The 72,089-nt window shown below is 37.8% G+C and overlaps 2 long non-coding RNA genes across 3 annotated transcripts; both read left to right on the forward strand.

Moving 5' to 3' along the window:
- Positions 1–9,616: 9,616 nt before the first annotated feature.
- Positions 9,617–14,077, forward strand: LOC107325910. The gene is made up of 3 exons (XR_004305722.1): positions 9,617–9,729; positions 11,203–11,315; positions 13,232–14,077. It is a non-coding gene; the product is annotated as an uncharacterized LOC107325910 (long non-coding RNA).
- A 2,040-nt stretch (positions 14,078–16,117) lies between these two features.
- LOC107325908 lies at positions 16,118–37,730 on the forward strand. 2 transcript variants are annotated; one of them, XR_001559772.1, is made up of 3 exons: positions 16,118–16,241; positions 33,685–34,208; positions 37,406–37,730. It is a non-coding gene; the product is annotated as an uncharacterized LOC107325908 (long non-coding RNA). The 2 variants fall into 2 exon arrangements; XR_001559773.1 differs by having other exon boundaries at positions 33,685–34,056.
- The last annotated feature ends 34,359 nt before the right edge of the window (positions 37,731–72,089 follow it).

The raw sequence follows: 72,089 nt of genomic DNA on the forward strand, positions 1-72,089 counted from the left end.
GTCAAAACTTCAGACCATCAAGATTATTACCAGTTACTTCAGGAACAGTAGTGACTGTGCAGTACGTGGGATTTTCCTCCATTTCTTTATTCCATACAAAGAGATACCATGGACAGCTATTAAATGTATTTTTGTTGTTTTCAGGCTTTTAATTTCTTTTCAGACTAATATTTTCAGTGACTATAAGAAAAGTTAGAAAACTTGATCATAACACGATGTGGTTAAAAAAAAAGTGAAAAGATTATATCTTCAGATTATGTGAAGGCAGTAGATGGCAAGGGTTGCTTAAAAACAAGGTATTAGACCAATAAACATTTGGATTACAAAAAAAAAAAAATAACTTTGACAGGGAATTAAATTTATTTATTTCAGTAGCACCAATGCATTAGGATATGTTGATATGACTGGCTACATAGACAAGGGGAAACAAGGGAGATTGTTATGTGCTTTGATTTGCACCAAGGCCTTTGATATAATCTCCCATAATACCCTTATAGACAAATTTACTGAGATTGGAGCATTGGATAACTGGAAGTAACTGGAAGGACTGCGAGCAGGACAAACTGCTGTAAGAAACCTAATGAAATCCAGCAAGAACCTCAGTCAGAGTCCTACAAAGTGCAGGGTAGGGGCACTGACCAGAATGCAGATTCATAGGAAAAGACATGACAGTTCCTGCGCCAAACAAGCTGAATCACAAGCCACTTGATAAATATCCAGCAAAGGCAGCCCAACTGCTATAGGTGCTACACCATCATGAAACATAGCCAGCAGATTTGGGGAGGCCATTCTTCTGTTCAGCATTCATGGGACCACATGCTGGAGTGCTTAGCTTTGGGTTCTGAAACAAGTCCTAGAGGCTGTTAAAGGGTGGCAGGCATGATCTATTTTCTGCCTGAAGAAGAGGAGCATAAGTAGATCTTGGTGCTGTCAACAGCTTTCTTAAAAAGAAAAGTGTAGAGAAAGAGAGAGCATCCAGACTCTTCTGAAATGTAAACATGAATAGCAGCACAGACAAATGCATATGAAAAAGTTTTGACTTCAATCCAAGGGAGAAAATACTACTTTTACCATGGTTAAGCATAGTAAAGGTTACATAGTTTGTTAATTTAAACCTTGAAGATATGCAAAATATGGGATGATGTGATCTGCTCCAACTGAACCAGCAAGAGGATGGACTACAGACCACTGGAAGTTCCTTCCAACCTACATTACTCTAGTGGGTGATGGGTGACAGGATGAGGGGAAATGGCCTCAAAGTTGCGCCCAAGGATAAGTCAGGTTGAATGCTTAGGAACACTTATTTACAGAAAGGGTAGTTAAACACTTCACACCAGGGAGGGTGGTTGAGTTCGTGAGCCCTGGATGTGTTTAAGAGCCATTGATGTTAGTGCTCAGGGATAATTGATTTAGCAGAGGGTTCTTAGATTAGGGTACTATGGGTAGGCTACTAAGTGATATTTGAGGTCTTTTCCAACCTGAGTAATTCTGTGGTGATCCAAATAACTAAGCTTCATCAGTATGTTTTATTGGAAGGTAGGTTTGCCTACTCTTTTTAGAAAAGTTAGTGAGGCTTAACAGTGGTTTATACCTACAGAATGGTGAAGATACCAGAGGCTGCAGTAACTTGGAATGCCATAGGGATCATTAAGAGTAATCTTCTCAATATAGGATTTGAGAGCAATGCTGTAGCAGAAAAGTTTTGAATACATAAATTTGGAAACAACAGTGCATTAGAAAAAACCAGTTGCAGTGCACTCAAGTACACAGCATTAAGGAGAGTACTACAAGGATTACCATACATCAAAAGTAAAAAACCATATCAGCCAGAATAGAAAATAAACCTAAGATACAAGGCTTAGGGAGCCTGATAAAGAGTATAAAAGGATGGGCTGAGATAACACAGCAAACATGTGAAAGCTTTTCTGTATGGCAGAAGAAACTGGAGAGAAGCCTAAGATTTGCTGCTCAGGGCTTAAGTAGAGACAGCTGAAGCTGGATATGTTCAGCAGACAAACCAGACACCTCAAGTAATTGAGCAGCTGAATTAAAGTTTAGAGTAAATAGTGTGAAATGAATCACTGTATAATTCACAATTTTATCAACAAAACATCACCATACACACTCTAACAGATAACATAGTAGAAGCGGAATAATATGAATTGTTGCTTAGATACGAAATTTGATAGAAAGGGCACTAGATCCAAGTTAGATTGTTGGCATTGGAGGACAGCGAGAGTGGGTTGGAGGACTCTCTAGCACTAGAACAGTAAGGTCATGTGGCGCATAGTTCATCGCTCATAGATACTTTGCTTTACTCCCCTTTTCAGTCTTTTTTGGTCCCGTCCTCAGTCGTATTCGTTAGCTAATCACAGCACTACTAGAATCACTCAGTCGGCTGGAAAACACAATAAATCAATAAGGTAACAAAATAAACACAAAGGTAACAGCTTCAAGTTTACTGAGCATAGGAGTCATATTTCCACCCACTCTGCCAGATCTCGTCAAACAATTATGGCTATATCTGTCCGTGAAATTATATCACTTTTAAATTGCAGACAACTTGGTACACACATACACAAGTTATATATAGTTGTTGGACATTTAACACTAGATCGATATGCAATACTCAAAATGTAGCAGTAGATTAGCTCAACTTCTCATGAATAGACACGGAGAAAGAGAATACTAGCGCTCTATACAGCGACCACCGTATGCGTATGATGCCTGGCTCTAGAGAGTATAAAATTAAACTTCGGCCCAATCGGAACACCATAATTATGTACATAATTATACTCATATCCTGAATGTGATAACACAATAATAGACGACAGTGACAACAGAAACAAAGTCTTGACGTATACTGCTTTGAAATATCACTTATCGACTTCACTGAAGGACATTAGGAGATTGAAAGATCCTTTCCATCCATGGCATTAATTAGAGTTCTGAGAAAAGTTTGTTGTGGCAGGTAAATCTATGCATGTGCTCAAAGAGCTGTGCCTCTCATCTGCATGCCGCTCCACTCTTTTCTCTTCGTGTTTGTGAAAATAAGCAAGCGGAGTCAAACTTACTTAAGCTCTTGGATTTGCGTGTCAGTCAGAAGTATGTTATCTTGACTATGATAGACGATATCAAAGTGCCTTTAGTAGACAATCAGCTAAAACATATTCATGAAAGTCCTTATTGTTCTCTTGCCGAAAGGTGTAGAAACCTTGTCCCCTCAACCAGGAGAGAACCTACATATCATCAGATGCCATAATGGAAGTCCACAGGATCTCACTATAGATCTATGTACCTAACTGTATGCGAATATTTTATTATTACATAAACTCAGTAGCTTCATCAGTGTTATCCATAAAGTATTATAATTCATAAAAGATCTTCCTCCTTTCTGTTTCCAGCCTGTTGTTATCTTACACAACACCCAAAGTGCGACCAATCATCTTGACTTCTTACACTAACACCTCTGTCTTCCAGATGTGATTCGTTCGACCTTATTATCTCTATCCTAGCCTCAATTATATATTATTTTTATATAAATATACTTTAACTCTCATAGTTTAAGAAAGTCGATCAGCTTGCGTAGACTGTGTTACTCACATAACCGTAAGATAAACTATCTATATATATTTTGCTTATGCCTGCAAGTTGACTCTCAACTCATGGAGAGACTAAATACGTATATACGATAACTTTTGCATGGTTTGTCCTTACTTATGAAGACCATGGGCAGGGAGTACCAGCTCCCCCCCGTTTCTCAAACCCCTAAAACAAACGAAAAGGAACAACAAAAAAAAGAGGCGAATGTTATGCATTGGCAGGTCCAAGTCGAGAGCATATAAAGAATGTTAGAAAAGCTTTAAAAACTGCAAGTGTAAATGAAACTGGATTAAATAGAGTAGCAGTCTAAAAGCATACTCAAAATAGTTCTAACAATGTTTTTGAATAGAGAAATAAAGTTAAACAAGGAAATCATAAAAAAATCTGCAAAAAAACTCTACATAAAAGTGATCTGAGTTCTATATACAGACCGACAAGACCGCTACTAAGGAAAGTAGAGAGGAATTGACTGTAGGTGATACGCTGATAGGAATTGGAAGAAGGAAGGGAAGGAAGGAAGGAAGGAAAGGAAGGAAGGAAGGAAGGAAGGAAGGAAGGAAGGACGGAGGAAGGAGAAAGGAAGAAGTGAGGAAGAAGAAAGAAAACTGTGAGTGTGTTTCGAAGAAATGAAGAAAAGAAAGAAAGAAAGAAAGAAAGAAAGAAAGAAAGAAAGAAAGAAAGAAAGAAAGAAAGAAAGAAAGAAAGAAAGAAAGAAAGATTTAATGGAAAATACATAAGGAAAAAAAAAGAAAAAAGGAAAAGATAAAAAAGAAGAAGATAAAAAGAAAATAGAAAAGGAAGAAGAAAAGAAAATAAAAAGAAAAGGAAAAAGAAATAGAAGAAAGAAAGAAAAAGGGGGGAAAAGGAAAAAAAGAAAAGGAATGAGAAAAGAAAAGGAAAAGAAAAGAAAAGAAAAAGGTTCAGACCTGTTTAAGGAAGTTTTTTTTTGGTTGAACCACAGTTATTCTCATGCCTGTATTGCATGAAACTTATGAACAAAAGATTATCACACCTAATTACTTGTAGGCCACAAAGTCTGACTAGTCCCATGGGACCAAATTTCATAAGCAGAAAAAGACCCATTCCTATGAGTGATCATGCTCTATAATGTGTGTGCATAAATCATCACAGGTCAGGGTTGACATCAAGGCATTTCTTACCTCTTCCTTCTAGATCTAGAACATTTCTGCTCTTTTAAAGATTCTCTCCAGACCAGGTACCAGGGAGTTAGTACAGTCAGAGTGGTTCATCTGCAGAAGTTTCCTTTTCTTCATTCTTTTCACGTAAAAAAAGATGCCATGGCATTTATGAAGTTGGTTTGTTGATTTGGTTCACTTGACATGCATTTCCTTTTTTTTTTTTTTTTTTTTTTAATGTTTTTATGTTTTATAATGAAGGTCACAAGCCTGTATTTTTTATGTAAATAGCATATTGAGCTAAATATATAAATAAGTCTTTCTGGGTTTGAGGTATAAATTAATGTTATGCAAAATTACTGGGTGATGTGTAAGACAATATGAAAAAATAAATAAATAAAAGTATTTGGTAAGTTTCTGAATAAAACAATGGTAACACGTTACAGGCTTCAACAATACACACCAATCATTAAAAAAGGAAACTGCTATCTACAGTTGTAAATAAAGTAAATTAAAGTTGACCAGTTTCTTCATGAGTTTTAACTTTCAGGTCTTTGGGAGCTTTATACAGTAGACATCTGTCTTATCTATCTGTCTGTTTTGTCTGTCCATCCATCCATCCATCCATCCATCCATCTCATTCCATCCATCCATCATCCATCCATCCATCTGTCTATCTTTCCATCTATCTTTCCATCTATCTTCCATCTATCTATTCTAATCTATCTATCTATCTATCTATCTATCTATCTATCTATCTATCTATCTATCTACTATCTATCTACCTACTACCTACCTACCTGTCCATCCATCCATCCATGTATCCATCCATCCATGTATCCATGTATCCATGCATTTGTCTATCTATCTATTTATCATTTGTTTATCCATCCATCCATCCATCCATCCATCCATCCATCCATCCATCCATCCATCCATCCATCCATCCATCCATCCATCCACCCATCCATGTATCCATGTATTCATCCATCCTTCCATGCATCCATGCATGCATCCATCCATGCATGCATCCATCCATCCATCTATCCATCCGTCAATCCATCCATCTATCTATTTATCCATCTATCTATCCACATATCATCTCTTAGACATGCACTGGTTAGCAGTACACTGAGTCTCTCACTGCAGTGTAAGCAATGAAAGATTATATTTGGAGACAGGTGAAAACAGGGAGAAATATGAATGTACTTCAGTCTTCCCATTTGTTTTCTTCAAGAACTGGAAATTCAACTGTTGGAACAATTGGTCTTAAAATAGAAATAGCAGTGATTTAAAATCTGCCCTTTCATTTTGTGAATCCCTCAGACTTGTGGGATTGAATTTCAACATTGTTGTGTGAACAAGGGCAGCCAAGAACAAAAATTCAGGGCCAAAGGGCTGGAAATCAAGTGCAAAACTAATTTTAAGAGACACAAATCTCCTCTTTTGGTTGATTCTCCACAGATTTATTATGCTTATTCCTTGGCATTCACTAATAATTTACCTTCTGTAGTTGTGCTCTTTCTATCTCAGCATCTCCTTCATGGACAGATACTCTGCCATCATCACTTCTATCCAAAAACAAAAGAACAATTTATCTATTTTTCCTCTCTCCAATTTCTCAGCCAAGACAATTAGAAGAAGACCTTAGTAGCTTAGAAACATCATACTGCAGTGTGGGAAATTACCTCCTGGGAGGCTCAGTTCAAGTCAGACAATTTCTTGCCTATCCTCAGCCTCCTTCCACTTACAGAGCCAGTGACTGAACATTCATCTGTGATCAGGCTGTGCACAAAAGTTGTGGAAATCAGTGATGCAGCACTTGCTGACACACCAGCAGAGGACCATCTGCCTTTGCACAGGATGCTCAGACGTGACTGTCATTTTGAACACCGTTGAATGTTGATCTCCTGTAGCTCTGCATCCATCGGTTTGTTCTTACTCTTACAGCTGTGGTGATATTTTGCAGTCTTTCCAGAGCCCTGCGTAACTGTGATCTAGAAAGCACATGAAATTCTTTGCCTCATAAATAACATCAGAGAAACTGATTACTAATAAGCATCAAAACCTGCCTTGGATTCTCATGTGCATTGTTGATCTAATATGTGGTGGATTTCAATCACAGTTTTCATGCTGATTACAGTTTTACATACAGATATGTATAGCTGTGTCTACATGTATATGTAAGGTTTTATAAACTAATAGAAAAACAATAACGAACAAGAAGCATGTAAGCAAGAGTGCTGCATCAGTCAATGTAGCATAGAACTGGCAGGAAGTTATTTAAATCTGTGTAGTTTAAGATAGGAAGTGAATGGAAATACTGGATCTGTTTGGGAATCATGGGTATAAAGAATCATTTAAAGTGGTTCTAAAAGGAAGCTGTAAAAGGAATTGATAACTAGAAGTCGAAGACAGAGAGAAAATCACATTTCTATGAAGTTGTATGTGGCTCATAGTGATTAATCATTTCAGAAACTTAATAGGAGGATTGGTAAAAATCACCATCTCATGACATTTTCAGGTTGAAGACTAGATGACTTTGTAGAAGATACTTTTTAGCCAGGGAAAAGTAATTGGGTTCAGGACAAGAGCAGACATGAAATGAGTTAAGAACTGCCTAACTGACAGATCTTTGAAAGTAATTGTCAATGCAGAATTATTGTGGGAGAGGAGTGTTAGTAGAGTTTTCCCCTATGCTATTCATCAGTAATTTGGAAGTAAATATAAAACTACTCCTGATGACATTTGTAGATGATATTATGGTTGGCAAAATAGCAAAGAATGAGAGGGCAGCCTGGCTAAACAAACTGCAGTGCCTGACTCAGGCAAACAAAATGCATTTTGGTGCAATAAGATGCAAGTTATGCTTCTTGAAAGCTCAGACAAAATCTTTTTAATGTGGTCAGCTGCAGCCTGGACAAACAGCATAATTCTGTCTCTCAGCTGGACCCTCAAATCTGAAAGTACCGATATGATCCTTGTCTCTGCAGCCAGGTGACTTTCAGTGTATGGCACAAGTAAGGTTGAACCTTAGAGGCTGTTTATGGGTCTGAGAGCCACATTTCAAAACATATGGTGACAAAATTGGAGAGGGTACAGAAAAGAACCACAAAAGATGATTGAGGGCTGGGGGAAATGATTTGCAGGGCAAGCGTTGAAGGATTATGTTCAGCTATCAGAAATAGATTTGATTTCAGGAGGAAAAATGCCTTGTTGTGAAGGAAATTGCAAGGTACCAAGGGATCAGAGTCAGGCACCTTATTTCTCTGAGAATTTGGAACAGGACTGTTTCTCCCTACAGCATTTCCTACATAACATTTGAAGTGACCCCTATCCTCTTTATATCCAACTAATCCCTAAGTCTGTCCAGGAACTGTGATGGAGAGACCTCAGTTCAAGCTTTGGGGTCTACTTTGTGGCTGGGTATTTCATTGCCCCAGTGCAATTCTGGATCTGGCCTGGGACTTTTTCTGGAAACAAAGGTTTAACAGAATAAATTAAACAATTTATTAGCTTAAACCAAGGTGAAACGTGGTTGACTTTGACAGACTGGAGACAAGCTGGATGTGGTCCTTTTTGGCTTAACAGTCTTTGAAAATACATTTGCAGCAGAAGCATGTAAATGTCTGTTGAACTTTGGCTGACAGCGACACAGACGCAGCCACAGCTCTCATGAAATACCCTCTTCCAACTGATGAAATTCTACTATTCCTTGTTGAAGGTATCAGTCATCCAATGGCTGAAGGAACACCACAGTAAGGGGGAGGACAAATTATGATTTGTCTTGATAAACTGTTGAATTATTGAAACTGACAGATTTTCCTTTGCCTGACTTCAGTAAGGTGGATTTCTTCAATCCAGGATGAACTACTTGGCGCAGAATTTTACAGAGCCTAACCTTCATGGTAAGATCCCAGAGGTAATGTGTGATATTATGCCTTAGAGTTCTAACCTGTCCAAGCCAAGGCAGACACATGAATTTCTTCCTCCAGATATAATATGTTGGTTATTCTTGCATGGATCAGCCATTGTATTTGGTTGGACTGCTCTGTTAGTCATGAATAGCACTAACTGGATCAGGGATAATTGATTGCCTTTGTCCACAGATCTCCTATGGAGAGGGTAATTCTTTTTTTTTTTTTTTCCTTTGGAAAGAAACAAGCCAACAAAGGAAACAACAACAACAACAACACAGACACACACACAAAGTGGCTTTGGTTTCATCAAAGCATGAACTGCAGTCCCACCTCTATTCTTTCCCCCTTCTGAAACACCAAACATAAAAACAACAAAAAAAGAAGCATCAGTAAACTTCAGAAAATATGAAAATGTCTTTCATTATTCTTCTTTTCCCAGTGTGATTTTGCTGGACCAGTTACAAAAAAAGAGGCCACATGGGCCTGTGATAATGTCAGCAGTTGGAGGATGCATTTCACAGGTGAGTGGAGATTGGACTCAGAGTTGTCTGGAGGAAAAAATGAGCATGCCCACATACTCTTATTGATGTGAAAACCCCTCAGACATGGATGGGCATGAACAGCATGCAGCTCTCACTGTCCATTGGCCTTATTTATCTGAATTGCAAGTCATTTTATTTACTCTTTTCCTCCCAGAGTTTCACAAAACTTGACACATGCGTGCTTCATGTGTTTTAATTATTTACCACTGTTGTGGGACACCTGAAACTTTTGAAGGTGGAAACATGAGGAACAGGGTGTATCACATTTCAACGTAAAGCTCTATCTGAATAACAGTGTGCAAACACAAGTGATACGCTGGGATGTTTGGCACCCTGTGCATGAATGGGTTCAACAGCCCATGCGTGATGAGAATGAGATCCCACAAGGCTGGGGTGCAACACTGAGCAAGAATCACTGGTGATGTCAACCCTCTGTCATCTGAGCTGCATCTCATGTGAGGGACAGAGCCTTCCCAAACCCAGAAGCTGGTGGCATCAAGCTCATGGGATGCTTAAGTCTATACCACGGTAAGGAATAACACCCTCAGTAGACTGCAAATTTTGTTTGTGAGTGCCAGAGCTACAGCACAGCCTCAGGATACCCAGTTCTGCCTTCCCTCCCCTCCCTGTTTGTTATCATTCCCTGATCCAGCCTTAGATCCGATGCTGAGGCAATTCCCTGAGGCATCAGCATCAGCTTGAGCTACCCTCACTCTGAACCCGAGGGAAAAACAAGCAGGAACACTTGCTCTGCAGAACTGAGTGTTGATTGATTCCCTGTGCTCCAGGGATTGTGCTGTGCAACTTTTTAATTCACACCTAAGTCATCTATCAACGTTTTCTTATCACAGAATTTCCTTATCAGCAAGCTGGAAAAACTCAAAGCTACTGCGTGCTCAGTGCATGGGGAGAGCAGGTGGGTTTAAGTTTGCTGTACCATACCCTCTCCCCTCCTGCACCACAGCATCTTCTTTATTTTTTAAATGTTTTTATTATTTTATTTATTTTTATTTTATTTTTTTTTTTTTTTTTTTTCTTCTCCAGCCTTTTTCTTCGTTTTTAAGCAGTCAGTGGCTGTGGCTGAATAGACATGAGGCATTGCCCCCTGCTGGTAGGTCGCGCACCTGGCTGCCAGCGCAGGGCAGACGCTGGAGGTCGGTCTGCAAGATTTTGTGTGGTTTTGCGTTATTTTGCCATTTTCCCCCCCTTTTCTTTTCACTTAAAATATTAACTGATGAGGCTTCTTAATTTTATTTATTTATGTATTTATTTATTTATTTATGTATTTATTTATTCATCCAGCTGCACGACGCTGTGCTCACACAGCAGGGTCTGAGAATAGGAGAGACTCGCACCCATCCCCTTGTTCTTTAGGAGTGGAATGCTGATGAATGGCGTGGGTGGTAAAAACAAAAAGTCACCGGTGGTAAAAAGTTGTTGAAGAGCAGGATGCAGCTACCTCAGGCCTTTGACTACAGCAGGATCTGAGCAGAGAGTGGTTTCACGCTAAGTCATTTACTCTTACAATCTGATGGATGTGAAGGGACTGCAATTCTAGTTTTTTACAGGCCAAAATTTAAGAACTATATCTTTCTCTCTCTCTCTATATATATATAAATAATGAGTTGCAAGGTAAACTTTGGATGAAGAACATTTCTCATGCCCTAAGCTCTTCCGTCCCACCCCACAGTCAAGGCCTCCCCACTCTGAGGTTTGTGCCTTCTCTGTCCATCTGAAGCTGAAAGGAATTTAGGTAACAGGATATGTTTTTAACTTTTTTTCACTTTCATGAAGCTCCTTATTTCAAATAAATTATGTAATATCAAGAAGAAAAACTTTTATTGAGAGCAAGCTAAAAATACAACATTCCCCCCCCCCAATTTTTTTTCTCTCCATCACAGCTCCTGTTCCCAAATTACACTCGCCTTGCTCAGAGTCTTAGAAAGCTGACACAGAACAAATTGTCCTATGTAAATTACAAGTTTCCTTTCTGATTGACAGCAATCCACAAAGATGGACTAATTCCAGAGGAAGTCAAGCAAAGACTGTGTCACAACTATTAACCCAATTTTAAAGATGCTCCAAACTGCTGCCAGCGTGTACTTTATATAATGGTATGTGTGAATCCAAAGCGCAGGAGCCATTCAGAGCACATGTGGGCAGGGTGTAGTGGGTTACAGGTTGTATTTATGCACTTGACAGATCCCATCCTGTTAGTTTTCTCCCCTGATTGCTGCTGTCTGTGTGGCAGAGGGACAGCTTCATAGTCCTCAGTCCCTTCTGGAAACTTTGATCCTGAAGACATGCTATGGGCAGTCAAGCATGACACTAGTTACATTCTTTCTGCCTGTTTTGGCTGCTGTTGTTCTTAAACCAAAACATGTCATTAAGGGAGCAAAGACAATTATTTCTGAGATTAGTGTGAAGGAAAAGTGAGGGGGAAATGGGCTGCTGGAAAACTGATATTGTCACAAGGCTGATTTGACTGTGCCACTCCTTACCATAGAGCCATGACTGAGTTTATCAAGGTCTCCCTTTGCAGGTGATAATAAACCTAATAGCTGCCCACAGCTTAATATTTTTTCTTGCACTACATATGTTCACTTTTTGTCCTCAGATTATTTTTTTCTTCAGTCTCCATCTGTTCTTTTGCCTTTGAGGTACTTTAGTTACCATGGAAATGACAACATCATCTGGATGGGTGGAGCTCAGTGCAGTGTAAAGTTGGTTTCCTATATAAAGTGATTAGAAAGGTACAGGGATGGCTGAGAAAAAAAATAATAATATGGCATTCTGTATGATAGATTTTCATATTTTAGGTGTGCAACAGGGATGTATATGTGTGCGCTATTGAGAGCACAAGGCACAGTGTTCATGTTCCAGGAATGGACATGTATATCATTTTTGATCTGGCAGATGAAATCCTTCACTTCAGCTTTTCATGCCTGATTTCTTAAAAGCTTTGCTTGAGAGTTGGTCTTTATGTGCGAAGGTCCTATTGTAAGACACATGCTGAGTCCTATGATTGTCAGGTGGGTCAGGCAAGGTGGAAAGATCATTCCCCAGGGTTGTACATCTTTTGTCATCATCGCCAAGAAGAAGAATAGGAGGAGTTAATTTAGTGGTAAGCTGTCATATGGGCTTTGTTATCTAGTTATGCATGTGGAATTGCCTGCTTAGTCTCTGGAATGTATCTCATGCCTTCAACAAGTCCATGTGACAAATGACCCATGATCAGTATAATCCTGAGCTACAAGGATCACTCATTGAGTACAGGGATGTACTTTTAATCTCAACACACCTGGTGTTAATGGTGCTTTTAATCTCAACACACCTGGAAAATCCAGGGCAGAGCCCAAACCAGACACTGGGACAGAGGCCACAAATTTTATCTCAGTCCCAGAAGCTGTGATCCACTACTAGAACCTAGCAGTATTGATTTTACATCCTCACAGAGATGAAGATATTGTAGATTAATAATGGTTTTTGCTTGTTTGTTTGTTTGTTCTGCAAAGATCATTAAAAGGGCCAGATACATAAAAAAGATGAAAACTTGGCCAAGGAAACTTGATATTAAGGCCTGTATGGTCTCTAAAATACTTTTAGGCTAGTTCATATATTCTCTTAAAAAAAAACAAAACTGAAGTGTCCTCTGCTTGTCTAGGAGTATGTATATAGCAATGGCATAAGACACAGAAAAGATTGTAACGCAGTTCCCACTGGGTCTGAAGCAACTATAAAGAGCTTATTTCTAAGAGTACATGCAAACATGATTTTTTGATGCAGACTGTCTTGAAAACAGGAACATCTGGCTACTGGAAGAACATTTAGTCCTCTGAGAATTTGTTGGGGAGGGGGTGAGGCTCCTACAAAACAACACGGAGTCCCATGCAAAGTCCAGGGAGCATGCTGAAGAGGGAAGTCTAAAGTCAAGTCTTTGTAACCTCTATCCTAAGCATATTTTGTCATGTCTTTAGCATGACAGTGTTTTTTTGTTTTTTTTTTAAATTTTTATTATGATTATTTTTAGGTGCCTTAACTCCAGCTGCAGACATTTCTTACTGCGGCAGTCCTTTCAAGAAACAACCTCCCCAGAAATATGGGAAAACTTTCCCATGGAAAAACAACAACAATAATAATAACCAACAAAAAACCACCAACAACAAAGCAAGCAGCCAACAGCTGAAACCCTCCTCTAAGTAACATTCCGGCCATAAATAAAGTCATGATTCTTAAAAGAACAGGAAACAAACAGGTGTTGATAGGGTTTTTGCCATAATTCAGAAACGCCCACATCTTGGTTCACTGTGGATGGGCCAGGAACACCTCAGCAATCTCCCAGAGTTTCCTTTTTGGGCTTTGGCTGCAGAACTGAGTAAAACATGAGCAATTGCACCAGTGAACTCCAGAGCTAAGAGTATGACCTGTTGTAATCTGTGCCAAGAGCTCCTGGCTGGGTAGAGACAGACTTTCATTCATGAAGTGAGCACAGAAGGAATCTCAAGACAGACTCATGAGGAGACAGTGAGGGCCTAGGGAAAAAATATAATAATCTCATTTCGGCCCTCTCAGAGATCTGGACATGTGAAGGGACACCTCCATGAGGGCTGTGAGCAGTCAGAGATGCTGCCAGCATTGCATTCTTGAGCTTTCAGCCCAATAAACTGTTTCATAAGCTGGCAGAAAAATAAAGCTCAGAGGGACTGGAAGAGGTCACCCCTGTCATCTTTGCTGCCCCCTGACAGGAACAGTGCAGCAAATACCAGATCTGAGAGGACAGCTTTGAAACTTCTTGGGCAGACAGAAGCAGAAGCAAGCAAATAAACAACAACTAAAGAGGAAAACAAGGAAGTTGGCTTTTTTTTTTTTTTTTTTTTGGTTGGTTGGTTGGTTTTTTTTGCTTTTTATCTTTTCTGATTTATCATTATTAACTATTTTCCTGCTTCAATATGGCCAGCTAAGTGAAAATAAGGTTGTAGCAGTGGAAGTTCTGCATAGATCTCAGTGGTGCACTTCAATTCTTCTGATTGCTCAGCTTTCTTTATAGTTAAACAAGCTGAATTTCCTGGGACTACTGCAGAAGTTCTCCATCATTATTCTTAAAGATCACATTTTTTTTCCCAGAATTTCTTCAGTAAGTCATGGAATCTGCTGCTGGATGCCTTGTCAGGACAGCTAGTCACTATATGTGTCCTTTTTGTATCACATAAGGTGGTCAGGACTACGGGAATACATAATCTTCTGAGGGCAAGGAGGAGGAATTCCCTAGCCAGAAGGTTAGCAAATCTTAAACAAAACATACATGAGATCCAGATCAAGATAAAAGGGGAAATAAGGAGTGAGGAGATATACAGGATGGTCCTAGTTGCACAAATGTTTTATTCAGCATAATGTTGTTACTTACTGAATTCCAGTTGTCTTCTTCCCTTGAGCTATTTCACAGTGACCAAAGTTTGGACTGCTGGTCTTCAACATCTTTAACAAAGATATAAATAATAGGACTGAGTATATCTTCAGCAGTTTTCTGATGACACCAGGCTGAGTGGTGCAGTTGATGTGACAGAAGAACACCATCTAAAAGAACCTGGAAAGGCTGAAGAAGCAGGCCCACATGATCCTAATGAACAAGGCCAAGTGTCAAGTGTTGGGCTGGAGCAATCCAAGATATAAGTATGGGCTGGGAGAAGAACATATTGAGAACAGTCCTGGAGAGAAGGAGCTGAGAGTTATGATGGATGAGGAGCTGGATATCAAACAGCAATGTGCACTTGCAGCCAGGGAGATCAACAGTATCCTGGTCTGCTTAAAATAGGTGTGTCAGTGAGCAGGAAGGGGATTGTCCCCCTCTTCTCTGCCCTCATGAGGCCCTGGGTGGATCTGGATGGAGTAACATGTCCACACCTGGGGACCCCATAGCAAGAAGGATGCAGAGCTATTGGAGAAGGTCCAAAGAAGGGCCACAAAGATATTCAGAGAGCTGGAGCACCTCTGATATGAAGAAGGATTAAAACAAGATGTGCTTAGCTTGGAGAAGAGAAGGCTCTGGGGAGACCTCATAATAACCTAATACTTGAAGGGAGCTTATAAGCAGAAGGAGGTGCACTTTTTGATGTGACTGGAAAAGGAGAAATGGCTTTAAACTTAAAGAGGGGAAATTTAAGTTGAGTGTTAGGAAGAAATTCTTTCCTTGGAGAGTGGTGAGACCATAGCACAAACTGCCTGGGGAAGCTGTGGATGCCCTGTTCCTGGAGTCATTCAAGGCCAGATTGGATGAGGCCCTGAGCAGCCTGGTTTAGTGGCTAGCAAGACTTCCCATGGCAGGGAGATTAGAGATTAATGACTTTTAACCTTCCAACCCAAGTCATTCTATGATCCTATGCTTTTATGATTGCATAAAGATAATCCAATTGTGAAGAACAAAACGGAGGGCCTTCATTTTGATCCACAGTGGAGCAAGTAGATCCCTAATTTCATAGTGTCTCTTATCCTCACACTTTATAAGTAGCATTTTAGAACCCAGGTTTTTTACTGATTCATTTCCTGATTTAGACCTCTGTAGGAGTATACACTGTAAAAATAAATAAATAAATAAATAAATAAGTACAAAGCTTGGGAGTTTCTCTTTAAGGTATCTGTTTTCAATGAACAGTTTATGTTCTACACTGGGATTTACATGCAGTCAACTTCTTGGTCTGTTAGCCAAACCTCTCTGTAAAACTCTGTAAAATGTCATTGGGATCTAATTAGGATCAAGAATTTAAACTGTCATTGTAATTTGGAGTAGAGAGCTTCATGTAATTCAGGGTTACTTAACCTCTGCAGGAAGCAGAGAGAAGTGGTTTGCATCAGCTGCACCCTGTACATTGTTTTCTCCTTCGTCATCAAATGCCAGGAGTTACAGTAATCCATCCTGGAAGTGACAAACATATGATACCATGTGGCTTGATCCTGTGGGAAGAAGGGTGGAATTTCCTATGGGTGCAGATGCATAAAGAAAAAGGACATTTTTTAAGACTGAACACCCTTCCTGGCTGTCCCAGGTTAGTGATGAATGAGGCTTCTCATCTTTTCACTAATTTTCTTCATTCTTACAGCTTTAATGTATTTGTTGCTTGCAGTAGGAATAATTTCCATATACAAAAGACCAGGACATTTTTTTTAATCTTTAATTTATTAATTAGGTACTTGTTGCATATGTTTCTTGTACCCTTGTTTGTCACAGTCCCATATCTGTTAGGATATAATCTTAACTTTAGGGAGAGAAGGAAGAAAAGATGATGGGTGATCCTGTGTGCCTTTTCCACATTCTATGATTCTATAATTCTATGATTCTATGATAAAAGGCAATAAGGAATTTTGGAGCAGGAGTAGAGTTGCATTCAACATCTCTGCAATTCCACATCTGTGAAAACAGGAATAATTGTGGATTTGCTATTGAACATCCACACAAAGTCACTTGTCATTACCTCAATCCACAGGTACTGAATAGTTTCCTGTTACTAAATTTACATCATGTTTTTACATTGAAGGCTAAGGAAGTTCATCAGAAAATACACCCTTCTGTGTTCCAGCTTCTCCTCAGATATCAGTGGGCCTGACAGTGGCCGGGCTTAGATTCTGAGTGATGCCCAATTCGGTGCATTTGTCCAGTTGTGTCCAGTGTATTGAACATTTGTGATTATGGATGCAGAAATAGTACAGTAAGCTTTAATCTAATTGCATTCAGTGAGCTCATATGCCCACCCTCCTCCAGCCCCAAGTAGTTTGCTTGCCTTCCATGAGGACTTTCTTGGCTAAATTAATGAATAGTGCTGTTTATTGAAGCAACAGATTGCAGATTCTTTTAGATCGCTGCTGCTGATTGCACTGTCTGCAGAGCACGTGCAAATATTAAGAATATGAACAATACAGCCAACTGCTAACTTGCTGAATTATGGAATAACTGCATAGAAATTTCTAAGTTTCTTACAGAAGCACTTGTTGTAGACAAGTGCATGAATTTTACCCAGCAGGTGTCCTTGTGCTTGTTTTTAAAGTTACAAGCTAAAAAGTAAATAAATCAGAGTGCATGCTTGCTGTGGGTGGTCACACCTTGGAGGTGGGTAGTCTTTGGGATGGAGTTGTATTTTGATATGATAATGAGATTGCAGTGAGCAAAGTTAATAATGAATCTGGTTTCTCAGTTCAAAAAAGACAGGGATCTCCTAGAAGGAGTTCAGTAGATGGCCATAAGGATGGTAAAGGTCCTGGAGCATCTCCATGTGAGGAAAGGCTGAGTAACCTGAGTCTGCTCAGGCTGTGGAAAAGAAGACTGAGAGGGATCTAATTAATGTTTATAAATATCTAAAGGGATGTGGGAGGCAAAAGGATGAGGCCAGGCTATTCTCAGTGGTATGAAGCATTAGGACAAGGGGCAGCGACGTAAAAGTAGGAAGTTCTATACTAACATATGGAAGAACTTCCTTACAGAGAGCATGACAGAGCACTGGAACAGGTAGCCTGGAGAGGTTGTAGAGTCTCCTTCTACAGAGATATTCAAGATCCATCTGAAGGCCTACCTGTGTGACTTGCTTTAGCATGAGTTTGGACTCAGTGCTCTCTTGAGGTCACTTCTAAACACTGCAAGTTTGTGATTTTGTGATTCTGTGAAATTTCACCTAGGGATATGTTTTCATCACATGAAAAACATTAAAAGAATGAAGAAGAAAAAAGGAAAACCTGCTCACTGTTTATCAGATCCATACTATCTCCAAATTTGCATCCCTGTGATGATATTGCGGAGCTGGGCCATGGTGTTTCCATTCTGCTCCACTGCCCGTGCAGTTTTTTTGCAGTTTCTTTTAGGATCATTGCATTGAATTCTCCTAGTGTTGTCAACAGGCTGCAGGTTATATGGCATAAGGAATAATCATGGAACAGATTTCTAAAGAGGGGGTCATCTCATTAAGTTACCTCCAATAATTATTCAGTGAACAGCTAAGCCCTGCTGAAACTCTTCTTGACTCCCATGTTGGTTGTTCATGTGCTTGTGAGAAGAAAGTGGTCCTCAGCTGCCTGTATCATTTCAGATGTATACTCTATGGTATAGTTTATACCACATCTCTTCCTGAGGAACTAGTGATGTTCTTTTGGCACCATATTTCAAACCATGGACTATGCCATGATGTAGCTGGAAAGTGCTTATTGTGTAAATCAGAGTAGTGTTTCATAGACAATCACCAAGCTAAAATGCAGCTCCACAACCATCTTGTTCCCCCTTGTGATAGACACTGCTTCTAATGGCATGGCAAAGAGATATTTTGCATGATGGTGCTTCCAGACAGCAAAGAAGGATGTAGACCTTTGAATCTTACCTGAGTCCTTGGTGGCAGTCTTGGAATATAGTCTTGAGTCAAAATGTTTACTTAAATTTGAGGCTGTGTGTATCTGACAGTGTGGGTATTCCTTGTAACACTGCTCTTTTGTCACATGAAGAAAATTAAATTCATATTTCATTTTGAAAAATCTTGTATAATTCAGACCACACAGACATCCTCACTGTTGAGTATGTGTACTGTAGTAACAGTACAAATAACTAGGGAGTTATTAAAAAGGTTGTATAAAGAAGAGTAGAGCAGATTAAAATAGATTGGGTTGCAGATGCTTGAGTCACTTTTATTTGCAGTTCAGCTCTTTGCTATCACTGCTTAAGTAATGTTCCCCTCCCCTGTTCTGACCTTCTCTTTCAGGCCAAACTGATGACCTTGGGTGATCCAGATCACTTTACATCTTGGCCTAATTACAGCCAGACAAGCAGAGGGTGGAATATGATAACTGTCCACATCTTTATCATGGGTGAAAACAGGCAGAGTAATCATTTAGGGTGGTTGAAGTAGGTAAGGCTAGGAGTAATGAGATGGAAAGTTTAAATTGAATATCAAGATAAAATTACCCACAATACATTCTTTTAGGTGAGGGGAAATATTAAGACTCAATTAGTGGCAGCATGATCTAATAGCACCACAGCTACTGACAGCATTGTGGTCTCTTGGCTTATTAAATCATCTTTCAAAGAAACCGATGGAAGGCTGAATTGGGCAAACAATGGGTAATTGTAATATAAGAACTAATCCCATGATGGAGCCAGAGTGGAATAAACAAGCAACTTCCATGTGACTCATGAGAAGTCTTTGTATCAAGTAAACGTATTCATCAAGCTCTGTGTCTATGCAAAGATCTTTCATGGCATTTTCAAGACTGCCAAAGGAACTTAGCAGCTTTAATCCTTTTTTCAATATCAGCATCATAATTCAGGCATATGAAGACTATTGTATCACCAAGAGAGAATTAGATTGATGAAGATCCCTCTCTTAAAAGTTTGTGGGTATAAAATGAGCGTCTAAACACATACATCAGTATTTTTGTGCAGTATTGCAAGCAGGCACAGGCTTACTCTGTTCTTCACAGCAGGGAAAGCTTGTTGCAGGATAAATTAGGCCCCTATGCATTTTTTTGGCACATAGTGAAGAGTCTTACCTGTGATTTACAGTGTAAGCAAACCCTAAACCACACAGAAACTAGAGTGGAGACTCCCTAAGTAGCATTTTGTGGTATGTTTCTTTCTGAATGTGTGCTCTGATGGCATGTGTACTACATGAATCAATGCATGTCACCACCAAAAGTAATATATCTTCGATGCAGGAACAGGCTAGCAGTGGATGAACATCCAGCTCTGAATCTTCATGTCACTGCCACAAACTCAAATGCTATAGAAATCCAGAGCATCAGGAGTATTATTGAAATTTGCATAAGTAGAAAACACAGTGATTAAAAGTTGTCAAAGAAAACTAATGCTCAGTTGTCAATTCCACAAACAGATTCCAGTGATGTCTTTCCAGCTCCTTCCTAATAATCTCCCTAAGTTCTTGCTAAGAGCTGCATTGAAGTAACCTGTCATTTACTCTGTCTTTCACCAATTCATCTCAAAGAGATGCACCAGCTGCGATCACTTGGAGTCAGAGATGCCTTGTTGCAAGGCATTGCTACAGCTGCAGGCAAAATGTATTGTTTGGAATATCTGCTGAACCCAAAAGTCATGGAAAAAGCAGAGCTGTACCATCCCTAGCATCCTACCATAAGTGCAGGAGAAATTCCATCCTCACAGATGAGAGCTCAGTCTCCAATACATTTTGCATGTGGTGAACAGGGTTACTATGTAGGTAGATGTTCCTTGTCTAAATGACAAGGACCTTGTTTTCACTTTTTAAGGCTCCTGCTGGCCTCTGGCATGGAAGCTGGGAGTGAAAGAGGCTGTGAAAAGCTGCATGGGTCACATCTGGATCTGGAAAACCTGAAGTTTTCTTGATGGATAAGTCCTGATCTAACTCAATTTTCCCAGTTTGTAATGCTCTCCTGTCAAAACTCAGGAGAAGGGACATCCAGAATGACTCTGGGCTGAGTCTTGCTGATCTGCTTCACTCAGACACTTATCCTCATTCCCCATTTCATTACCATTCCTCTAATGACTAATATTTTTCTGTGTTAAATACAAATGCCCCTGTGACAATGTTGTCTCTAACACTGGGGCTTCTTGGAAACAGCCTATCAATATTTACTGTGTTCTTGGGGCTGAGTGGGATAATTACATTTTCTACTACAGAATCAATTAGATACTGATAATATAACAATTATCAGATTAAATCTTTACTTGCTATCCTTTGAAATTACTTTAAGTCCTCTTCTGTCACTAAAAAGCATGATGCTACACATCAGCAATAGCCATACTGGGAGCTTCCTGAGTGCAGTAATTGCCAAGAGACTGGGTACAAAAAGGTCAAAACTTCTCCAAGGAGAAGACTGATCTGGATCAGTCTGAAAACAAACTAGATGAAAAAAAGATGAGGCAGCACTAATAAAACAGATTCATGGACGATTCTCCAGTTATTCTGGTTGGTGGTTCAGGTTAAGTTTCAAGTGATTTTTCATTGTGACACACCAGTATTAAACCACATCCACTAGACAGTTTGATTAGACTAAGGATTCTGCCCCAGTGTAGTCAACCTCCTGAACTCGGTTTGTTATATTGTTAACCTCTAAGCCCATTATGCCTTGAAGTATTTAAGTCTTTATCTACACTGTGAATTGTAAGAGGGAAAAAAAAGAAAATGGAGGAAAAAAAAAAGGCGTGAGTAGGAGAGGGGAGAGGGAAGAAGAAATTCCAAATTCTTAAAGCATATTTTTGTGCAGTTTGGGGATCAGAAGTGTCTGAGACCTTTCAGTGTGAGTGAACCTGAGTAGTTTTGGCTACTCCGGTGAATCATAAGTCCCTTAAAGTTTGGAAAAGAATGTGGTCAGATTTGAATCCAGGTCTTGGAGCCTGAGATGTATCCGGTTTTCATGGTAGTGTACCTGACTACCACAGCTCTTATGGTTAAATAGATGCAGATAAATGCATTATTTTCAATTGTAACATGGGAGTAAAGAGAACTAAGTAGTCTCTTCTGGACTTGCTTATATCTGACAGCAAATCTTTGACAGAGATAGAGAATAAGCCATGGAGGCCTTCTTCTCATCTGTAACTCATCTTTCTGCTATCAGCATAGGATTTGGAATATCCAAGCATTGCATGCAATGAACTGCATCTTCTTACAGTCAATAAAACAAAATCACCATGAGTCCTTCCAGAGCACAGCTAAATCTCAGTGGGATCATACTGTCCAATTTTTCAGCGATTCATACTTTTCATTGGAACTTTGAGACTGAGCAATCTTCACGTTGTGGAAGATAATTTCAGCAGCAGCTTGGCTGCTTGCATGCATGGACCTGCAAAACAACTGAGAGACACCGGTAAGTTTCTTGATGAACCCGGCTCAAATGTGCCTAACTTCTGCTCTCATATTCAGTGCTTCCCATACCTCCCATGTTTTGCTTTGGCAACATGTACTCTCAGTGCCCTAATCCTGTAACACTTGAAGATAGCCCCAAACCACATCATTTAGTTTTAGATGAAGATTTCAATTTCTGAGCATACCTGAAACTGAGATTTCTATTTGGACTGACATAGACATGAAGTTACCCTAGAAAGGTGCATATAGAAAACAGGATTTTGAATTCATGAGTACATCCTACATCAAGCAAAAACACTGGTATTTCAAACCTTGCTAATGTCTGTAAATAAAACAGGTTTTCTATGTATCACTACAGTGCCAATAGAAACAGGACTTCATTTTGCTCAGATTTGATCCAGAAATCTAAATAGCAGGAAAAATTAGTACTACATTACAGCTAAGCTTATGAACTTTTTGAGTTTAGAATTCTATCTAAAGCAACACAGAGAAACGTCCCTGTAACTCAATGTTTCATGAAGAGGGTAGAACATATTAGTAGAATAGAGGATGTTGTGTTATAGCAAATGCTATAAATCAATTTATTTTATTCCTGGGTACATATTCATATGAAATTGGACTAGCTTTCTACTCTGTCAAATGTAATACACATGGTTCTAGCAACATCTGTTTTGTTTCACTTGCTGGAGCTGAGGGACTCTAGACTCAGTAAGGTCCTTCCAATTGAAAAAATCAAATCTTCTAGGAAAGCAAGCCAGGAGACACCGTTTTTACAATAGATTTCTTGGCTTGTTTCATTCCTTCCTGCTAAACATATTTTTTAATAGAACATGGTGTGAATATGAAGTACATGAATTAGCAGCTTTTCTGGGATGTCTCCTCCTAGGTTCTCCTATTTGATTCAATCTGGTCTCAAGTAAGTAAAAGTAACAAAGTGGAAACGGCCTTTGACCCATTAATTAATCACTTGCTTCTGTTAACTATTCCTCCGTCAATGTTATTAAGTGGTAGCATCTAAGGGTAAATAGACATCCATGTAAGGGTATCTGCCATCCGCCCTTATCTTGCTGAGGTTCTTTCTCCCTTTAGTGTTGATCCTTTGTTCTTACTACTGTTTTGTTTTCTTTGTTTGTTTGTTTTTCTTTTTCTTTTTCTTTTCCTTTTCTTTTCTTTTTCTTTTTCTTTTTCTTTTTCTTTTTCTTTTTTCTTTTTCTTTTTCTTTTTCTTTTTCTTTTTCTTTTTCTTTTTCTTTTCCTTTTCCTTTTCCTTTTTCTTTTTCTTTTTCTTTTTCTTTTTCTTTTCCTTTTCCTTTTTTTTTCTTTTCCTTTTTTTTTTCTTTTCCTTTTTTTCCTTTTCTTTTTCTTTTCTTCTTCTTTTTTCTTTTTCTTCTCTTTTTCTTTCTTTTTTCTTTCTTCTTCTTTTCTTCTCTTTTCTTTTCTTTTCTTTTCTTTTCTTTTCTTTTCTTTTCCTTTTCCTTTTCCTTTTTCTTTTTCTCTTTTCTTTTTCTTTTTCTCTTTCTTTTTCTTTTTCTTTTTCTTTTTCTTTTTCTTTTTCTTTTTCTTTTTCTTTTTCTTTTTCTTTTTCTTTTTTCTTTTTTTCTCTCTCCCCTAGGAAGAGATTTGCTTCCAAATGATTAAAACCCACATCTGGCCATCTCTGCTCTTGCTCTTGCAGCTGTTTGAAAACACTCAGCAATCGTAAGCAAGTGTGGTTACAGATGCAGTGTTTATCTCTCAGTGATCAGAGTAACAAAGACAGCAATTCCTGTCACACACAGAGCAATGGTGATGAGCAATAGTTAATGTGTGCGTTGAATATTAGCAGGCAAGTATTTACTCATACAGTCTTGATGATGTCTTGCAGTGAATAATAAATAATCCTTTCAAGAACGAGCCTAGAGGATAACTACTTTGTAGTACTCTTTCTGTTGGATCACGGAGATACATGGCTCTGGGCATCATTCATCATTCCCTTCCTATGTCATGCATTTTGTCCTACACAAACAATCAGATACATTTTCCACCTAGCTGTCATTTAATTGAAGGGAAAAAAAAAAAAAAAAAAGCAAAGAACAAAAGAAGATTTATTTCATTGATTCATCTCTGGGATTGTGGTGAATTGTTCCTGCAGGTGAGTTGAAAGATGGAGAGCCTTACAAATGCTTGTGTAAGATGATTGTACCTTCATTCACATCTCTAGTTGCATCTTACTCCCTAAACTGTGATCTTTCTAAAGCTAGATGAATACTTGTTTCTTTCTGGTGGCTTGATACCAGTGTCATACACTTAGAGTCTTATTAATATATAAGGTCAGCTTTTTTTTTGCTAACATTACTGAATTTCTACTAGTATCAGGCATGATCTGTGATGGTATAGATGGAAATAATAGATTATTGTGTCTTCAAGACAACACAGCTTAAATTTCAAATCTTAGTGTCAGTAGAAGAATTTCTCCATGTTTCATGCTGCCAATGATTTCCTCTACAGAATTCTTCCTGCGCAGGTTTTCCACTAGTAGCAGCCTGGACTTCCAAATTTAATACCTTCCTCTTCCAACCTCCTGCACTGAAATTCTCTGCTGGATGCATCTGCAGATTCTTGCTAACATCACTTCATACTTAAAGCCACTGCAGCACAACCTAATGCTGCACATGCATCTCTAATTACCTGTGTGAGCTCTTCTCCCAGCTCATGCAAGACACTTTCTGAATAAGTATCTGCCATGGGAACAATAAAAAATCAAAATATTTAAAGACATAACTGATTGTGCAGGATATCATGGGAGTGGCTGGTCATAAGCGTTGGGCAGTACTGCCTTGAAGAGTTGATTGAGATTCTGGCAGCATTGTGACAATGGGGGATTGGGCACGATGATCTCTGGAGGTCCTTTTCAGCCCCCACAATTCTGTGATTCTGTGATTTATTTCTTCTGATGGAGAAGAAAACTTGTATTATTTGGAGGCTTCTGGGACTATGGGCCCACATCTTTTTGAGAATAAAGTGGACTTCTTAATTGTTTGGGCTCCAGCCCTAAATCATTGTTCTTCCCAAAGATTCTTCTAGTCTTTAAGCTGGATTAATGTTGAGTAAAACATCATTAACTCCCCAGAAGTAGAGCCATTATTGCTTCTTAGCCATGAGCAATATGTAAAAGTGGGTGGGATGTTTAAAATCTATGTACTCACCTGGCAGAAGTGGAAAGTAATAAGACTGGTGGAGTTTCACAAACTGGTAAAACGACCTTTGTATACAACCAGAGTGATCAAGTCAATGGAGCTGCAGTAATGTAATTGAAGTTACAGCCAGGCTGCCATGGCAGGGTCCTTCCCTTTGCCTTGATTCATCAAAAAGCAGAACCTGGCCCAGAGCCTGTAATCACTTTGAACAATCTGTCAGGTGCTTTGGGATCTGGAGGTGAAAGGCGTTGTGTAAATGTCACTCATCATTTACTCAAGCACAAGACCCAGGCTGAGAAGCATAGCATGCCAGAGACACTTCAACAGGGGGTTAGGAGTGATCCTCTTGCAGAATATATTGCACTAGATGTATGGATGTGTGTTGAACAGAATCTCATAATTCTGGTTACCATAAATCACAAGGCACACTTTCTTGATCTCTCCTTATCTAATTTTCTCCCAAGTTTTCTTTATTATTTAAATAAATCAAACCAAATAGCATGTTGTAAGAAGTTTATATGTAAGAGGAATGATCCTAGCTTCATAAAGGTTTTTAATAGAAAATAACAGAGCTGAGTGAATAATTCAAGCTGTAAGGTTTATTTGGTTATGAGTTGCTCTTTTTGGTTTGTGAAATGTTTATGAGCCAATCACAACATTCTCACATATATTCCTTACTGAAAACAACCTGTGAAGTAATGAATAGCTCACACAGAGGCTGGGAAAGACATTCATTGCTGAGTCTTCAAAACACACACTGAATGTATTACTTACCTCCGTCACCGGGTTGTCTCACTGCTTCCTGATTGCATTACTCAATTAATTAACTAACAGAGTGTGAATTTTGAGTACTGCACCCGCATACGTGGTTTGAGGGTTGCTTTCGGTAATAATCAATGCCTCAAAGGATTTGAATTTAGGCCCAGATAAACAAGGCAGTTCCAGGGGAAGGGATAGGTTATAAACAGCCTTCTATTTGTATGGTGGTTGTTTTTTCAGCGACCATTTGTCACTTTATGTTCCAGGTTTGCTTTTCAACAGTCTGAAACTTCCTGAAAGCGAGTGCAAAAAGGAGGAACTATCCTTCTATTTGGGTCCTCTGTGGCACAAAATCCCTTTCTGGGGAAAAAAGTGAACACAAGTTCATTTCTTTGAGTGCTTGCAGAATATCTGTCATGCCATATATCACTGATAAATGAACACCCTTCCTTCCATAGGGAGAATATTCAGAATGGTAGAAGAAGGTATAGGCTGAAATCTACAACAGATCACTTCTATGATTTGTTTAAGTCTTCTTGTTCTCCATTTAGAAATGAGCACCATCCTGTTCATTACAGCTCCTACTTCATAACAGCAAAATCTTAATTAGGAGATATTAGTGTCTTCCATTTGGGTTTCAGATATGGAATACGCAAATTCATTCCACCTAAAGCATGCAATTTCAAGTTTTCTTTAGATAACAATGTAATTTTGGTATAATTCTATTTCAGAATTCTGAAAGTGAAGGTTGTTGGTTTTTTTTTTTGTTTTTTTTGTTTTTTTGTTTTTTTCTTTCTTCCTATTTTCATAGGTCTGCAAATGTAAACAAGATACAATATCAGAGTAATTCCATTTTGACTTCCAACACAGATGTAAATCTCTCAAAAAAGTCAACTGAGACCAACATGTAATTATAACCATACATTTTATACTTGTGTGTGTGTGTATCTGTGTGCTGATAGAGTATAGTTTTGTTTCAGAAAGAAAAATGAATGACACCTTAGCATTCCTGCAAGCTAGTAAAGACAGAGAAACAGGTAATAGCAGCCATGTCCGGAATAGTCTTTGTGGAGCAGAGTTGTATGTATTCGATCTGCTTAACTGGAAATTCAAGACAAGCTAAAAACAATAAATAACTTGTATAAACCAATAGTGAAAAAAAAAATGCTACTGAAAAAGAAGCACACATATATCATATGTTTTGAAAGTAATTTTCTCATCTGATGGCTGAATGGTATCTAGTGTGCTTATTTGCATGTTTCTTAACTTATATATTAGTGACTCCATGTTTTTAGATTCAAGATCAGTTTTTTCCACATCGAGAAAATGAGTGAGAAGAAATTTTTTAATTAAAAAAAAAAAATCGTACAAAAATAAAGTCACTCAGTGCAAGCATGCTGATTCAAAATAGGTTCTGAGCATAAGATGGTAAATTAAAAATGAGTAGAAAATAAGATACATCTCTGCTCCATAATCTTTGGTCTGAACATTTAATAGAACCATAGAATTGTTGGGATGGACACTTAAAGGCCATCTGGTCCTGCTCCCTGCAATAAACAGAGGCATCTAGAGCTCCTTCAGGTGCTCAGAGTCTGTTGCTTCCTGATCTTGATCATACCCACTGATGGGGCACCAGCCACCTCTCTGGGAAACCTGTGCCAGTGCCTCACTGCACACGTTATTTAAAAAATTCTTCTTTATATCCAATGAAATCTCCTCTCTGTAAGTTTGGAACTCTTCCCCTTTGTCCTGTCCCATGGACAAGTTTAGAGAGTAAAGCTGAGAGCAGATACCATCATGAAATGATAGAGATATTTGTGATATACACCTATGGCTTCCTGCTGTTGGGAAAAATGTTAACACTGGACCAGATTTTAGTGCAGTTCTAAATCATCTTAGGTGAGACCTTAGCACCAAACCTGATGGCTTCTTCTCATCAAGACTTAAATCTCCTGAGAAAAATATAGAAAATTGTAATGACTTCTGGAAAGGATGTATGAATATAACAGAAAGGTGAAATAAGGTAAGCAATAGCTTTCTATAGTTATAATGTAGATTTTTCAAAGTGTAGATTTAAAAGAGAACAGTCATAAATTCTTAAATGTTTTTGAAGTTTATATACAACTATATGTTAATGAAAGCAATCCAAAGGAGAGTTGGAGTGTGGAAATGTCCTTTTTCACAAAAATATGAACTCACAAACTGATCATGTTTTAGCCAAATATCTATGATCTTGTGTTACAGATACACTGTATAATAATTCCCTCTTCTCTCTTCCTATGAGAAGTAGGATAGCCCAGCAGATACTTCCATATGACCATGAGACTGTCAGACCAAAGCATCTTTATCTCCCTCTATCACTTGTTGTAGATAACAAATTAATGCCCACTTAGCTCTGAGCTCTACCCCTTCCCACCTGTAAAAATATACCAGGAGGTTGCTGGCAATGATTTTGCCATTATTTCTGCCTCCAAAGAAGCCAGCCCTGAAGGAGAAGATAATAAGGCTGCTAGTTTCAGCCATATGATTATCCTGTGCTAATGTCGCCCACTTCCCCTGGAGTGCAGATCTCGTAACTATTACATGACTTTCATTTTTACATATGTAAGGAAAACGCCTTGATTCCCACAAGCTGTCAGTTAATGTTACAGTGCTTTAACTGAGAGGCTGGAAGCATCACCCACTCCTTAAAATGCTAATGATCTGCCTCAGATGTGTGATCACAGAAGCCCATGAGCAGAAGCCCACGAGCAGGGCTGTTTTGTAGTCCCCTTGTATTTTTAGCTTATAGCAAAAATATAATGCTGTGTACTTCCATACCAGCTCACTGGATAGACCTGGGGTGGGGGGACGATTGGGGGGAATTCAAAAAGTTTACCTACAAATATTTCTAAGTCATAGAGGGAAAGAAAAATAAAATGCCTCAGGAAAATTAGAGTGGGATATGCCACAGAGGCAGAGGTCAATTCTATTAATCTTCTTGCAATGTCTTGCTCTACAGAGCACTCAGAGCTGTGTCTGGTGCTACTTGTCCTCCTGTACGTCTGAAGGGTGAAAATCTGAAGTTGCCTGGGATTCCCCAAATCTGTTTCTAGAATTCAGATTCACTGTGAAACATTCAGGGTCGGGTTTATAGTGTAGAAAGTTTAATCTGTTGACTGGGCTGCAGATTAGAACAAAGCCCACACCCACTTCCTTCTTTCTTCCTGGGAATGAATGTCTCTTTGCAAATGTGAAATATCTGATTTTCAGCTGAGAGTTAGGGGTGCTGAGCAACTCGACGCTTGTGGAGGCTCTAAGGGACATAATGAAAAGCAGCTTCAATACAGACCTCAGCACATTTACAACCAAGATTAAAGGCAGTGTTTGGAGACTTAGAGTGATTTAGAGAAGGTGAAAAGTAAAGTAAAATGTTGAATTACTCATTCAGAAAAAGGCAATAATAACTGAATCAGTAATCATGATCTGGGATGCTGCTCAGGGTTTTTGAATGGCCCTTGTGGGTACAATCCTTCAGATGAGCCCTACTTAGTAAGCACAACACGCATTTCACACTCTACAGAAACTTTATTTATTAGGGAGATGGTCACTGTTGGCACTTTAATTTTCAGTCTAAACACCAAAATTGCCATTTTGTGCAAAATGTTAATATGATTTTGAGATTTTGTGTCTGGTCTTAATGATCATGATCTCCATCTCTCTATGCTAATGAATCTTAAATTTTTATTTGTATTTACATTTATATCTCTTTTCATCGCTGTGAAGCTTCAAACAAAAGGTGACCTGAACTTTCAGAACACATGTACCTGACTGATCATTTGAGGTTCAGCCCAGACTGCCTTCTGGATGAAATATATTCAAGAAGACCCTAACCATGACACTTTTTAAAAATAAACTGCCGAGACAGCATTCGCTGTTACTGGGATACTGATCATTTGAGATGTGATTCCCTTTTTAAATCTGATGGAGTCCTTGTAGGCTTTAGCATATCTACATAGAGAGAATTGGACTTCATTTTCTGGGGTCTTGGTCTTAGGATAGAAAATAGTCTTCAGGCTGTCTCTTTCTTGGGGAATGTAATTGAGTATGCAGTGTATTTCACCTTTATTTGTTAGGAAAAGAAGCCATAAAAGAATGTAGTCTATTCCTTAGGATTTTATGGTGTCATTTCAATGAAGTTAGATGTTAACCACTTGCATGAAACACTTTTAATGGAACACACTTTTTCCAGATGTGAGAAAATATGCTGCTTGCTGGTTTTTTTATATATATATTTTTTGCATTTCCCTGAGGCTTGTTCTATATTACAGCTATAAACCCAACTTCAAAACCCAATCACAACAAGGAGGTTGCCATCGTACCTCACTGCAATGTGGTTAACAGTTCCTAAGCTAGTATCTCACCACATTTCAGTATCTCACCACATTTCTGTAACAAAGAAGGACATCACAGGGTACATTAATACCACTTACAGCTCAAAGATTCAGTGAGATAAGAAGGAATTGGTTAGCACTTCATCAGTCCTACTGGTACAGTTATGTTGAATTCAGTTTGGCTGAGATTAACTGTATTTTAATCCAGGTTTTATGTTCACGTTGCTCAGCATGCAGCTGTGAGAACAATCATATTAAAGTGAGCAAGGTTTCTCATGACACTTAACACTACAGGATCAAAAATATAAGCTCTTGTCACTTTTTCCCCTTCACTGGAGATTAAATTGGACTGTGGGGCTGTGTTAGAAACCAAGTTTTGACAAAAGAGATGATGCATGGATTCACAAGATTTTCCCTGAGAACCACCTGAGACCATATAGGCCTCAGCCTTGTTGATATATCTCAGATATGGGAAAGTTTAAGTGAGTGGGTTGTATATTTAATACTGTATGTTCAGCCTGTTTTTGTCTGTCTGCCATTGAAAGTATGATTGCAAGTCCACAGCCCAGAATTTGACTGTCCATAGTTCTGAGCAACTGCTGTTTCTGGTGGCTTAATCTACAGATATATGTAGCCAATGCTTAGAAATGTGAATCATTGAAGGATTTCAACTTTCATCATTTCTCATTGCCCAAGGCAACACAGTTGCCTAGAAATAGTTAATGGTGATCCTTGCAATGTCTCATTCTTGTTTTAAGGGTCATAGTTATCTCCATTTGAAGGCTGAACTGGGATTTAAATTTAACTTTGCATTATTGAGATGCAAATCATCACGGTCTCATAAGTATTATATGTCTAAACCATATTTTTCATCATGAAATTCACTGTCTTTTTTTAAAGTGTTTCCCTTTAAGTACAGTTTCTCATTAAACTAAATATATGTTTAATTTTTTTTTCTCCTCCAAAGGCAAGGTTCTTTCAACTCATGCCAGCGTTATTATTTCTCAGAACGAGTTTCATCTTGATCCATAAACATTTTATGCCAAGAATAATGCTGTTTTAAAGACAATAAGTGCCTATTTCTGCCTGAGGCCATCGGAAAACCTGTAAAGGAGGCAGTAGGAATTAAAGACACTTAATCATATTTCCCCATTTTTAACTGTTACTTTTTACACTCTGAAGCAGTTTTTCTATCCTCGCTGAGTCCTACTGAATGTCATAAATCTTAATTAAAGATATGATTTTTTTTTTTTCTTCTTCTTTATGAAATCTGAGCCGGAAAGAACATTTCTTATTTTTAAGACTAGCACAGCGTGCAGGCTCATAAAACAAACAAGACTTTTACACTTGCAGGGTTTCAGACCCAGTTATTGCTGCCATCATATGGAATTGGCTCCATAATTATTATTATTGTTGGGTTTGTTGTTTTTATGATTATTATTAATGCCTGAGCTCTGCATTTTCTATGTACAACTCATCATGAGGAAACAATAACTAAATGTGCATATCTGTATGGAAAGTGGAGGAAGGCTTATAGAAATGTACATGTCAGCACAGGGATTTGTTTTTAGCATATTATTTACAAAGGACTGTTTGTATATATATGTGTCTGTATGTGAACATATGCAGGAGCTTTTTTTGGTTAGGTAAAAGCCTGCCTGGTGTAAACGAGCATCAGTTCACTGGAGCCAAGGGAATTATATTGCTCTACATTGGGAGAAGTGCTAGCTATGACACTGTGATTTCCTCAGTGTTACTCATATTTTTCCTATTGAGGAGAGAGAGGAGAGGAAGGTTTCACTCTCTTATCTACATTGGTGAGAAGAAATAGGTACTCCATGCCTCTTGAGATGAGACAGGATCCTTCAGTAGCTGAAATGGAAACCATTGCAGAAAGGTTTATATCTGAAGCCCATTAAATTTGATGGGAAGATTTGTTTCAGCTCTCGGTAGCAAGCAGCATTTGCTCTGTCTTAACAGCACTTGCCGGAGTATGTCATTTGACAGTCTTATTCTGGGTACTAAAGCATTTTAACTGTGTGCTCTGAAGTCCCAGAAAATCAACATGAATTCTCTCGGTAATTTCACCATGTCATTTGATTGAGTTTTCTATAGGTTAATTACAGCAGATATCAACAGGGTGAACTTCCTTCATAATGGAGAAGTTCGTGGATGCTGGCTACCAGATTTGATGGCTTTCCAGTCACTTATCATCACAGAAACAGACTGATGCCATGAAAGAGAAAGCAATTAAACACTCTGAGTGCTCCTATCAGAAAGGGGGCGTCAGTGAAGGCAAATTTGGTCCATCTACCCCCAGGTTCCAGCCTGGCAGACACTGAAGGAAACCAAAGAGTTTCCATGGGAGAATTTCAGACTTGACATTTAGCCTAGCTCTGTGTTTATGTACTAGCAAACTCATGGTACTGTTCATAGAAAGTGATACTTTCATTTAAAGTTAGTTCTTGTACCAGGAGTTTTTCAAATTAATACTGATATTTCATAGTATTTTAGAAAAGAGAACAAAAGAAAGGCTGAAAATACTGCACACCAAGCAGCAGGCTGTTAGCTATGCGCAAAGTGTGAGCTGCGTTATGAAAATGTGGTTCTTCACTTGTTAGGCACATGAGTAATGTTGCCCCTGTCAGTAACGCTGCTGAAGTAAGCAATAAAACATTCATGTGAATGAACCTACTGATGGCTAAGTCTTTGTGAGGGTGCCACACCGTGCTCTCACCTTCTGCTGCAAGGTCAGTGTTTCCACAGCTGCCAGTTCAGCCAATGAGACACCAGTGGCTTTTATTAGATGCTCATAGTTACTGTTCCTTAACATAACATGACCTTCTTCAATGAAGCTTGAATCAAAAGGCCATTGATTTACTAGCTGAGAAGTGATGTTTCCTCACTGGCATCTAATTACTTATTTAAAATATGGTTTTGCCAAGAAAACCTCTCATTATTTTAGTTTCAAATTCCAGCATTCAAAGGCATTTTAGAAGACAGTAAAAATACCAAAAGAATGTATTCCCATCACCAACTGAGCAAGTATGCCAGCTGCATTCATTATGTTACTATTTGTAAATGCTACTATTTGTAATAATAAAAATAGATAAATAAAAAGAATCCCAAGATTATCTTGTCAAACATCACTGTACCAGAATTATATGACAAAACTTTTTAAAAAAGAATATTTGACATTAAATATGCTATTTCTCCATTTCTTTTTCTTACTTTTTTATTTTACTTTTTTTTTTTCCCCCTATAATGCTGTGATCTTGCACGCTCTTGAGCACACAGGTAATTTAATGCACGTAAGCAAGGAGCTGACACAAGCGATTTTGTTTTATTTTAGTTTAATTCATGGCATATCTCATTGGAAGATAACTACTCTGGTCCTGATTGACTGTTGTGTTATTTTGCAAAATAGTGATGCAAAAAACCCCTCAAATCATATTAACAAAAGCTATTGCCTCCCACAAAAGTTACTGAGCTTTAGGAGAGCATGTCCAAGACTACCCCATGAGGCTGAATGTGTACAACTCAATGAAGCCAGATGACATGCATCCCAGCATCCTGAAAGTTCTGTCTGATGTGGTTGCCAAGATGCTCTCCATCATATTTGAAAAGTTATGTCTGTCAGCTGAAGTTCATGGACATGATAAAGGAAAACATCACTTCCATATTCAAGAAAGGGATAAAGGAAGACCTGGGGGACTACAGGCTGGTGAGTCTCATCTCTGTGTCTGAGAAGATCATGGAACAGATCCTGCTAGAAGTTGCGTTAAGGCAGATGTGGGATATGAAGCTGTAGGCGGAGTTCCAGAGGAGGACCACAAGAATGCTCAGAGGACTGGAGCACCTCTGCTGCTAAGACAGGTTAAGGGAGTGGGGCTTTTTTATTACATACATACATAATATTATGCATGTTATATATACATAAAGTCATCATTTTTCTTGATCAGGTCCTAAAGGTTGGACACTGAAAGAGATTACTGTTAAAGCTGTATTATGAGTGCAGATTTTGCCCTGAGTCCTTCTTATATAAAACTAACAGATTACCAAAAGGAGAATGATTTCTGGATTGGTAAGGATTTTGTACTCCTAGCCACAAATACAGCAATGGAATGGACACTAGATGACAGATCAATATCTATAGAATGGGCAAGTGTTTCTGATGAAAGTATATAGCTGACAAAGTGAGTTCACCACACAGTAGGCTGGTGAGGAAATCAATGGCTGATTCTTTTTTCAGTAAAGCCTATGTTATTTTGCAGTGGGGAACTTGATGATACCTAACCAAGCCTGAAGAGAATGTCCCAGTTTTCAATAGCAATTAGAATAACCCTTGAGATTGCGATATATGGACTTATCTTTGTGGAGGACTTTAACTTACTGTTGTACTCTTATTCCATCACTTATGGGAAGTTTTATTTCTATGATCGTGTAACAAATTATTTACTAAATTCACTGGTACTTTAAAAAATACTGTCATTTAAAGGATATTTTATAGCTGAAAATCACATCTAGACTTCCCTAAGAACTAGAATTAGGTGTTAGCACACATACTCTCATCCCTGTCTTGACCTCATAAAAAAATTGAAGATACAACTCTGCACTTTTATCTGTTGAATCTTGAATTAAGAAAGTAGAATATTTAAACAATCATCAGTCTTAAAATATGACAGGATTCAGATCTGTTCTGATGTCTGAGGTCTATGGTTTAGTTTCTTCTTTGTAACAATATTGTATTAATTTTAAAAGGCCTTCCCCTAAACTTAACAGGCAAATTTTAGCAAGTATCTTTCTTCCTAGCTCAGTCATTTTTTCCCCCAGTATATTTAAGCAGTGTGAATACTTTAACTACACAATTATTTGCACAATAATTTCTCTGTTCTGCCAAAATTAATGTTTTAATGAAGAAACAGCAATTAATAAAGAAACAACAAATAGACAAAAAATAAAATTATGCAGTTCTACTCAGAAATGACTGATCTGCCTTGAACAGACACAGATGCATTTTCACAAGCCTCTGAGTTGTTTGCATGACCTTATGAGAAACTCTGCCTTTGTGAATTAACAACAAAAAACCAAACCAAACAAACCAAACAAAAAACCCCACAGGATTCCATACATCCATACATACCTTTAGGACTTCATCCCAGTGAATAGGACTGAGTTGTACAGAAAAGATCTGCTGTCAAAAAACCAAACCAACCAACCAAACAAAAAAACCAACAAAACAGATGTTTGACTTTCATGATGTTGCTCTTTTTGTGACTGTATTTCTACCACCTAATTTTAAATCGTTCAGTCAATTTCTTATCCAAATAGTGTTTCCTAGAAAGTACAATGTCATTAAAAGTGAAAAAGTATTACAGGGGTTAGCTGAAAGTCAGATAATTCAAGAAGGAAAGTCTAAAAGGTATGAATTAAAATTGTTGCTATGAGGTAATTTTATTTATTTTTATTTTTTTTTTCAGGCAGAGAAAAGTATTTTCCCTCTAATTTTTCCTAAATAGATTTTGATTACTTAAAGAAAAGCAAAGAAATTAAAAAAAAAAAAAAAATCCCAGAAATTTAACACTATATGGTGTACCTACATACACTACATTCTTACATTCTATATGTGGAATTAAGATACAGCATTTTGCTTTATTAGAAATGAAATATTCTTTCATTTGAAGTAAAAGCATCTGGGTGGAGCCTTGCCCTGGTTAGGCAAGATGCAGTGCAGACATGCAAACCAGGCTCACCTGATTAGGGTTTGGTGTTAGACAGCTATGAATAAGCTGAGCAAACATGGTGGAAGAAAAGTGACTTGTTATTATCTTGGCTCTGGACCAAGGGAACTCAACTTTGTGGTTCAAGAATGATGCTTTGGACGCGGATGTGGAGAGATGCTGAACCCAGAAATGTGTTTTCACATCAGGCTTACTATATAAACCACAGAAAAGCCAGGTGTCAGCCTATCAGCTGTAACTGTTCTTGTTACCTAGCATTGTACACAATATTTTGAATGCAATAAGGCCTTACAATCATGACAGGAAATTGTCACAGGTGTAATTACACTCATGGTCTGGTTAAAATCCAGTGCAGTATGTATTACTACCCATCAGTTGCAATAATCAACATACAGATACAATCTGTTTCCTGATAAAAAGCAGAGGTTCGTAACACTCTATACATTGCACAAAGAGAAAGCCTGGCAGTGACTCAGTGCCTTTTAACCACATTAATTGTTATTACTAGTAATTGCACTGTACCTAGGGGATAATTATTCTTATATAAGCATGCTTTGAAAGGGCAGAATCTGTTCAGGCAGCTGAATTGGTAAAGTGAGAACTAGTGATCTGGGTGGGGACAGAGATTTTTCACACCTGGCTGGATTCTTCTTACTAATCACAATCCCTCTTTTGAAGAAGATTGTGGAATGACTCATAGCACAGGGACTTCTAATGGTCATTGATTTTGTTAGCGCACAATCTATCCTGCTGCATGATGTTAACCTTACTGGATATTGGACTCAAATTTATTGAACCACAGGAATTTTTTCAGCCCATTTCTCCAGGCTTTTTCAGTTCCTAGAGACATCTGTCCTTCACAATGTTGGCTTCTACATCCAATTTGATATCATCCAGAAGCTTGCCAAGACAGCAGTCAATTTTACTGTCTGGTTCCTCAGTAAAAGTGTTGAACAGTACTGTCCCTAGTGTCAGCCTCTGACATACAAAACTGGTGGCTGGCATCAGTCCAGGCTTTGTACCACAGACCATTGCTGGCAATCCAGCTGTTGGTCATAAAAGTTGGTCATCATAAAAGTTTACATCTTGGCAATTTGGCTATAAGTAGATTCTGAGAGACTGAGTGAAAGTCTTTGCTTAAATTCAGCTGTGTAACATCCAGTATTCTTCCATTGCTCCCCATAATCAAATCTCAACCACAAAATGAGGGCTGCTCTGAAAGTTCCTATTTTATTATGTTGACTTGTTATATCAGAGGCAGATTATGATGGTGCAGCAGTGGAGGTTGAACCTTCTCACCAATATTCTGTTATGTTTTATGCCACATGACAGATGACAGCAGAGGGGCAGTCTGACATGATGACGTCTGATGTGAAAGTGTATATAAGGCAAAGGTATGAATTCCTCCATGCAGAAAAAAAATGACACCCATTGACATTCATTGATGCTTGCTGCTTTTTTATGGAGACCAAGCAGCGAGGTGCTGGATGATGCTCTTCAGCAGTGGGAACAGCACTGCAGAAGACAAGCCACATTCTGGATAGCCATATATATTCACCATGAAATGAAGAGAATCATGATACCTTCAGCTATGTGGTTGAGGTAATAGTTGAAAAGAGTGATTTGCAGCTGGAAATGTGCTCTGTCAAATAGCGTTCTTGTCCACCTTGTATTTGTTGTATTTTTCATGCAAATAAAAAGGAGGTACTATTTTTGGAGCGACTTATGTGTGAACATTTTATTGAATGAGCAGAAAGAAGAGTTAGCCACTGATTTTTGGGATCAAGTTGAAAGATATTAAGAAGTAGATATGATTTCCCTAGTATCTTTGGAGGGATTGTGTCTTTTTCAGAAGTAGGGAATATTTTGTATTTTTTCTGAGGATGGCTACAATGCAGCTGCAAAGCTGTGTGCAATGCACCATTTATATTATTATATTTTAACTCTGTTTACGGGAATCTCTTCCATCATTTGAAATCAGAATGCAGTGAATTAGCTTACTGCACTGACACAGATCAAGAATCTCAACCAAAATCATTTGGTATGACTTAATTAACTTAGGGCCACATACTTTTTTTTTTTGTTAAACAAAGCAACTCAGCATTTAGACCATCTTTCTACTTTCAGCTTGTCTGGCATGTAAATTAAGAGCTCTTCTGCTAACCATTGATTTTTCTCCCCTGGATTAGGATCCCAAAGGGATACATCTTGCTGGTTTTATTCTTGAGGAAGCCCATTCCACTGCTTCACAAAGTTGACACTGTCAGGAAGATTTAGCTCCTGATGATAAAACATCTTTCACTGTGAATTCTTCTCATCATAAGGAGCTTACAATTCCTAAATCACAGTGGGGCCACCCCTTCTTTTGCTCTCAGTGCACAGTCATAATTCTTCCACCTTAACTATCAGAGGAATGCTGTCTATGCCTCTTATCATGCCTGGGTCAAAGGTGAATATCTGAGCATCTGGGTCATGGCGATATGAACTGCTATGAAATACGGTCATAGCAATCTTTCAGAGATCTCTGAGGCTGCTCTCTATATGTACAAGCAGGCTGTTTGCCTCTGGTTTTTGTCTTCTACTGCAGATATGATGCTACCTTTAAAGAGGAGGTTAAAGATTCTCCTGAAAGTGGCTTCTGTGTTTGGGGTGCTGAGTGGGAAAGGGACAGGTTTCAGTCACTGATAGCACTGGGGAGCAGCTGGGAGGGGAGTTTACACAACTAGCTACCTTGGCTCTGTAGCTGAGCTCACAAGCCCTGCAGGTTCGATGCAGGCTGCCATTGTAAACAGACACTGATTGCTCTTGGAGTCATACAGTAACCTTTCAGCACTCTTTCTCCTTTAAATTGAGTACTTTGTTTGTGGGGGAAAAAGTAAAACGAATCTCACCCATGAGTTAAAATCTAGTTATCAATTATCCTCTGAAATAAATGCTTTTTTGTTTGTTTGTTTGTTTGTTTGTTTTCTATGTTCTCTGCTGGAACTTGGTTCCTGGGTTAGTCTGGTATATTTTATTTAAACAAGAAGGGAATGGAGTGCACAGAAGGGTTAATGACACACTGCTGCTCTCCACTGAGATCTGTGTGTCTGGGGAGTGTGTTCAGCTTGCCCAGCACATGGGCAAATCTTGAGTGTCAAGCACCAAGGTGAACGACAAGGAAAAGTGAAGGAATTTCCCCAGCTGATGACGGGCAGCAAGGCAGGCTGAAGGAACAAAGTGATCTTTTTGTTGCAGAGCACGGGGAGCAGCATGAGTACATGGTAATAGAGAGGAGAGGCCGAATACTGCCGGTGTGTTCTGAACTTGTAGACATCACTGACATACAAAACACCGCGAGATGGAGCATGACTGCCTACTGCTGGATGCTCAGAGAGGCTTGCTAGCTTTTGCTGCAGAGACTGGGAGGCAGAATGGAGATGTGCCTTTCCTCTGTGCCTTTTGGTAATGTGCAGAATCTAAATACACCCAATGGCTGCTGGCAGTGCCGTGGGAGCAGGCACAAGTCAGTCCCTCAAAAAACTTGTTAATTTCCTTAACTTAAAAAGGGAATGAAAGGAATCCACAACTTGTGGCAGACAAGTTGTAATTACACCAGGACATTAAATCTAATTCACACCCATCAGAGCCTGGCAGTCCCATCGGCAAATTCTGCTCCAAAGCCCTTGTGGTATCTCTCTGCCCCTCATACTTCCTCTTTCACACTGTCTGACCCCTCCTTCTCCTCATGCTTAATATCCATAAACTTGCTCAATAATTACTGTGATTATGATTTGCAACCTGTCCAGGAAGTGAAACACAGCCTTTTCAAGTGTGTGGAGGAATCAGTCTGACTCTAGTCAAAACAGGGAGATGTGTTTTCAGCTAATTCAGAGGTTTGCTGATGATGAGCCCCATCAAGTATAGATGACAACCGTGTCAGGAACTTATCCTGTAGGAATGGAAACAGCTCTTTTCTATTTCACTTCATTTAATTATTTATTTATTACTAACCTCGCATGATCACACAGACCAAATAAAAATATAATGTTGGAGTGAGGATTGTCACAGCACAAAATGGAAGCCTTTTTTTTTAAAAAAAAAAAATCAGCCTTATTTTTTTGTTTGTTTGCTTGTTTTACCCTTTCTTGTCTATATTCCCTCCTTTTACTGGATTCAATATCAAATTATATTTTTAAGTATTATGACAACATACTTTTTGCAGACTTCAGTCTTCTAATGTCATAATTGGTTATTAGGACTGGAGGAAAGACTGGCTGCTTTTTGTAGAATCACTAGACCAAATATTAATTCTCATAACTACAGCAGTAGTAATATAAAATCTATTATAGTGGTAGCAAATGGTAATATCCAAATATATTAAAAATGAATTCTACATTATTGGAATGGTCAAGCAAATATGAATTCAAACATTCATTTACAATTCTGACCTAACCAGAGCCTAATAGATTTCAAGACTAGAAACAGACTTTAAACTGTCTGCTTTTCCAACATCCTGTGCAACAGAGCTTTAAAATGTCATCCACGTTTTTCAAAGGCTGAGAAACAGTCAGTTATTTTTCCTTTTCTCTTTGTTATTATTATTATTACTTTTAATGAGAGAGGAAAGTAACATAACAAAAAGACTGATGCAGTTTTTCCAGTTTTGAAATTTTAAGTACAATACATAAGTCCCCTGTATTGCAGTCATATGTGCAGTCATCAAGACCAGAATGACAATCTGCCCCTTATTGTCCTAGAAACATAGAATTGCCTGGGTTGAAAAGGACCACAATGATCATCAAGTTTCAACCCCCCCTCTGCTATGTGCAGGGTCACCAACCACCAGACCAGGTTGCCCAGAGCCACATCCAGCATGGCCTCGAGTGGGATAGGCATCCACAACCTCTTTGGGCAACATATTCCAGTGTGTCACCAACCTCTGTGTGAAAAACCTCCAACTAATATCTAACCTAAACCTCCCCTGTCTCAGTTAAAAACCATTTCCCCTTGTCCAATTGCTATCCACCCTTGTAAACAGCCATCCCCTCTCTTGTTTATATGCTCCCTTCAAGTATCATTCAGTTCTGCTATATGTAAAGGACTCCCATTTCAGCTTTACAGTGACATCAAAGGAAAAACCTGAGTTCTGCCTCTTTTCTAGATGAATTCATTGGTCTTTTAAAGCAGAGAAATTGTGGATTATATTATTTGCACAGTATTATGGAGTATTATTGCACAGTTCTATGGACTATTGATTCAAAATACATCTGTGTGGACAGTGAGAGAAATTACATGCAATCGATAACATAGCTGTGAGTTTCTTTCATGTACTGTGTGTGTATGTGAATTTTCTATATGGGAAGACTTTGTTTACATTATAAAACCCATGGGATTTATATGAGGAGGAGAATGGTACATGTTCCGTTAAGGATTGTACCTATGTACAATCTGGTGGTGGTCTGGTTGGTAATCCTGCAACACTAGGGAGGTTCTGAACTAAATCAGAACATTCCTGGATATGAACAGAATTATTTGCAAAGGCTGTGGATATCGCTCTGACTTAACTAGGCTATTTAAGTGTTTTAAGTAATTTGCTACTGCATCCTGTTTGCTCTCATGTGTATGAGCAAAATTATCTTGAGCTGAAAATGAGCAATCACAAAGTATTATTGCCCTATAAATTGCTGTACACAACATTTCATATGTATACATACTTAGTCAGAGAGATGTAAGTGGAATGAAAACTAAAATCATTTTTCAACATAAAGGATAATAATTTGTGTTTTAGAAAGCTCTCTTTCATCCTCCAAAAAATGAAAAAAAAGCAGTATGTCTGATCTGCTTAACCTAATTAAGAAAGCCAATGACAAATGATGTATGATCATTCTAGGAAAAATACTTCTGAAAAAAGTAATTTTTCCTGAAGTATTTACACCCAGTGGTGGTCTAGAACCCCGGAATAGCACAGATTTATAGAATCACAGAGTGGTTTGGGTTGCCAATGTCCTTTAACATCATCCAGTTCCAATCCCCCTGCTAATTGGCAGGGACAAATCCCACCAGACCAGGTTGTTCTTGGCCCCACCCAGCCTGCTCTTGAGTGGCTCTAGGAAGGGAGATTGGGAAGTACTTCAGTGATTTATTTCTTTAATTCAAAGTAAGACCAGTATTCCAAATCTCTACCACGGTAACAGAAACATCTTTTGAACTTTGTTCTGTGAAATATTTGTTACACTTAATTTCTAAGCTTTAATCCAGGAATACTTTGTATTACCGAGGTTTGCTAAGTACAAGAACTGAGACTGACTTAGCAAGGAGAAGGAAATCAGTGCTGACTCTGACAGGCAGCTCTACATTGCTTTCAGAATAAGAAACTGCTGAGCTACTCTGGCACTGCCAACGTGACAACATTTTTTTTTTCATCCTTAGACATCAAAGTGGTAGATATTTAGAAATGAACATGTTTCTTCAGGCTCCTTTTCAATCAATCAAGAGAAATAGGTCATTTTCAAGCCATCTTACCTACTTTCAATGTAAATTTTGAGGATTTGATGAATAGCACTTTAAAGCACTTCTTTCTCCTTGCTGGTTGTGATACCTGTAATGCATGCAGTGGCCTCAGTGTGACCAAGCAATGCTATAGGCAAGTCAGGTGTCTTTATCACTTCACTAGCCAACCACCTTTAGTTCTCCTTCCAGTCAGTGGAATAGAAGGTATGATTCAACTTATGCTAAAGCAAATGTTTGCACAAGCACATGAACTGCCTAAACCTGTATAGATTAGATTTCCACCAACAGGAAATTAGACCATGTTAACTACCTCCAATGTACATATCAACACTGTAGGTGAATGAAATTAAGTAGCAAATTCAATTTGCAGTGCCTAAATTTAATCAGGTGTATTTTAGCCTATACAACTGGAAGTTCATTGAGCTCTGGGCAAGAAACAGTTAGGGGCTGACTCAAGAACTGCATAAGATAAACAACTTTTATAAAACCAAGTTTTATCTTTGCAACCAAGATAGAATTCTTGACAGCCCTAATTAGGAAAATGCTATTTGATCTATGTGTTTTGTTCAGGTATAGTTTTTAATGCTTTTATTAATGAAATTAACCTTCGAGATCGAACTAATACCTAAGAAAATAAATAAAAGTCTTTACAGAAAGCCCAGAGTGTGGTTTATGAAGGTAGTTAGTGACCATTTTCTTTTTCAGTTTTCACTCTTAAAATATTACAGCTGCTTCCATGGACAGGAATATTTAGATATAATTTAGCTAATCATATGAGGTATTATTTCATATAATTTTTGTTGATGGAAGTTTTATAACACTTATAGTATGTAAAAATGTAAAACAGGATATAATGATTGTTTTTTACTGAGTCTTGTCTTCCTCAAGAGTGATCAAAGTAAGATGAATTTCAGAGGAAGGGAGAAGATAGTACCCACTTGAGGTGGTTCTGGCAGCAGTAGCCCTGAGGCACATTTCCTTTTTTAAAGAAAATATACTTAAAGATTACTTTGAGTCATGAAGCAAGGAGGATTGTTTTAGTATGGTGATGGTGTTTCTTTCTGAGTTAGTTGGGCTTGAATTTGGAAAAAAGTAGTTTTGGGTTATTTCAGGAAATAAAAAATGCCTTAATAAAACTGGAACTGTGACACCCTGGCTCTCAGATCTGCCTATAAATAAGACTTATTTTAAATGGAGCATCATTGGATGCTGCCAAATTTCATTTCCTGATGAAAGGAAACTGAAGCTGAGGCACCGTTCTAAAGCAAAAGGTTGGACAGTATTTTTATTCTACAACATTTTAATTTGCTCAGCAGTTGTTTTCTCTCAAGCCCATTTTAACTGTAGTTATGACTGCAGCATTATTAAAACCAAGAAACAAACAAAACCGGAATAGGACTGCTGTATAAGGGAAAATGTTTAAGATGTTCAGCTATTTCTTAAGAATTAGGGTGACTTTTATATAAACAGGTAGGCATCTGTCAGAGAGAAATTTCACTGAGCAGCTTAATTAGCTCTTTATGCTATTTAATGTTATGATAAATGACTTACCAGAAGTTATTAATTAAAGTATTAAAGTCTCATTATTTGTTAGTAATGGGGCATATGGGAAGAGGGAAAGAAATAGGACTTCATTATTAACAAATTTCAGGGAAGACTGAGTAAATTGGATAAACAGAGGAAATATACATCTGGTTGGTTCCATTTGTTGTGTAAATCATTTCATAGTTTACACTTGTTGTAGGATGTGTGTATGACCAAATACTTTAAACAACTAGTCCTATTGGCTTGTGGTTAAAATAAATATTTCCAGAGCCAATTTTAGGAAATGAGGGTTTCCTCAAAGGCTGTTCTTTGGTCCTCCATGTATATCTGTCTGCTTTTAGCCACATATAATGCCAACTGCAGGAATAGGCATTTAACTTCAATATATTTTTATAGCAGAAACTGCAAGTAATTTACTTGTTATTGGGCTGATTAAATGCAAAGCAGCAAAAGGAGGTGAATATCAGTACCCTCTCTACTCATTACATCCTGTGTCACACCTTTGGGAAGAAAAGGCCTGAACTTACTCCTCTCCTACCAGGGCTTTCACTCAAAAAAAATTGTGTTTATCCAAGGGTTGAGACTGTACATGTACAACAGAGTTGCAGTTTCTCTCACCTGTTGGGAGGTGTCTATATTGCATGTGTGTCTTTCTCGAGATTCAAGGTTCCATATGGTACAATATTTAATTGAATGCATAATTCAGCTTATCATAATTTATGCCTGAATGTATTCAGAGGAATTTTGCTCTAAATATTACTGATGACAGTGTCAGATGTCATTTACCTGTAATCAGAATTCTATGTAATTCTGCACCAGAGGAAGCATGGCCAGCAGAGTGAGGGAGGGGACTATTGTCCCCCTCTGCTCTGCTGTAGTAAGGTCCCATCTGGAGTAATGCATCCAGGCCCAGGTCACACAGCACAAGAAGGATGTGGAGTTGTTAGAGTGGGTTTGTAGGAAAGAAACAAAGAAGTTAAGAGGGCTGTAACACTTCTCCTGCGAAGAACTACTGAGACAGTCAGGGGTATTCAGTCAGGATAGTGATATCAAAGTCACTATAAAGATGTGTTGGACATCATTAGCAGTATCATCTTATGTTTAGTAATGGTTAAAAAATATGAATAAAATACTAGAGATTGCTAGGAAAAATAACATATTAGTGCTAAAAGTCCATGGACTGTCTACATTTGAAAGTGGATGTGTATAGGTGAACAGTAGAAAAGGTACAGAGACACAAACTGGCTACTATTTGAGGAGAAGCTAGACAGTTTTTAATTCTTAACAGTTTCAAAGTGACATAACAAAGGTATATGGTGGCTTATGACTAATGTTCATAAAATCATGAATGCTCTGTGGGGAAAATACAAAGTTTTTTGCAGTTATCTTTTTTTTTTCACAGTTAACAAATAACTATCGGAGGCCATTGGAAGAAAATCTCATGAAGTAGATTTAAAGCAAAGTGATGATGAATCATTTTGTATTAAAATGTATGGTTAAACTATTAACTCATTGCCAGAACATACTGTGGAGGTCAAATACTCTTAAGACAATTGTTGATAAACAAGCTGGTGCTTGGAAAGTTCTGAGGATGACTGCAAAAGGAGGTAATGACAAGAGGAAGGTACTATTCTATCTCATTGCTCAGACAAAAATTAATAGCAGCTGCAATTAATTAATGCTACTGTAGGTAAGATAATAGGTTAGACAGGTACTTGGTATGACTAGTTATTCCTACATATAATATTATGTTTCTGTGCTCTGACTGTCACACTGAGGTGTCTGCCATAAAATGGAGAAAAAAGACTGTACAGATCCCAGATCTGACTGCGTACATATCATCCCATAACAAACTTCATTAGTTAACAGAATGAATGTAAGAGATTCAAACAGCCACGTGTTGGGATTTATTTTTTAGATGGATGCCAAGAAAGGAGTGTCATACAATGGGATAAGTGATCAAAATGTTTTTGACTGAGGAGCTGGTTCAAAGGGAATGCCCTGAGCAAATAAGAGGGAAAATATTTTTACTTACAATTATTGTCACATCTCCTATGTGTTTGAATATCATCATTCACAGAAGATATCAGTGTTTTTCCAGTCTACAGAATGCTTTTAAATAAGCAGACTTCTATGGACGGCGAACCACTTATGTGAGGATGTTCTTATTAAAGGCGTCCACTTTCTTTAAGGGAAGCTCAATTCCAAAGCATTTTTTTTTTTTTTTAAATAATTAGGTTGAATACCTAAAAGTGCTAAGAACTTGCCTTCTCTGACAAGTCAAGACATAATAAGAAAACTTGATCAACAAAATGTCTGTCTTACTCAGATTAGATTATGTAATATTATTTTCAAGCAGCAGTTTAAAATATTTGATCTCCAGTATGTTTGGATTGTTGTTAATAATTTACCTGTTTCTCATATTCCTGTCATTCAAGTAAAGACAAGAACAGCCACAGGAAACAGCATTTCAGTGAAATAAGAGTATCAGAGCACAAAAATGCCATTGTTGGAATGTCAGAGAGCTTTGGGTAAATGTGAACTGTATCAGAGAGGCATGTGTAATGACAAAGTGTGCTGCTGTCTCTAGAAGTGGTGAATCCTGAATTCACCACAAGCCTATAGGAATGCAAGATAATAAAAAATAGTACTGAAGATTATTTGGCAAGGTGTCTTAATAAATCTTGCTGGGAATTCCCATTTCTGGGTTGCCTGAGAAGGAAAATAAAAGACCAAAATTAGACATCTATACAAAGGAACTTTAAAGATCGTCAGAAGGGATGATGTTGGGAATGTGAAGTTTTAGAGACAAGAATTTGTTTATTATTGTATAGCTTTTGCAAAGCTCTACTAAGATTTATTATTATTTTCCAATTATGAACACAAGTAAATATTATATTAAAGATGTCAGCTATGGATCTTTGTGCAGGATGGGAAGATATGAATGGAACAAAATTTTGCATGTGCACTTTCCACACATTAATTGATTATATTTTATATAAGCTCAGTGCTTTTCTTCCTTAGTTTTCTCTAAGAAGGAGTTACACATGAGGCAAAACAAAACCCCAACAATAAAATGTGTATGTCCCCACACACTCTTAATGTGACACAAAAACTGTCTTCATTGCAGAGATCTCGAACAAACACCATGTTTATAAAGAGAGTCTGTCTGACATGTGGAAATCTTAGCTGAAAAATAATTAATCTTTTATTGTCCACAACCCTTTGACACAGTGGGTGCCAAGGTTACCATTCCTTTGGCAGAAATGGCAGAACAATGAGTATATCCACACTTTATCAGAACAAACATGTCATGTTGGTTACCCCCTTAACATACAAAAAAGAAACAAACAACAAATTCTTTCCTCTTTCAGTATGAGGATGCCCAACCTCTGAACTCATCTGGCTGTCAGGCTGTCTTTGCCTCTTACTTCTTCAGTTCTTTTCTGGGTTTTGCCCAAAAACTCTTGTTTTCTGTAAAGATTGGAACAATTTCTGGCTTCTTATCAGCCTATCATTGTGTGAAAATTCCATCATTTTCTTCTAAATTCTCTGATATACAGAGTGCATTCTGTTAACTAGAAGATGTTGGAGACCCCTTTTAAAAAAACTGAGGTAAATCCTTGAGAAGAAACATATTATAGTAACTTCAAAATGTCAGAGAAGTTTGATCCCAAGGGTAGTTTACTTCTTGCTATCTGTTATCAAGAGAGGTAATTTATGTTTAAAAGTGTTACAGAGAAGACTTTCAGGGATGGCAAAGGAACTGGAGAAACTCAGGAACTGCTGAATGAGCAGAGATGAAATCTCATTGGATTGCTCAGACAGTAAAAGCAAAGGTGGCAAGGAAATGACTGCATTCTCTAAGGAAGGGAGAAAGAGCAGCAGTTACACAAGGAATGCATATGAGCTGACCACATACAAAATTTGGTGGTCAACAAGAGGAATTATAGATAAAAAAGGGGGCTCAGGAGTACCATCTAAGAGGAGTAGAGGGGACAGAAAACATTTGTTGATTTTTTTTTTCCAACTTAGATGCTGTGTTGTTTTCTTTGCTCTGTGTATCAAATAGAGGGTATGAGCAGACCACAAAGCCATTTCACTCATTTTTAACCAGGTTTGCAGTCTTGATGAAAGCTCTCCCTTCCTTTAGGTGAAAGTGGAGACACATTACAAGGCTGCCTTGCAGGACAAATATTCATTGCTTGTGTGAATGCAGTTATAGAGAAAATCTTGTTGGCCATATGTAATGAGCATTACAGCTTATTATACTCAGGAGGTTCTTGGAGAAATATAGCTTTGCCTTAGGAGGAAGTCCTCCACCCTTTTCTCATTCATAACTTCTTGATTTCAAGCTGGCTGCTGCTGCTGAGGCTGGAATGGAATGAGAGCACAAGTTATTTAGTTTCCCTCAGAATTGGATCATATGAGAAGACCCGTATGGAAATAGGTCTATAAACAATGTGCAATTCTAAGCAGCCAGCTGTAAAAAGTAATTAAAGAGGTAGTCTAAATCACAGCAAAGTGTAGTGAATTTTAAATAGCCTGACTATGCATATTCCCATCCTTTAGCTAAGTAATTCACCGTCACATGGCAGTTCTTTTAACTACATGATAAAATTTGCCTTTTCTACAGTGATCATACATAGGAACATAGAGTTCAAATTCATTCTCTGTAACTCATTACATTAAACTATTTTGCATGGATGGGAAGAAACTGCAAAGGAAGGAGATGCAATTTGATTTTTTGGGTAATCTGAATGAAGAGCAATCCTTTGCTCCTCTGCAAATGGAGACCTTGAAAGTGTCTCTAAGTTTACCTCATTCCGACCTCCATCATCTCCCACCCTTCAGGTAGGCTACAGACTTATAAATGAAAAAAAGCCGATAGTATACTGGGCATCTTGACATGTTTGAGTGATGCTTAGAGACTCTTCTGATACTTATGGAGGTGTCTTACAATGAGAATTGCCACAGGGTCATGTACAGATGGTAGCTGGACTTTTGGCAGGTATTCTTCAAACAATAAATCATCCTTTCATTTAGCAACATCACACTGTCTCTTATGAGTGGTTAAGTGGAGTCAGCTATTGTGATTAACAAATCTTTGATTTGAATTTAAAACGGCAAGGATATCATCTCATCTCATCTCAGACTCAATCCCAATCTCAATCTCAATCTCAATCCCAATCTCAATCCCAATCCAATCTCAATCCCAATCTCAATCTCAATCCCAATCTCAAGATCAAGCTCAAGCTCAATCTCAGTCTCAATCTCAATCTCAATCTCAATCTCAATCTCACCTCATTCTATTCCAGGTTCAGCAGCAGCAGCCAGCTTGAAAACAAGAAGTTATGAATGAGAAAAGGGTGGAGGACTTCCTCCTCAGGCAAAGCTGTATTTCTCCATGAACCTCCTGAGCACAATAAGATTAACAAATATGTGAGTTGAGATACTGTCACTTCTTTTATGTGTCTGTCCATACCGTTGTTAATAATTTTGCACAAACTGTTGTTCTGGCTTCGATTTCAAGTCATTTTGCTTTAACTTGCTCTATGCCTTTTAACCACATACAGATATCCTTTCACCTATTGATGCACACTCTGCTCTGGGCTCTTTGGGGTTAATCTAGGGTGTTCTGATCAGACAGTAATTGCCATAAAGCCTTTCCTAAACTTTTCAGACACAGAACTGATATTTTTACAGTCAATGTTGAGTCTCTGCTGGTTGTAATCCACAGCAATGCACCTGGATGCAATTGTGCTTGGAAAACTAAACTTGACTGATGTGTTTCACTTAGTGGGGACTCCATTTGTTTCATTGTAAAGATTAGAGAGTGATTCAGCATTCATGAGAAAATGTGGCAACAAAAGGTTAGCTGAACAATACTAGGAGTGGAGCCATATTGGGAGCAATTGAAGGAGGAAATGGTCTGGATTTATTGTCTACATTAAAGATATTGTGAGTCCCATGGATACCAGGAGTGTCATGGAGACACAGCTAATAGGATTTTTATTGGATTATTGTCGGTCTGTTGCACCTGCTTCTGACGAGGATGATGCAGTTGGATTTCTGGCACAACCCTTGAACAAGGAATCAGAAAGAAGCTGAGAGAGCTGGAAGCTCCAATATTAATTCTGTAAGAAAATTTTACAACTGCCTGAAAACCATTTCAAGCAAACCAGCAGAACTAGGTAGCCTTTACAAATACCAAAGTGTAGAATAGACATGGGTCACTTCAGAAGTAGTGCCCATTTATTTCCATGGAAACTACAACAGGTACAAAGAGCACAAAGACACTGTATGATATACAGAATTCTCAGCTACAAAATACCTTTTTTTTTCAGCACAGTCACCACCATGAGCTTTGCATTTCCAGTAGCAATGGAAAAGAGCCTCCATGATGCTCTTGTAAAAATCTGAACTATGGAGGTGACCCATAGCTGATGTTGCCACTGCTTAAACACACCACCCCAAACCTCACTGTGCTGGCATCCACACTTTGGTTTCCACAAATGTTCAGCAAGTGTCAAAGAATGTCAATGGATGCCATTTATTCTGAATGGAGGAATTCAGGGACACACCTTTGCCTCCTACACATTTCCTTGTCAGACACCAGTTTGTCAGCCTGCCTCTCTGCGGCCAACTGTCACACAACAACAAAATGTAATGGAATATTGGTTGAGGTTCAGCCTCTACTGCCATACCAGCAAATGTAGAGTGCTATACCTGAGAAGAAATAACCATATCCATCATTATATCCATGCTGACGTTCTGAAAAGGAGATCCTGACCTGTGTGTACAGCAGATTAACCATGAGTTGGCAGTGTGCCCTTTCTGCTACTATATACTCTTCTACTGTAGTTAAACCCTATATCTCTTAATGTATTTTCATGTGTAAAGCGGAACTGCCCTAATGAAAATGTTTGGCATTCTCTGTATTTTCCATGAGGTACCTATCAAAATTTCTGTTCCTTTGTAAACAAATCCCATATACTTTAAAATTTGGCTTGCTTTATTTTTTTGTAGAATAATATACATCTCCTTTAAGATTTATTTCTGAACTACCATCTTTCACCTAAAGAACTATGGTGGATAAATTTTAAAAGAAAGACTTCAGATGAGAAAGTGCCTACGCTGAAATACTGTCAAGGAATATAAACTACTACCTCTGTTACATAGTTGCTTTGATGACATTTTTTATCTATATACATCTATAGGTGTGTATGTACACTCTAGCAACAACAGATTTTTGTAATTAATAAAAGTGAAGGGAGACAATTCATCTCACCATAAGGTAGGTCAAATAATTGCCTTCTACAGCTGCCTTATGAATATAAAGGTAGCCTAAAATTACTAGCTTGGGGATTTAATTCTGAGTTGTTTAAAGCTAGGTAAGGCAAATTCTAATGTGAACATTTCTGTATCTCTGTTCTTCCACCTGGAAAATGAAGTGAATCTGAAATCTGCACTCATTATCTCACTAACATGCACATAATATTTAAGGGGCAAGCTTGAAGATATGATGGTAGGAAGCAGTTTAGAGTTAATTATCCAAGAAAGAAATCTGTTCTCAGTTTGCTAGAGGAAAAGTGAAGGTTGACTAGATAAAAAAGGAAGAGAGCAAGGTAGTGAGTTATCTTGCATATGACCTACCTGCTTGAGCTACAAGATGATTAGGATGTGGAATGTGCATTTTAATGTACTACTTGTGTCTTTCAAAGCAGGAGGAACAAAAAAAGTTGAGCACATTTAAGCTGGAAATCTTGAAATATATTTGTAGTCATTCAATTAGAGTGACTTCTGGGACAAGACCTAGTTACTGCTCATCAAGCTTCGTTATCCCCCAAAGGTGTGTTTTCTAAGGTTAGTTAGATGCACTTGTATTTTGCATCATCAATAATGTGCATACACCCTCTGCATCTCTAGGCACTCACTGAAGGTAGGAAACACTAGGAAAATCTGCTAAGGGGAGGAGTTGGATGTATGTCGTAATAATGGAAACTTGGCTCAAAAGACTTGAGCAGAATAGATGGATTACTGGTACTCAAGGCAACAACCTGACTCTGGATGTGTCTGAAATTACTGCCTGTAAAATGTGCCAGTTTAAGTACCTCTAGAGAATGGTTAGATTTACTTATTGACCATTCTGGAACCTTCTACAAGAAAAGAAAGAAAATCCTGCCAAAGTGTTGGTTTTGTTCAGGGACATGAGATCATAAACTGGAAAATCAAAATTAGATTCAAAGTTATAGTGAACACCAGAACTGATATATTGATAAAAACACAGATAAAAATATAAGTAAATGTTTTTGTTTTTGTTAAAACCTTTCCTTGCTTCTCCATTTTATTTTATTTTATTTATTTTATTTTATTTTATTATTTTATTTTTATTTTTTAATTTGAAGATTAAAGTTTTGACTCTTCATTCCTGTAATTCCACATACACATAATAAAGCTACCAGTAAAAATCACTGACTTATAATACTCACTGCTATTGCTCCTGAGAGAATAGCAGGGTCATTAAAGAAACAGACTCATCATGTGCACGATCCTCTATGGCATCAACCCAAGCTTTGTAAAAAAGTGTTTCTCCCATGTGGGCTGTGAGCTCATTCAGGTTTCCACCAGTCTCCAGGATCAAACCCTTGAGTTCAAAGGATCTGTGTTGATAGTTCCCTGAAAATTCCAGGGCTCCTTTTCCTAAATAAGACTGGACAAATGTCTCACTGTCCTCAGATACAATACATTTCCAGAGTCAATACTAAAAATGACCCATAAAAACAGAAAAGTAGGGAGAAAAGGACTCAAACCAATACATAACAAAAAACGAACCAAAAACCAACCAAACGAAAACCCCTCCACATACACAAAATGGATTCACTTTATATAATTTGAACAAGTTCATTTAATGCAAGGAAGACATCTGGGGAATTTTGAATTTTTTTGTTATTGTTTGTTGTTGTTGTTGTTTTTGGTTGACTGGATGGGGTTTTTTTTTGTGATAAACAGAAGCAGTCTAGGTGTAAAATTCTAAGTTAGACAACTAAGTGTCCTAAGTGCCTTTAGTTTGCTTTTAGTTTCTCACTGCTCTAGCCTGATAACAGTTGTCGCTAAGTTATGCTGATTTCTCTACATTTAGTCTGTCTTGCTGGTGATAGTAACTGGAGAATGATCTCCACATCCTTGAGCCCCTTTCCATCTTATTTTCCCCCCCTCTTCCTTTGAGGTAGGGGAATGAAAGAGCAGCATGGTGGAATTTAGCCATACATCAGGGTGAAACCACAACAGATGGAAAAATTGTTTCTTTTTATTTATGTGTTTGTTCTGCAAGCAGTATTTAGCTGCTGCACAAAGTAGCAATAATTCTTCGTGATCAATATTATATTGTATCAGGGACCCAGAAATATTTTTGTATTTGCAAAAATCTGGAAAATATTAGTTGTGCAATTTTCTGCCCTCCAAAGTGCTAGAATTTGTACCATCCTACTAAGTCAATCAGTCAGCTGGATGGCCAGTGGTGACAGTGGTGGCATAGTCTTATCCAGTCTTATCCAGTCATATCCAGAAGAAAACAAACTGCCCCCAGTAATAAAAATCTCATTTTCACTAGGTATGATGAACTGGATCCAAGATGGGAATGCAGTAAAGAGACGAGGTAAACTTTAACCAGTGGTTAATAAAAATATATATACATATAATAATTTTCCTCTTATCTTTGACATTATTAGAGATGAAAATTCAGTTAACAGCTTAAAACATTTCTTAGAAACTCAAAATTATGTTAAGAAATTTCATACTGGATTTAGAATTGCTAAAAGGTTAAAAAAGATTCATGGACCATTAGGCAAATGCAGGCAAAGTAGCTACAGAACTTCAGTCAAATTTCAAGGTACACTGTACCTTAAGAAAAAAGGTCATGAACATATCTAATGTGAGCAGGCTTGCAGTATAGCTTGCAAAATATTAGTACTTTAAAACCATGCTGTTATGTGAGAAACTCTCAGCTCTTCCTTTAGTTGTATTAATTTTAGCACTGTTGGGATGGCTTACACCTGAATTTTAGATTGCATGCCTGACTCACAGTCCCTGTAAAAGGGAACCAACAGATAAAATATAAAGAGAGACATATGGACATGAAATTACAAGGATCAAAACAAAAACTGTTTTATATAAGATATGAGTAAAATCTTTCAGCAGCTGAACTTTCCGTTACATTAACATAAGACTGCTTAGCAGCTTCTCCAAGATTTATTTATTCTTTGTACATGATTGAAATAAGGTCATGTAACCATGAATTTTACTAAAATGTTATCATTTATCTAATAACTAGTCTTAAATGTGAAAATCTCTTGGTATATTCCATGAAATTTTACACAATTGCAATATTAAAGTCAAACAGAAGATTTTTCATCTATCTTATTTTGGTTTGAAATGTAGAAAACGCTATTTTCTATCTTTAGGAAAAAAAAATAATTAAAGACTCAAGGAAATATTAATTCTGATATTTATTTATTTTTTTAATATCTCTGAAATCAACCCTTAAATTCAAGAGATTTCTGTGCCCAGAAAAGGTCAACTGGATATTTTTCCATTCATCACATAAAATACTGGACTTCAAAATAACAGTCCTGTTAAAAAAATGTTGCTTAAGCTGAAGAGCGGTATTTGTCATATATGCTGTTTTATTGGAGCTGTGACTATTCCTCACTGAAACCATGGCTCTGTCTGAATACTTCATGGGATCACTTGTTGATTTTTGTTAACATATGTATTCACAGAATTTTAAAACAGAAGTTTTCCAACAAATTTTTTATTGTTGAATAATAGATAGTTTAAATAAACAACGAATTCTGGATTTCTTTTTCTTGGAGTCGATGTGAACACGAAGTGAATTTTAAGTTTAGAATGGTTTGATAAACTCATCCCTTCTTCTTATCATTATTTTTCTTTTCAATCTGTTTTTGTTTTGTTTTGTTTTGTTTTGTTTTGTTTTGTTTTGTTTTGTTTTGTTTTGTTTTGTTTTGTTTTGGTGGAGTCTGAAAGCACATGCACAGATAAACTTTGTAAAAGCTTTTCAGATTGCATATTCCCACTGAAAAACAAGAGCTTTAGTCTTGTTTCAAAGAATCAAAAAGCTTGGCTAGGTGTGGATTTTCCTCCACACCAGCCTTTTGGCAGACATTAATTTATTGTCCTACCTCCTGATTCAAGGAGCTATCAAAAGGGTGATTCTCTCTTCCCAAATATTAATTTCTACTCAGATGATCTCATTTTTTACCATCTTCAATTAGAAACAGTGAATAGAAGCTTAGTTTTGCAGCCATGTGTTTATAAGCTCATCTACATTTGCATGCACTCATTGCAAGATGCTGCTTGACAGCCCCCTGCTAAGGCTTTTCCCAGATTAAGGAATTGTAAGTAGCTTTGGATTGCTTGACCCTACTGGTTCATCATTCAAGATGCTCAAAATAAATACATGGCCAATTTGAGTTTATCTAAGCATTTAAGAAGAAACTCTTCAATTAAAGATCATACTAAGTGACACTGACAGTAACTCTCTTACCAATTTGGCATGGGTAAATCAACATCAGATTCCTGGAAAAATGTTCTCTGCTTCATAAAGCAAATTAGAAGGCATTGTGTTTGGTGCACATTTTCCTAGGACCTAATTTCTCATAACCTTGAAAGGAAAATAAGTAGACCATCCAGCACAATTTCATTGCATACTTTGGATGTAATTTCTAAATGCCTCAGGTTCAATGGAAAGAAAAATATATTTATGTATAAAAAATAACGATACCATTTTTTTTTCCTCAATATCAGTCACACAGAACACTTTATCATGCTAGTAAATGATGCTGTATAATCTTTATGTCACATCAAACACCAAAGTAATAAATTCACAGGGGGATATTTACAAGGGTATCTAGGCTGAATTGAGATGTCTTCTAGTCCTTTTTCTAAATTGTCGCATTTACTGCCTGCTGTAGAAAGGAGAAGCCACCAATTGATTTCTAATTCTGCAAACCCCAGGGTGTAAATGTGATTAGCGGTAATTGGAGAAGTTCAGCGACTGTTAATTTCTCCTCTCTTTGTTGTTTTTCCTATTTAAAATATTAACGAAATGTGTATGTAGGCCAAAACTGACTCCAATGCAGCTGAACAAAGGATACATATTTAATCAGAGCTGTGGGACCCTGATGCGGTTGTCTGAAACAAATGTGACATGGGCTTCCTCTAGAAAAAAGTCAGGCAGCTAATAAACAGAACTGGTATTTTGTTGTAATGTTCATTGTCTACATGATGTTGAGTTTAATGGCATTACACTATGTAAAAAAGCCAGAAGTGCACTGATGAATTTATCTTTCCCAGTTGTCTGTCCCTGTAGAGATTATAATGCAAGGGGTGGTTTTATTTGCTGCATGTGTAAGTATGTACGTGTTCCTAACTTTCAGATTGTAAAGGAAGGTGGCAACAAGAGACATTAACTCCAGTGTAGATGAGTGTTTCCTTAGAAAGCAACAGTTTTACAAGAACATCAAGTAATTATGAGGAAAAAAAAAACATAACAAAAAACAAACTTTCTTTCTATTTGCATAGTAGATCACTACCTCCTACTTATTTATTTATTTTTTCTAGACAAGAATCCCTCCTTTCCATAGACACTAAGGTTTGATATACTATTTACCAAGGTACTGGTTCCTATTTCAGCCTCAGAATGTAATCTACATTTACTTTGGGTCCCTAGTATTAACTATTTTTCTTTATTAACCTCAGACCAGGAAGGCGATGTATGTGAGAGTGTTATGCAACCCATTAAAATGTTTTGAGCAATTCAGAAAACCAGCTTAAACCTTTGTTAGCATGAATAGATAGCTCACTCTTATTTGATTACAAGTTCAGATGGATTATCTCACTCGTATTCTTGAAGCAAATATCTTATGTGGAAATTTTTGGTAAATAAATGAATGAGTTAATACAGATGTTAACATGCAGAAAAGCATGATGCTCTGTGGAAGAATACCTCATAGATATGCTCTGAGAGCATCTTTGCCTTTGAGCAACAAAGAGATTGCATGAGGCTTGTCACTTGGAAAACCAAAAACAGCAGTAGTGACATGTGCCCAGTTATATTTCTGGAAGGCTAGAAGAATGCCCTAGGTAGGCACAAATGTGGTTGGAGTTCCTAAATTTCTAACTACCATCATAAAAGTTCATGTGTTGGAAATATACTCCAAAACAATCTCACTTAGAAAGGCATGAAAATTTCATAAATGAGAACCTCAGCAGCTCCACCTAGCCTTGAGTTTCAGAGCTCATAATGGAGGATTACTATGAGCTCACAACTCTCTACCAGCCACAGAACTCAAAAACATCCATTTACCAGTATTTTGTTTGTGTATTTAAAATGTATTTGGTATTGCTGATCTATCTTCTCACAATCCAACCTTGAATACTAAATAGACAGCTAGAGCTAAAAAGCTTTTATGCATTACAAGTGTAACATATATTAATACAGCAATATTATTAATGTAATAACTTTATTATGTTTATGTTATCTATTTATATGGGTTTTATTTGAACAGTCCATATACTCTTAATACACACATGCACACCTACATATGTGTGTATACATACATATATGCAACAATTTCCATAAATAAAAGTACTAATCTCATGAACTAAAAATAGCTATGGGTGGGACTATTTTCCCTTCTGTACTAAAATCCAACTGTTGTTACTAATTTAACAATTAATTTTTCTAGGACATTTTCTTTTAAGTGTAGAATATTTTGTTCCTTCTATTTTCTCTGGATTATGTCCCAGATCTGGAGAGCTGTGATCATACTGGATGTCAGAAACTGGATACAAGCTCCTTATTGTTTTATTATCACTTATTGAATTATCTGAAGGTTTTGTTTCCTCTTCTGGCTGCTGTTAAAAGCAATTTTGGATGGAATATTTTACTACAATGTTGCTACACACAGCTCTCTGAAACTGAAGTTGCAGAGTAGCATTTCAAACAATTCTGGACTCATCATACCTTGCAGTTACCATTCATTAGACCTTCAAATACCTATCCCATGCACAAAACCACATGTGACATGAGTTACTTTTCAGCAACATTTGTTCCTGCCTGCTGACAACAGAATGAGGATATATATAAGGGTATATATAAGTTTAAGTGAAATGAATCAGGACCTTTGCTCTGCAGTTATTAGATAAATAAATATGCCCTTACTCCTATCCAAACAAAGCTACTGCAAATTTTCTCTCAGATGTAGCTATTGAGAAAACAGTACAGTTCATGTCAAAAATAAAGCAGCTCCAAAAGCAGAATATTCACCACAGGACCTCTATACATACAACAAAAATAAATTCCAAAGACTATGGGTCAAAAAACAGGACTCCAGATCCATAAGTGAAGCATAAGGGAAGGAGTGGTCATACTTAGCTGGTTAACTTTCAGATGCCTAAGCCACCTGTAGCTATTTCCATCTGCTGTTATCTCTCCTAAGGTACTCAGTATCTGGAAGAAAGATTGTCAACATAGTCAAAAGAGTCATTATTCATTTCATGAAATACTAGCCTAACTCTTGTTGCATGAAAAACACTTCAAGTTCATGGACTCCATCTCTGGGGTAACATATTTTGACGAGTATACCTTCACAGCTGCCACCTTGACATAGGAGAGAGGAATCTTTTAATCAAAGTAGTACACATTGAACACATGTGACAAAGCATGGAACACTCAAAGCCAGACTGGATGGGGCTTTGAGCAACCTGGTCTAGTTGGAGGTGTCCCTGCCTATAGATGGAGGTTGGAATAAGATGATTTTAAAAGTTCCTTTCAACTCAAAACATTCTATCATGCTATGGTTCTATGGCAGTATAGTGGTCATCTGCTACAGGCCATCCAACTGGGAACAACAAGCAGGCGAGGCCCTCCATAGAGCAGTAGCCTCATGCTCCTTAGCCCTGGTCCTCATGGGCAAATTCAGTCACCTCAGTATCTATAGTGAAAGGGTAACACAGGTCAAGAGAAGATTCCATGGAGATTGGTAGAAGTGTTTCCATACCTAAAAGAGACCTATAAAAAAGATGGGATAAGATTATTTATAAGGAATTCAGCAACAGAGAAAGGGGACAGTGGCTTTAGAATAAAAGAAGGCATATTCAAATAAGATTTAAGGAAGAAAATCTTTACTAGGATGGTGATGAGGCACAGAAATAGGTTGCCCAGAGAAGCTGTGGGTGCTCCATCCCTGCAGGTGCTGAAAGCCAGGTTGTATGGAGATGTGGGTACCTGGTCCAGTATGAGGTGTCTTTGCCCACAGCAGGAAGGCTGGAATTAGGTGATCTTTGAGATCCCTTCTATGCTAAACCATTTTCTGTGATTTCATGATGTTTTCATGATTCCTATTAAACTTTTTCTTTTTTTTTTCCTTAAATGAAAATGAAAAATATAAGAAAAAAGCTGCATTTTTCAAATGTATCCATTTACAGTTTTAGTAAAAAAAGGAAAAACAAACAAACAACAACAACAACAAAACAAAAGTGTAAAGCAGAACTATTTTTTCCCCCACAAAAATAAAGCACAAAAAGAACACCCTACAGTTAAAGATATGAATCTTCAGAAAATATAGTACTCCACTGCATACTGTAATAAAGAAGTGAATGAATTTCAGTGAAGTAAAATTGTAATAAATCCTACTCTTGTTAGAATTGAACCCAGACAGAAAATATGGACATCCTGCATGAAATGTTGGTCTTATTACCTTCCCAAGAAAAACTCATTGCTAAACAGTTTCTGGAGTTAGAGCTTTGAATTTTGCTGCCCTTCCCATTTATATATCCTCTCCCCCTTGTTCCCACCACTGGCATTAGCAGTTATGTAGAACTTCAAAAATTCAAGTAGAACTTCACTCAGTTCTCCATCTTCTATACTCCTTTCAGGGAGTGCTCTTCATATCATGCTAACCATCAGCTTCTTTGGAGGTCTCTTATAGGAAACAACTTTTGGTAACAGAAAAGCCAGTTCTAAACAGAAACCATGCAAAAAAAGTATAGTTGATGTATATATACTGCTAAACAAAAGATCTATTTCTGGTCCAGAGACTATGTGACTTGCTCACACTGTTGCTCAGAGATAGAACTTTTTCTTGTAGGATTGCTTCAGAGAGTTCATTGCTGTGGTCTAATGCAGGGCCAAAAAACAGCTATCAGTTAGGACAGCTTTAGTTCTTTCTTCTCTTGTTGGTATATTACACCTTCTTAATGGTGTATTTCATGTCAAGGATGAACCCCTTGTCTCTTTCTCAAGGCGTCTGTATAAACTAGAAAGGACAACAAAGACTTTAAAATCAAGATTATAGAAAGATGAACAATATCTACTTAAAACATTATTATTGTTATTGCTTTAATCACAATATAACTAAAAAATATATTTCCCTCGTGTTACTGATTTACTGTTCATTTTGCTTCTTGCCTGTTGCTTAGACACAATAAAGTCAGATACTATATAGTTTCCTATGCTCACAAGCTTGGAAACCTGCAGTTTTCAACCAGTTCCCTTATTTTTCTACTCTGAATGTTCATAAAAATGTCGGGCTTTAAAGCTGGTAGAAAAAAAAAGTTGTTCAGCCACAAAGAAAGTCCTGGCAGAAAATAAATATTGTGCCTTTCACACAGCATTAGCAAGATGAGAGGAATTTTTTTGCTTTAGAGATCTTCAGCTCCTGTTACAACTAGTTTATGTCTTTATTTCTCAATTTGCCTATTTTCTCTCTTCTTACAATTTGCTCCACCCACACTTTCTCCCCAGAACAGCCATAAAATTGCCTTTGCAGCTAATTTGCTATGCTCAGAAATGCAATTTGAATTCTTTAAATGAGGCTGCCTCTTTCCAAAAGGAGAGGGTTCTCACTCCTTTTTTATTATTATTATTTTTAAATTATTTTTATTTTTTTCTTCTTTTTTCACCTGGCATACATTTAACCTTTCTCCTCCAGAATGGCAAGCATGATAAATGTGTCAAAAACATTCACATCAAAAACATGTAGTACAAGTTGTTATTTTGACTCCTCTCGAACCTCCTCTTCACTCTCACGCAGATGTTTACATAAAGTAGCTCATTTTTATTTTTTTTTTTCTCCTTTTCCTTGAGAGTAGAAACAGGCATTCCTGTTTCTAGTGAAACTGAAAGTCTTTCCTTCCTCTATTAACTGTGTATGCAACGTTTGTGTGTATGTGGAGGTGGGGGCTGCTTTCACGCAGGTGTGCATTTCTTTGCTGGAAATGCCTTTTAGGTCTGGAGAAGCTTGCTCTTCAAATATCTATTTGATTTGCAATGAATTTGCTATAGATTTTCCAAACTCTCTGCATATTTGTAAACAATTTGAGAGAGCAGATTTCTTCCCAGCCGCTCTATCACTAGATTAAAGGTCAATATTGAGAAGATACATTTTGTATAGCTTTTATGTCATAGACTGTTAAAGCTGCCTAGGCAACTAACTGCTATAGAATTACTGGCATCTAAATACCTACAAATAAATAGTTCTAGTGATTATTGACAGAACAGTTAACAACTGCAGCATTCACCTTGGGTTCTGTGCTCTGTGGAGCTTCTGGCCATGAACTAAAAGCTCAAGATGTTTCAGTTAACTCCTGAGGAAAAGGTTACCTAGGAAAGGGCAGTAGCCATCTGCAAGGAGCTGGGTAAGCAAAGTATTGAAATGACTCAGGTGAGTAGTTTGGAATGCCCTCAAGTTTATGTAGTCAGGCACCTAACTGAATCTGAAAATCAGATTTTATTCATCATTTCCTAGCATGAATCTGCCCTGAAGTTAGCATCAGCTTGGCAAGGGGACAGAAGCGATTGTAATCCACAAAATTCAACATAGCATGGACATTCATTCAGAGACTGAAAAGAGTCCCTAACTGGTATACAGCAAAGACTTGAATCCAAATGGCTTTCATTGCAGTGGAGTTCCTAATCTATGAAGATAATGCAAGCGTGGGATATATCCACTTTATTTCTACTTCCCACACATTCACCTGGGCTGGTAAAATAGTATGTCCTAAAATGAATCTTCTAAAGGTTTTCATAATGTAAAGACCAAAAGAGATCACTGTAATAATCTTGTTAAGATAGAAAATGTTGCCCAGTCTTGAACTTAATACCTTAAATTACAGTAGATATTCTTAGAAGGAAAGAGAGAATAGATTTAAAGACATACATGATGACAAATCCACCACTTCCATTGGTGAACTGTTCAGTGATTAATTGCCCTCACTACTTAAAGAATTACTTCTTGCTTCCTGTTTGATTTTTCCAGTGCTACTTCAATTGTTTCAGTCACAAGTTTCTTAACTTCGAGGTTCTGGCCACAACAGGAAACAGAAGTGCCAAAATACCATGAAAAAATATTTTTGTCTCGTATTTCCTCCCTCAGAAGGAGAAGGAAACAATGAAACTAGTGAAAAAGAAACTAGAGATTTGTTCAGTCTGGACACAGCTTCACTTCTAATCAGAGTGCGCAGAAACTTTATTTAAACTAACCTTTTGCTATTAGACAATCTCAGCAGTTTTTCACCAATATTTCTGCATCTGAGATATCAGATAGGTAAAGCAGATCAGCCCAGCTGAATCACTAACACTAAGGGTCAAATGGCATTAACAGCCACATAAATGTTTATGTACTTTCTCCATTGCTACTGAAAACTTTGGCTAGTCTCACAGGGCTGGGATTTGTCAGAACTCCAGAACATTTTGATTACCATCTAACCAACACACTTTTGCTTTCTTGCAATATTTGACAATTAATTCATCAACTTTCTTCCAGTCTTTCTAAGGGGAAGGTGCTGTGCACAGAGCATATTATTCTGCGGTTTCTGACTTTTTCTCTGCAGCAGCTGGCAGGAAAGTGAGCAGCAAAGGCACTTAGTGCACCCAGGGAGAGTGAAGCATGTGTTTACATCTCTCCCTGAGCCAGGGTCAGAGTGGAGGTGCTGGATCAGATTGTTTGTTTTATTCTGGCTTCTTAACATCAGGGTCTGAGTTTAGCTTCTTCTCCAAGAAGTGTTTTAGTGTCAGCTTGGATTCAAGGGTAAAATTCTGGTCATACAGAACATCATGCACAATATTTGAACTGTTAGTAAGATGAAAATTCTTGAGGTTTTTTCTTACTTACCTAATTCTCTTCCTTCTAGCACGCTGCTTTAGTAGCAGAATGAGTGCATGCTGTGCATTTTGGCTTACACATTGTTATACCATTAAGCACCTTGATTTCACATAGTTTCTTCCCCGAGGATTTAAATAAATGCATTGCCCCAGTTTCAGGACCCAGGTTACTACACTTTAGCCATGTATCAGACTGAGGAATATGAGCTCAGAGAACACTGTAGCTGTTTGTACTGCAAATATAGCTCTCTTGCTGGTCATAATAGAAGAAATCAGCTTGTATTTCTTTAATGACAAAGCCTCCCTCTGTATTAATTTGGTTCTACATGACAATACGTCTTGTCAGAGACGCCAGAAAAATGTGAAAACATACACTATGAGAATTTTCAGCAAAGTAGTTTATCTCAGGAGGCTGATGATCTGTTTCTCTGTATTGCATGACTCTACCTCTGGCAGGCAGGCTCCTGTGGATGCACTTGTAAAATCATTTGTTGACAATACCTGTTTGAAAATAAGATCAGATTTCAGTTTCTTTTTCAAAACATAACCTAGTACTCATGTTACACGCTGCAGTGTTAATACATGGACCTTGATTCCCTGGTTAAATACCTGTTTCAGTCTTTGGTTAAGAGTCACTGCATTTCTGAGCTAGGGTCTGTAAAGAAGGGACTGTGTTTCAAGCAGTAATTTTAAAAGCCTTATTATTATTATTATTATTATTATTAATCCATAAATGCTATGATAGTCTAGAAAGACACAGTAAACTAGAGCTATGACAACTTCAAATTGCAATTTAAATGGAATACAAAATGGAATTTGGATTGAAATCTGACATTCTATTTGAAACTGAGTGTATTCTAACTTATCAAAACAGCATAATTTTCCAGAGGAATTCAGTCATGTATTATCATTTCACTCTCTAAAATCAAGCCTCATTCTTTTATCCAAGATATGCTATACTGATGGAGTAGTAATTTCAGGGCTTTTTCTCCTTTTTGCAGATGGGAAGAATTTACCTCCTGTAACTAAGAAAGCTCTAGGTATTGTTATGTAGTTTGAGACATTTACACTGCAGATTAATCTTGATTACAATAACAATTTCTGAACTGAAAGCCCATAAAGGCCATTAGTTATTGCTTTAACTCACTTTAAATAAAATGTGCTAGAATAGACCCCTTGAAAAGGCTTGTGCACTGGGGATAAATCAGACCAAGTGAACAGGGTCTATCCTGCTGTAATAAACACTTGCCACTTCCCATTCTTTTGGAAGGGATGGTTCATTAGGAATTATTCACAAATCATTCATATTTGTAGAGTGATATCTTAGTGGTAGGGAAGGCAATCAAAACCCTACAGTGCCAGAGATGTTTGTCACTTACAAAGGTTTCTGTTCTAATGATTGGGTTCATAAGGGGAAAACAAAACAAAACAAAAACCAAAAAAAAACAAAGAAAAGAAGCCATAAATGTTACTATAAGGATCATCACTTCAAATAAACGTGCAATGGTATCCACAAAAACAGACTGTGGAATGAGAGGCTATCCCAGTTGTGTGGCATCTTTTCCATCACAGTATTTCTTTAGGGACATAATTCATACTTTGTGAGTTCATAGCTCCAGGCATCAGGTTTTCCATGGACTCTTTCACCAGCCAGCAGGTTCAAAGTGATCAAATATAAGGCCTCAGTTTTAAATGTGGCACTCAAAAATTCTGTTTGCTTTATATTATGTACAGACTGAAGTGTTTCAAAGGAGCATGGCTTAAATTTTCATTCACACAACAGACAATCCTGACTGTGATTTCGTGCATTGATAACTGGTGGCATCTCAGGCGCATCTTGAAATCTCAACTGATGTCATATTGATTTGGCTTTAAAAACAGCAATAAAGTGAATAGCAGAAATGTATACTTAGAGATAAATATTTGCAAGGGAAGAGAGTTCCCTTCATTCACTTTCCCAGCTCTCTGGCCTTGGAAAGGCTGATGGTTTTCCTGCAGCCCAGGCTCTGTCAGCAAGTCCATCGCTGTGCTCTGACTATCAGAGTTCACTTGTGGGAAATTTTCAAGCCATGCTTGTTTGGTTTTCTTCTTCCTGTTTGACTTGTATCTTTAAATAATGTGGTTACTTCACAACAGCTTGTTTTTTGACTGGGGCACAGGGCATATTTTTCTAGCAGATAAAAAAAAACTTCCCACAATTTGCCTTGTGTTATTTCCCCTTTTGAAGGGAGAGCTGATAAATTCAGGGTAATATGTAATAGATGCTTTCCTGTTTTTACTTATTGCTCTGTCAGGCATGTCAGCCAGAAATTTATTAGCTCGTTTTGTGGCTGTAACGTTTAAACAAGAGAGGGTAAGTAGTTCACTTACCCTATAGAGCAAGTGTGAATAACAGAGTGCTTATGTTGCATTCTGCTCTATAGCCAGGCACTGGGGAAGGAAGTTAGATCTTTTCCACACTAGCAATCCATAACTATATGCTTGTTTTCATTTTAAATGTTTATTCTCTTGTTCTCCTCCACACTTTTCACACTCTTGAGTAATTGGAAAACCACAGGACAGAGGGTAGAAACAGCAATTGATCTTAATTTCAGCCATCAGAAACTTAACTGACCAGTCTGAGTAATTACCAAAGCCTCCTCTGTAATCAATGAATTAAAGAGATCTCCATGAGCTGATCTATGCTTTTATTTTTGGATAGGATAGATTATTTTTTAGATCTAATTGCTTCTTTGCTGCATTTAGGGAAAAGCTGATTGGATAACTGATTGGATATCCACAAACAAAATGACATAATTCAGAGAGGTGAATGCTTCAGAGTATCTTTGTCATTCAGTGAAGATGGCTTATGTACCTCATGGTGTACATGTCATACATTAAGTTGGGGGGGGGGAAGGACACCACAGATCTCTCTGGTCCTTGATGGACCAACTTCTGACTGCTGTAAAAATCAACAGACAGACAGAGAGATGACTGCTAAGCAGCGGTAAACCTGACATGCAATCATAAAAACTCTTATGGGAGACTTTGTGTCAATTTTACTCTTCACTAAAAATGGGGGGAAAATGCTACTGCCTTATTATGCTTCACATAAGCCATCAAAATGCTTCCTTATCTGGATCTTTTTGAGCCAATTCAGATGGCTGCTGCATTCAGGAGAATGAAGGAAGCACTAGTCCTGCAGAGCAGCTGGACAGATGGCATTGGGTGTCCTGTCAGACTCATACCTGCTGGAGCACTGTCAGTATAAACACAAACCAGGCCAGGACAACAGGTTTGCCAGCTGGATGGGCCTGAAGAGGCAAAAAGTTAGTCATTGTCTGTCACTGGAAAATGTCCTGTTTCTATGCTACCAAAGTAACATCCACCAAGGGCTTCCAAGCTTGCACAGTACATGGTAACTTACTTATTCTTCTAATTTTGCAGCCCTTAAATGTGATCTAATAATGCAAATAATCAAAGGCATTCCTACTTCTTCCTTGCAGATCAACCGAACAGTTACAAATCATTAGCTGCGCTGCATGAAAGAATTTCAGGGCACTTTGTGGGAAAAAAAAAAAAAAAAAGAGAGGTATAAAGAAAAGCTAAGTCACAATGACTAAGTTTACTCAAATTAAAGATCATTTGTCATTGATCTCCTTACTTTCAGATAATTTAATGATAGGGAAAATAAAAAGAGTATCCCCAGTGTATCTTCAAGTGGAACCTTCCTCAGTGCATCCAAGATCTCATTTCAGGATCAGATAAATCAGTATCTGCATCTAACAGTTTTGGTAGAAACTGGGCAAAAGTTATTTCCTGGACCTCTATTCTAAAACAAAATTAACTGAAAAACCTGTCTATCTACATCATCACACTTTCATATCATCCCTCTGTATGCATCCACTCTAAGAACTGCTTTGTTCAGTAGTAGTAAGTGCTCTAAGTTCAATCAATTTAAGCACTTCATTCCTTCCACTTTGATGACAGCAGATCCCACCAGGTATTAGTTCTGAGTGAACCAAATGTTTGTCCTTTTTTCAGCAACTTCTTGGAAATCCAGATTATGTCATTTCCTCAGTATTTTCCATGGCCAATGTCTACTGTATTCCCTGTATACCAAAGGACTGGGCAGGAAGCAATTTCTATTTTCTCAATAGGAAAATTCCAGTTCTGAAAAAGAAATCAATTCTATAATCTGAACGGACAATAGTGGGAAAAATGAATATCCTTTTATCCTGGAAAGATGTAAAGAGATGGAAGTACAGTTTTTCAGCAATAGAGAAGAAAGGACTTCTACAAGGCTGCTATAATAAACTTCAAAGTACATTAGAATTTATTTCCCATCCCTGTACTCAGACATGAAGTCTATACATTCTGTCACTGCGCACATAAAATGTAAACATTTTCCAAAGTGAAGCAGGAAAAAGCTCTACTCCTTATTCAGCAATTAAGAGGGTCAGTTATGGAAACATCATACATTCTTCAATTTGAAAAGTTAGTAGTTTCTTGTGGTGCTTGACATTATTAAATCCACATTAAAAGGATGAGGATTATAAAAACAGTCATACATCCAAATGGAATGGTATCATGATCTGTGTCTATCATGTTATGTTTTCCAAATTACAAGTCTTCATGGCTGTAGAATGAAAGCTATTTTTTTTTCTATTCAGCTAAACTCTACCAACTTTCTACCAGTGGTTTCTAAATTGCCATAAACTTAAAACTTACCTATGGCTTTGTGAATATACAGGTTACTATTTATTTATTTATTTCTTCATATGATTCATCTACTTAGAAGTTTAACACTTTCAACAATTAGGTACTCATTTATAAATGATAGTAAAATTTATGAAGAAGATGAAACCAAGATTTGTACAGAGGTATATGATGAATAGGTATGCGACAGTGATCATAAACTAAAACAAGATTAGATTAGACTCAATATACATAAAGTGCTTCTCTACAGGAGCGCAATTAGACATTGGAAAACGTTGTTTAGAGATTTGGTCCATTCTCAGTCCTTGGAGGTTTTCAATATCAGACTGTACAAATCTCTGAGGAGCTGGGCTAAATTAGATGTGGACTATGCTTTCAGCAAGGTTTTTATCTAGACATCAGTGGTCCTGGCCATCCCCAAAAGGTACTATAACTCTATGAATTTAGCAAAAACAAACAATTTTAATTAACTGCTATTTACCTTGCTTAAGAAATATACCCATTCATTCAAGGATATCTCATTTAAAGTTTGTCAATAGCGAACCTGTGAATTACAATAGCTATGAACCTGAATCATAACAAGGAATATTGTAATTAATTTACTACCTTGCATACTACTTTACTTGGTGACAGCTGAACAGGAGAAACTATGGCAGAATCCTTATGACTTTATTAGCTGTTATAACTTCTTTTATATAACTTCTCTTTTGTTCCATAATTCAGCTCTTAAGGAGTCTTCAGACAATATACAGGTGAGAACCTGCTACAGATTCTCAAGGCTCAAGCTTTCCTTCCAGATAGATGAGGGCTGTTTTTAAGCAGTATACTTGAGTTTTAAGAATGAATGATCATTTGTTGGATATGGCTAAATCCAGCAAATACAAACACATGCAGATGTTCCCCCCCCTTTTTCAATTATAAAGTGTTTAAATTATTTATTTTGTTTGTTCCAAGAACAATTGCTTTTGTACTTTTTATGATTACAATTGTAACTCAAGAACAATTTCTGGACCATTGTCCTTCCCTCATATATTGCTCCTGAAAAAAGCACTGAGGAATATTGTTGCTTAACCACCTATGAATGGAGCAGCCTAGATGGTCTTCTGGCAGCCTCACTCTTTGCAGAAACATATGAAAAATATGGTGGAGAGCATTCCCCTACCAAGGCATGAAAGAGTGAGGACCTTAGAGGTGATTTCATGATACTCAAGACAAAATCATCTACTGATGTCCTCTGGGAGTAAATTCTTTGAAACTATTCCATGCAAAGAAGGAGTTTGTGTTTTAGTCTGTTTCCTGAGGTATTTGTGAGTTACACAATACCACATTTTCTACTCCTCAGCGTGAAAATAGGTGGGTAGAAGGTTCATTAAGCAGTACATTCATAGTAATGCCTTGTGTACAAGATATAACCATAGAATCAGTAGGGCTGGAAACAACCTCTAAGATCATCCAGTCCAACCATCCACCTACTACCAATAATGCCCACAAATCCACGTCCCTACGTATCACATCACCATTATTCTTGAATACCTCCATTCCACCACCTCCCTGAGCAGCCTGTTTGACAACAGTAGAATGACGGCAGAATCGATAAGCCTAAATATAAACAGTTAGTCAGAGCATCCTTGTTCCTTTTCCTCCCCATCTCTCCCCATACTACCAGCACAGGGAATGAGGTGGCTTCAGAAAGCAGCACACTGACCATTCCTGCAGCACTTCCTCACCTGGTAAATAAAGTCAGTATGCACATTTGCAGAAATATGGTCTTACACCTCCTGGAAGAAGAAGTGATCAATCTTGTTCCTCTTTAGCCTCTGTTCTGGAGGTAATTCAGGATGGAAAGGGGATCAACATTTGGCTGAATGACCTCAGCTGGAGCGGACAGCCAGATGTGCCAGAGAGCACTCAAGGCCTTACCAATACCATGCAGAACATACTCTGCTGTGATGGGAACTAGGTGGCACAGCAGTTACTTATAAACTAAATATGTGTGAGGTGTCCACAAAGAAAAAAAATGTAGTATCAGTAGTACATTCTTGTATATATAAACTAATTATTAGGGACAATAATTGCAGTTATAAGGTTGGCTAGAGTTCTCATCATTGCAATTTTATTAGCTAGCATGCACTAATTAATGTTGCTATTTGTTAACACATCATATACTGTTTATTGGAGAAAATTTATTGGAATTTATAGGGGAATGATCTACACATAAATAATGGGAAAAAAATTCAAGTGATTTTCTTTTACACTCATTTGCATCTTCATGGACTCACTTTTTTGATGAGGGAGCCTGAAGCCACATTTTAATGATGGGGAGTTATACGTGGCAGTCAAGTGTCCGTGGAGCTGGAAAGACTAAGTTGTCAAGGAAAGCTGGTGTTTGGCAAATGATGTAAGCTACTAAGCATCTTACAAGGCATATGATCAGAGTTCCCTGACTATGTGCCAGTGACTCCTGAAAAAGACCAGCTGTCGGCCATGAAAAGGAGAATGACTCCTGGAATGGAGTCTGTGAGCTAAAAACTGCAGCAGACTTGGAAGATGAAGGCCTTGGAGCCTTGTATTTCCTAAAACACCTGCAGAGCATCATCAAAGGGAGAAGAAAAAATATTGAGGAAAGGGAAGAGAAAGAAAATATTACACAAGCCTGTTAGGACATGCAAGGGGCTTGGGAAGCATGAAATATCTTCCAGAATGAATCACTCTGATAATGAAACTTTAGAACCTGACTAAAGCTCAAAGCAAAGGGGAGAAGCAGCTCTATCAGCTCACAGCTGTGACTGAGCCTGGGAGGAAGGAGAGATCTGCCTTAAAACCCATCCAGAGAGAACACAATGCAGGGAACATCTGGTATGCTGGAGGAATTAAAAAGAAAGTCTGAAGTAGTAAGCAGCAGAATGCAACTGGTAAGACCCATGAGGAGTGAGTTCAAAATACATAACAGTATAGACTCCAAGTATTGCAGGTCCTCCTTCATTGCAACTGGAAGCCCAAAGAACTGCAAATGATGGAAAATAAGGTATTTATGGGCAAGGCTGTCTGTGGTAGGGAGAGAAATCTGGAAGCAGGAGATTTTTTGTAACAAATAGTGAACACATAATATTAAGCCACAAATAGATGAAAAAAAAAATAAATCATGTTGATAATGCAAAATTCTTCCTAAGAAAAGTGACAAGAAAACTTAGGAAGCAAAGATAGAATGCATTTCCTCAAATGGAATGGTAAAGCAGCTTTTGGAATGTGAGTGTGGCAAGAAAAAAGGTCTTGAGGAAAAGAACACTGAATTTTCTCTTTCCCTTTCTTTTTCCCTTTCCCTTTGTTTTTTCCTTTCCCTTTCCCTTTGTTTTTTCCTTTCCCTTTCCCTTTCCCTTTCTCTTTCCCTTTCTCTTTCCCTTTCCCTCTCCCTTTCCCTTTCCTTTCCAATTTCTTCCCCCCACCTTCTTCCCTCCCCCCTCCCCTTTCCCCTTTTTTCTTCCCCCCTTGCATTTGCTCTCTGCAAGATTCCTGGCCTTCTGAAGAACACTAAAGCAGAACAGCTTTAGATGGTAATGTGGAGTGCTAAGAGGGATTTCTATGGTGTATATAGAAGAAACAAGTTTTCAGAAAACTGCAGATTCAGAAACAGGACATGTAGTCCTTATCAAATACAGTGGTTTCTCACTAGATATTTGCTCCAGATGTGAGGACAATCCTGGAAAAGAACAAATGAAAGGCCAAAATGAGTACCTATTCTGAAAAGTAGCCCCTACAACATCCTGTGTTTGAGTATTGGGCCAGAACAAGATCTCTGCAATATATACCTTACTAGGTCACATCAGGTCTACACCCTGTATAAATGAGTTCAATGTCATATGCTTGAAGATTCATGATTCAGCATCCTTGTGATAAGTAAAGGGAGTTAAATTCTAAAAATAAGTGATACAGCGAAACATTAGGATGGCTTTAAACATTCTTAGTTCTTCTAAAAGCTTGAAGTTTACAGGAAGGGGCAGAAAGTTGGAGAGATCCCAAAAGCAATTGTCAGAGAATCTAGTTTATTTGGAGCAAAGCTCAACTGGTCCAGATAGAAATCGTCTTGGAAGTTTGGAA

The sequence above is a fragment of the Coturnix japonica genome, chromosome Z, assembly GCF_001577835.2.
Source record: "Coturnix japonica isolate 7356 chromosome Z, Coturnix japonica 2.1, whole genome shotgun sequence".
Taxonomy (NCBI): Eukaryota; Metazoa; Chordata; class Aves; order Galliformes; family Phasianidae; genus Coturnix; species Coturnix japonica.